General features: G+C 28.9%; 3 protein-coding genes across 3 annotated transcripts; all 3 read left to right on the forward strand.

The window, feature by feature from the left end:
* Positions 1 to 10,424: 10,424 nt before the first annotated feature.
* LOC129977942 (migration and invasion enhancer 1-like) lies at positions 10,425 to 16,255 on the forward strand. The gene is made up of 4 exons (XM_056090596.1): positions 10,425 to 10,616; positions 11,439 to 11,536; positions 12,549 to 12,625; positions 15,770 to 16,255. The coding sequence occupies exons 1-4, from the start codon at positions 10,588 to 10,590 to the stop codon at positions 15,821 to 15,823; spliced, it is 258 nt and encodes an 85-aa protein (XP_055946571.1). The 5' UTR covers positions 10,425 to 10,587; the 3' UTR covers positions 15,824 to 16,255.
* A 5,644-nt stretch (positions 16,256 to 21,899) lies between these two features.
* Positions 21,900 to 32,056, forward strand: LOC129966609 (uncharacterized). The gene is made up of 5 exons (XM_056081110.1): positions 21,900 to 22,009; positions 26,129 to 26,237; positions 27,209 to 27,336; positions 28,631 to 28,739; positions 31,871 to 32,056. Exons 1-5 carry the CDS (start codon positions 21,979 to 21,981, stop codon positions 32,016 to 32,018), a joined length of 525 nt encoding a protein of 174 aa, XP_055937085.1. The 5' UTR covers positions 21,900 to 21,978; the 3' UTR covers positions 32,019 to 32,056.
* An 8,687-nt stretch (positions 32,057 to 40,743) lies between these two features.
* On the forward strand, positions 40,744 to 48,865 carry LOC129966618 (uncharacterized). Its single transcript, XM_056081120.1, has 5 exons — positions 40,744 to 40,868; positions 45,643 to 45,751; positions 47,059 to 47,186; positions 47,494 to 47,614; positions 48,597 to 48,865. The coding sequence occupies exons 1-5, from the start codon at positions 40,838 to 40,840 to the stop codon at positions 48,724 to 48,726; spliced, it is 519 nt and encodes a 172-aa protein (XP_055937095.1). The 5' UTR covers positions 40,744 to 40,837; the 3' UTR covers positions 48,727 to 48,865.
* The last annotated feature ends 3,776 nt before the right edge of the window (positions 48,866 to 52,641 follow it).

A 52,641-nucleotide genomic window follows, 5' to 3' on the forward strand; every position in this document is an offset into this window, starting at 1 on the left:
CATTACTAATGCGATTCATTTTCCAACATATTGTTACAAATCTGTAATTTTGCAACCCGGTACGAATAGTGTCATCGTGAGAAAGACCATTGTAAGATCTGTCCTGTGCATGCTGAGCGGGTGCCGCGTCAATGACCTCAGAGCTTGGCGACAAACTTGGCGAACATTTGGCGACTTGGCGAGGAATTTGGCGAGTTTGGTGATTAAATGGATAATACCAGAAAGTTCGAGAAGTTTCATGATCCATCCAGTAATAACAGAGATACACCCAGGTACGCCCTGATTGGTCAGAAGATTCTAGCCCCGCCTCCCGGAACTATAAAGACGGGAACTCTGAAGCGACGAAGAAGTTGCGTGGATCTTCAAAAATTGTGTGTGTGAGAGGAGTCGGAGTCGCCGACAAATAAGAGGTCTTGGAGGATTAGAAAGCAAACAAACTGCTGAACTAATGATTAGCGATTAAATGTGTTGCGATTGATCAGCGGTATTTGTAGAAGAAAAATTTTGTAACAATATAGAAATAATTTTTATTCATACCTGTCTTTATTTGAAATCTAATTTAGCGTGTTCGTTCACCTACTAAAGGCTGCCGTGTCTCCTGTCCAAAAACCAAGATAGCATCTATGGTAAACAATATAGTGAAACAGCCACAGTTAAACATTTACTATTTTGCAATTTTACTAGATAATTCGAAGGTATAACATTTTTTTAACTTTTAATCTTTATTAGTTAAAGCTATTGTACCATCTAAAATCAACTTTTTGTACTTTTATCAGCAAAGATTGCTCTGGCTTCCTTAAATTCTGAATGTAAGGATTATTTTGGCACCAGGGAGACAGTTAAGATAGAAGTTTTAGGTTCATGCAGCTTTTAAAGATCTTTTGCAACCTTTTTTTCGTCTGAGTTAACAGCTCCTTTTCAAATATTCAAGGCAAACCTAGGCAATTTATTGTCAGATTAAAATAAATGGTCATTTCTTCATACATTTAATAACGTGAGCAAGCGACAGTGCTCTTTTGCAACTTTCTGTGGAGATGGAAAAGTTAAAGAGATAAAGTGAACATCTAGAGAAGGTTAATGCAGCGAATAAGTTGAAAAGAAACTCCATTTTTCATGCAACTTCTAATGTTTCAGTAGCTTTACATTTTGAAGACAGACCATCCAATACAATAATATACGTCAGCATTGTTCCTAGCAACAGAAATATGTAGCTCCGCCTTATACTAGTCATTTTCCAAGCGGTCATAGATAGTTCCAATTCTGAAATGGAAACCAAGCCTCTTTGGGCAGAAGTCGGGCTATTTTCAAAGGCCATCAACTCGCGAGCTTTAATTGCAAATCCTGCGTTTGTCTCATTAAGAAAGGAAGCATTCCTTACCATGAAGATGAAAGCGGTGCAACATAACATAAATAAAACCCACAAATTATAAAAGTCAACAGGATTTCCATAGAATTCAGGCTGATTTATACTGATTACATTGTAATACATAACACTTCCAATAAAAAGACAAAAAATAAACATAGAAAAGGACAGCAAGTCGTCAGTTTTCGAAATTAAATTTCTAAGCAATATGTAGAATTTTAGAACCCGATTATAATCAATGAAAACAGTCAAATTCAAACATTTTTCCAGTTCTTGTAGAATCTGATACATATGGTCACATATCAGCATATAATATATGGCAAACGCAAAGAATGGTTGTATGAAACAAATATTTTCTGCGCCCATAAAAAAAATATAATTCAATCTGGAGTAAAAGTTTATATCCGATGTTGTCATTAAAGAGTATTTATAAAATACCGCATAAAAAGAAGTAGCCCCAAAAATAATATTCAGAAAAATTATAAATGCGATTCCCAAATATGTCCACTTGCTTCCATGCGTTTCCAAACAAACTTTGTATTCTTTAGATAAACTGAAAATTTTCACAGAAAGCTTTCTCAGTTGTCTTACACGATAACATAGAGCCCACCGCTGAATAGAACATGTAAATATCAATGTTAGGTCTGCGAAGCTTGTAGATTCGGCAGCAAAATCAATAACTCCATAATAAAGGTAGTATAAAAGTATTAAGATATTGCAGAAGAGCAGTATGGATTTTTTTCGATTTTTGCTGAAGTTTGGGAACCAACTGATATCAAATAGGGCACATGAACTGAAGTAAATTGATGTCCATTTGACTATTAAATTTTGATGTTTCCATTTATTTAGCATTATTGTTATTTCATAAAAATAATTAAAATTATTACATCAAAGATAAATGCAGAAATCTTCTGCAGGAATTCAAGCTAAGCATCAATCAATTGTTTCAAAAAGGATTGTTTTTTATTACATTATGCATCGTTCCATCTCAAAATCATAATGAATCGTACAATTCTGGATTCAGTTTTTCTCCCAAAGAATAAATATTTCTGTTTATTCAGTTATTTCTATTTATTCAGTTATTTTGCTACAGACGATAATACAAATTATAATATTACTCCATGGATATCTTGGAAATAAAGGTTTAAATCGATGTGTATCAAATTATATCGATATATATCTTTTTTTAATATCAATAATATAAAATTTCCAAAGAGAGATAATATTTTGATATAATATTGCCGGCATCCTAAATTATCACAAAATTCTTGAAAATATTTTGAACTGTTTTATTTAATTTCTCTACATAATTATAGACAATTCCTACCCATATATATAATATAAATACTAAATTATGCTTCGTTTCGAAAAATTATCTTACAAGTGCTAATTTTTAAGCTTATGCGAAAATAAAATCTGTCAGTTTACTTCCAGGTAAATACATAAGTGTTTTTAAAAATCACTTGTTAACTCTCTTCAAACAGGAAAATTATAGACGAAAATCACAGATTCAATTACTTTGAAAAATTGAGAAATCTTTTCAGTATTTTTGTATATAAAAAATGCAATTCAAGGAAAGCGCGGTCTACATCAAAACTCCATATAATTTAAATGTGAAATACACTTTTAGTAAGGTTTTAAACGAACGTTAAATAAACAATAAGATTTTTTTATTATATTGTACAATTTGGCATTGATTGATTTCATTTTTAACTCGATATTAAGGATTTACATATGAATGTTATAATTGGATACATTCATTTAGCAATAAATGTGTATTGTTTCGTACGTATTTCTTTCATAAATTTTTGTATGAATAATTTATTCATCATTTTTTAATGATTCTTGTATTTAAAATTAGATAGAATTTATGATGATATTACACAATGTATTACAAAATGGGGGAATAATGACAATTTGAATAATGACATTATTCAAATTACTCATACCTTTCAAATCATTGTGAAAGTGATAAAGCAAAGCATATTGGAAGAAAACTTTTATTAGTAATATATATATATATATATATATATATATATATATATATATATATATATATATATATATATATATCAAATTGCTTTCAAAACACATCATGATATGAAAATAAATCCATTCGTTATTTTGTTCTTTTCTGTTGTAAATTCAATAAAATTATACAGTCTATTTCCATTCTACGTTTAGATTATAGAAGTAAATTCAATATAAACTTTTTTTTTCATTATTTGTTTGAATGTGTATTGATAGATTTTCTATTCAAATACACTTTACACTCTCATTTTTTTAAACTTTAGTTAATATTACTCAGTGATTTGCCCGAGCGTCACTGGGTATAAACTGCTTTTCAGATATTAAAGTAAAATTCAATAGAAATAAAAATATTTCTGTGAATTAAATTGTAATTTATAATATTCTCAATAAAATAACAAACAATATAATATGAAATGTAAATTTTTGAATTGTTTGGGGCAGAGAAAATATGTATCATTTTGTTGAAATCTTGTCACTCTAGTTCAGAACATTGTGAAATTATAACAAATATGACTAAATTTATACTACGAGAAAAAAAATTATTATTATTTTCTCTTTGCAATTTCTGGATGATGGTAACATAAAAATGATTGTTTATTAAATGACAAAATTAAAATTGGCAATGTTTGACTTCAAAATCTTTTATATATGAAAATAAACATCGCAAGTATAATAGTAATAAACCAATAAGGTTCTACTTTCATTTCGGACACACTTAAAAAAAATGTTTCTTCTAACTCTACCCATCAATAATATTTACAATATTTTAATGCTCTAAAGATAGGCCATCTAATAGGATAATATATATCAATATAGTTCCAAACAAAAGAAGTGCATAGCTTCGTTTTATATAAGTCATTTTCCAGGCAGTCAATGATAGTTCCATTTCCGAAATTGAAACCCAGCCTATATGGGCAGCAGTCGGATTCCTAAGCTGTTAGAGGTTTAGAACTCATGCAGCTTTTTAAGACATTCTGTTATCTTCTTTTCTGAGTTAATGACTCTTTCAGAAAAGTTAAAAACGAACTTAGGGAATTTATTGGCGAATGAAATTGCACTTACATTTCTGGTTAACATTTGTTAACGCTAGTAGGCGAGAGTGCTCTTTGCACCTTTCCTTCGAGACGGAAATGTTAAATCAGAAAGTTAACCATATAAAGTAAACACGGTGAATAAATTAAAAAGAAAATCGCTTTTTAGTTTAATCCATTCAATTTCTAATGTTTAAGTAGCTTTTCATTTTCAAGATAAACCATCCAATAGAATAATATATGTCAGTATAGTTCCCAGCAACAGAAATATGTAGCTCCGTTTTATACTAGTCATTTTCCAAGCGGTCATCGATAGTTCCATTTTCGAAATTGAAACCAAGCCTCTATGGGCAGCAGTCGGGTTATTTTCAAAGGCCATTAACTCTCGAGCTTTAATTGAAAATCTTGCACTTGTCTCACTAATAAATGAAGCATTCATCACCATGAAGATGAAAGCGGTACAACTAAGTGCGAATAAAATCCACATGTCATACTTGTCAATAGAACTTCCGTAGAACTCATGCTGATTCAAACTAATTATATTGTGGTACATGACACTTCCGATAAAAAGACAAAATACGAGCATTGGAAAGGATAGCAAGTCATCAATTTTCGAAACTAGATTTCTAAGAAATACATAGGATTTCAGAATCATATCATAATCAATGAAGATGTTCTGGTTCAAAGAGTTTTCTAAGCCTAGTAACATCCGATGTACATGGTTACATATCAGAATATAGTATATAGCAAAAGCAATGAATGGTTGTATGAAAAATACATTCTCACTAAACATAAGGAAAAGGACATTCATTCTCAAGAAAATGTCATCACCCCAGGTAACCATTAAAAAATATCGATGTAATGCCGAGTAAATATAAAACGCTCCTAAGCTAATATCAATCAAAATTATGAACGCGATTTCTAAATTTATCCACAAACTTCCATGTGTTTTAAAACAATTATTGTAGACTTTGGATAAGTTGGAAACATTCAAAAAAAGCTTTCTCATTGCTTTTACATGATAACATAGAGTCCACCGCTGAATGGAACATGTAATTACCATCGTTAGGTAAGCTTTGCTAATGGGTTCACCATTAAAATAAATAATTCCATAATAAAAATAATATAAAGAGAGTAAAATATTGCAAAATAACAAGATGGATTTTTTTCGATGTTTGCGAAAGTTAGGAATCCGTCTGATATCAAATAGTACACAAAAATTGAAAAATATAAATATCCATTTGATTGCTACGTTTTTATATCCCAATTTGTTTTGCATTATTGTTATTTTTCAATTGCCAAATAATCAAGTATATCTTTTTTATAAGAATTCAATCGAAGTATATGAAAATTTAAATATCATTTGAATCTCATCAAAACAGAGTGCATCATTTTAGCTCAGCTTTCGCACCAATAATTATTATTCATTTATAGCGTAAAATGACTGTACAGTCAACAACACATTAATCCAAAGGAAATCTTTGAGAGTGATGTTTAAATCGATATATTTCACTTTATTCTGTTTCACTTTCTAATATCTTTTTTTTAAACCTATAAAAATGAAAAATTTTCAAATAAATATATTAGCCATAAATTCAAATTGGAATATAAAAATATCGTATTTCTTGTTGTTTTTATTTCTTTATAACGCTGAGTAGCAAGTTCTATATACATTTTCGAAATAAAAATCACTTTTATTTCAGTTTCTGAAAATTATATAGCATATCATTTGTTTTATTTATATGGAAATCAGTCAGTTCATTATGAGGTATATTAATATGCATAAACTTTCTAAAGAACATTATTTAAAAAATCATTTGGTAACTATTTTACCTATTCAATTTGATTACAACTAAACAATATAGGTTTAATTATTTTTATAAATTGTTAAATCCTTTTCAAGAAACATCTAGCATAACATATACCATTAAATATGAGGCAAGTACTTACAGCTCTGTATTGAAACTTCATATAACAGAATTGTTTAATATATCTTCAAAAGAATTTTTTCAATCCATCGTCAAATTTTGATTCTAATAATGTACTTTTGGTAGTTGTAATTACATGCCTCGATTTAACATTAAATATTTATGATTTCAAATGCATTTCCTTTCATAAATATTTTTTTAACGACTGATTATCTTTCATTTTGTACTTTTTTGTATTTCAGATTTCATGATATTATTTATTTGTCAGAAACAACTTATTGATAATTCATAACTTATTTTTTTCCTGTCGAATCATCATAAGAGTGATGATGCAAAATATATAGGAGTAAACACTTTATTAGGACAAAAATAATTATTATCTGAAATGAAGATTTTCTATTTAAACTGTTTTCAAAACACATCATAAAATGAAAATAAATTCTTATTTTACTATCCAATTTTCTGTGATATATTCAATCAAGATCGTACTGTCCATTCCCATTTCGTGTTTAGATTGTAAATGAAAATTTCATTTAAATTACTACTTTATTTTTGAATTTCTTTATTGGAGATACCTACGTATGTATTAGATAATATTTCTAAACAAAGGTATTTTACATTCTTTATATTTTTTAAGTTTCAATTAGTATGTTAATACGAGCAAAATCCTAAAGCGCTTTTTTTCAACGCCATTGAGCTCTAAATACTTTTTAGAATGAAATTAAACTTCTATAAAAATTCTGCATTGAAATTCTATATAATAGAATTGTGCGATGTATTATTATGGATGATTTTAAATTATCATTAAATATTCATTCGGTTTTCATCACTCTATTCTCGGATTTGATGACAATTGATTTGCTTTCTACTCAATGCTCACAATTTACTTTTGGTTGTCGTACTGTCACGCATCAATTTAGCATTAAATAATACTGTGTCGTATATATCTCATATCATAAATATTCTTCAATGAATTATTATCTTCCATTATAGAGCAATCAATTCCTGTATTCCGAATTAACGTTGTAATGATATTAATCATTTTTAGAAGCAACAATATAAATTGAAAATTAACTATGTGTGTTTCATTCTTCACTGATGTCATTAATCAAATTACTTATTTCTGTCGAATCAGTATCATACTGATAATGCAAAACATTAACGATAAAGGCATTATTTATTTAAACATATCTATTAAGGAAAAATATTATTCTGTAAAATATAAAACTTCGATAAAACCTGCATTTGAAACAATCATAATAAATAGATGTATTGAGGATTTATTTTCCTATTTTCTGTGAAAGGATTTTAATAAAATTATGCAGTCCATTGACATTCCATGTTTCAGTTATAAAAGAAAATTTGATTTAAAGCTACTATTTAACTTTTTGTTGTTGAAGATAGCTACTTATTTAACGGAAAATTTTTTCATTAGATGCATTTTGCCATATTCTAAAATATCTCAGTTCTTGTTTCCTAACTTTATTGGATTTGAAATACTTTTTAGAGTAAAATAAAAATTAAACAGAAATTGCAAAAAGTATTTCTATAAACCAAATAATAATCCATAAACTTAAATTTAAATCAGAATCAGGGTAAGATCAATTAAGAAATAATAGTTTCCCTTGGAAGGGGGTGGGAGAAAATACTTCTTCTATTTGATGGACATTCAAGATAGTTTGAAAATACATATTAACGCACTGATATTTTGTTACTCTACTCTAGCAAACTTTGATGATATGAAACTGACATGATATCTATTGCTTTTTTTTTTTTTAAATTTGAGAAAAAAGGGTTAATTCGAAAAATTTTCTAGGTGCAGTAATATAAATGAATTATTTAATAAAAGTGAAAATTAAAATAACTGAAAAGTCATTTCAAAACCTTCTCATAAAAATTCACATCGCATCTTCTAAGCAATAGTAAGCAAAAATGGCAATCTCGCCAAAAAGTGTTAATAAAGTAGTTACTTTATAAAGTGATATACAGATAGGCGACAAATTAATGCGAACATCATGAAATAAGAGAAAAACTTTATTAATAAGGGGACTTAAATACAGATTGTATGCGAAGTGGGATGGAGGCATAGAGACAATGAATAACATTTAATGGAGTATGAAGCCATTCTTCCTGAAGAACAGTTTCTAATTCTGAAAGCGTAGATGGTGGAGTAAAGCGAGCACGGAGTTCGTCTCCAAATATTCCCACAAGTTTTCAACAATGTTTAAGCCAAAAAACTGAGACAACTAAGAAAGGTGTCCTACCTTCTCCTCATGCTTACTCCTATGCATTTCATCTCCTCAGCTCATTTTAGGACTTGGACGATTTAGCAGTGTGAATTGGAGCGTTGTAATCTTCATAAAGTGGATATTCTACTGGAAATAAAGTGTGATAAAAAAAGGTTCATCTAAACTCCTAGACATATATCGACATAGTGAGCAGATGTAACTTTTCCATGCAGAATAAAGAGCGGCCCATGACCAAGCCAAGATATCACACCTCATATGATAAGAGAACCACTTCCATGCTTTAAAGTCGGCAACAGTCAGTCAGGAGAAAATGCTTCTGTGGGTATTCTCCACATATAAACGCGTCCAGTTGTTTGAAATATGGTGATGGTTGATTCATCAGACCAGATGACTTGTTGCCACTGTTGCGGAGTCCAGTTTCTATGTGTTTAAAACCATTGATATAGCTGAGAAACATGGTATGATGTTACCAATAATTTAAGAATTGCAATTTTTTTATAAATATTCGTGGCATGAAGTTCTCTTTGGGTAGTTACTGCTGAAATGGATTCCGGGGATGACTATTTATCTCAGACATTATCTGGGATAAAGAGACTGCTTGCGCTTTCGGGCCACTATGCGAGTTAACAGTCTTTTATTCCTTTCAGTAGGCTTTTTTTCCCCTCCACAGTTGCGCTTCATAGATGCCACATTAACAAATTCCGTATACACTATCATAACGGCTGGTCTTGAAAACTCCAAATAATATTACCGAGCAACCACTGTACCGCTTTCCAACAATCATGCCTTTTCCGAACTCTATAATATCAGTTATTATTGAATTTTTCAGAGATTATTGTAGATGCGTGCAATCTATTAGATTTAAATTAATGAAATAAATTTGAATTAATTAAAAAATTGAGAAATTTTGGCGTTTTTTTGTGATAAGTTCTGCAAATATTAATGCAAAAAAATTGATTTTTACACCATTTGAAATTCAAAAAAATTGTCTTTTTAAAATACCACTTTAATTTTCATACAAAGTTTCCAAAAAATTTCAATTATTTTAAACATTTTGTAAATATTTTTTTACTATAGTTTCCATTATTGAATTAAGGCTCAAGCAGTTTTCATTGTTCATCACAATTTAATCGCGTGATTTTCTTCTATGAAGGAAGGATTGATTATTTTTGATATCTGTTACAGTACTGTAAAATTAAAATTCCTGAAAGTTGCTGGAAAATTAAGAAATATGATACCGTCGGATTGAATTTTATTATGATGATTCATATACACAATAAACAGAACAGATATATAAGGCATTTAAAAAAACAATTTTGACAATTTGATATTTAACAATTGTATCCATTTTCATTGGTAGATCAGGAATATTAAATAAAAAGTAAGATTTTTTAATTGGAAACAGCATTAACTATACTTCCGATATACTAGCAAGTCATCAGTGGGGCTAGTTTATAATTAAAAAACAGATGACAATGGTTTCAAATCATAAAAAAATTCGACTTGATTAATTACATATTTAATTCAAATCTACTCAAAACTCTCATTTACTTTTCCCATCTGCCTTCTGTCACGTGATTATAACGATTCATGAATACCAGAAGTCGAATGACAGTATAGAAATTCTATGTTCTTAAATTAGCAACATAGCAATAAACTGCAATACTGCAATAAATAATTATATCTATCAAAGAAATTTCGAATCATAATGCAAAGATTGGAATTTTCTTAAGAAATCTTTTTTATTAAAAAATCAGGCTAAAACGAAACTATACAATTCATCTGGCAATAGTCCTTTAGTGTTGCATTGAAAACTAAAACAAAAGTTTCTATTTTTGTAAGGTCTCGCCTACCGAAACTAGCGCTTCGCAGAATAAATATCCGAAAACAGTTTTATTCCCAGACTGTCACAAGGTTTGATATACTGCATAAGAGAAATTTGTCTTCCAGTTTATTGAAGCTGCGCAGTTAGAAAACTAGACATTATGTCTGTAAAAGTTAATATCGAATATTGGTAAATTTTGTTTATTTTTAGTCTTGCTGTAGTTCATAGTAATTGAATTAGATTTTGGAACTATGCATAAACAATTTTAATAATTAGAGGTTAAAATACTTAGGTTAGCTTTCAATGACATTCTGGAAAATTACTGTTGGATTGTACATACAAAGTATATCTTCAACAATACTGTGATTTTATTATTATTATTATTTTTTAAAAAAGTAATGAGGTTTGAAAGTTTATATTTTTTTTTATTTAATGTGAATGTAAATAAAATTGAAAATCTTAACTAAGATGAAAATTAAATTTAGTAAATTCCTTTTATTTTTTACTTGTATTTTTAAAAATATTCTAATTAATTTAAAATATGTTTAAATAATCTGTTATTAAAAATTCCTTTGAAATACTCGGACCTTTTACTATTTAAAATCACTGTCTTATTGAAATTTGAATAGTAGTTAGTTACTACATATTTGAAATTATTTTACAAATGCGAAAATTTATCCTCGTTTAAATCTTTTGCAGAATTGCATAACAAATGCTACATGCAAGTTGTTTCTAATGATAAATAAAGTAAAATCTTTCTTATTTTAAAAATCCTTTAAATGAAATACAGTTTCAAACATTCTAAGTCTAAAAGTAACTAATATCTGGAAAATTACATATACATCATCAAATGTAAGTATAGTTGATTTTCCTTGTGATACTTGGCAATGAGAAGAATGCAGACATTTCATTATCTAATTATTAAGCATTTCATATATTTTTTCTATGATTTATTTAAATATTTCCACATGTGCTTTGAAATTATCAATTTCTTTCTTTTTAATATTTTAGTGGCAAATGAGGATACGCCCCTCGCTTTAAGGAGCTGCAGAAGAAGATTCTGGCTGCGGTTCCTGAAGCTGAGGTTAAGGGCAAAGTTGGAAGAAGCTGTAAGTTCCTAACTTGTTTTTAAGATCATATTTCATTACTTTTGTAAAACCCTTCTGTAGCTTCGTAAGACTGTTTTGTGTTTTTGAAAGATTTGGCCGTTTTTAAAGCAGTCCTTATAAAGAAGATATAGGTATCTTGAAATATGTTTGCATAACTATTCTGATTGCTATTTATGTCGAATATTTACACATAAAAAGACTATCACACAATTTTTATCAAACTTTATCATGTAAATTGCTCTCTTCATATATGTTTGAATGTATCTCATTTCTAAAATAAGAGGGTTCTTTCCTGATAGCCTCATATGTGGTTCTGTTTTTTTGATGATATAATTTTTAAGAAATTTTATTGAGTAGACTTCTTTGTGCTTTTTGGCTTTTAAAATATTCTTTACAGCCTTCGTCCTTCTTAAAAAGAATCAATTATTGAATTGTATGCTGAAGAAGAAGAGTTCCAAGATTTTCAGTTTGATATATTAAATAACTATATTTATTTATAAACATCTATATTATGTTATTTATTAATATGTTAAAGCTGTTTTGATGGAAGCAATTATTAGTTCAACAAAATCATATCTAATGTTGTAAGAAATTCATAAATAATTTTCCAAAGTCCTAATGTGTTACTAAGTAGCAAAAGAAACTTTAAAATATTTTATTATTACATTTTTGTAAAAGATATGCAAATTCCATATATTCTTTATTCATCTGTTATTTATTACTAATGTTACAAATATGAAGAGAGAAATCTGTCTAGTTTTACATTTCTTAGATTTAATTAAATAAATTGCATCAATCACTATCTATGCATCAAAAACAGTGAATATCTGAAGTAATTACTTTATTTCTAAGTGCATTCTTTTTGTATTCAAAGTGAAATATTTTAAATAATTATAGAAACTGTTATTCAGTAATCTTGATATTAAAGTGAGACATTAATGAGTGTTCTAAAATTAAATTGCAAGTTTTACAAATACACTGTATTTCTAAAATATATTACCCAATTTTGCAGCATCATTTGAAATAGTTATCAATGGTGTTCTTGTCTTCTCCAAATTACAAAAGGGCAAATTTCCTGATTTTAATGAAGTAAGTATATTTTTTGTATGTATTTTATCAATTTATTCTAGATATAAAATATTAAGTATTCTTTTTCATTTATATAAGCTACAGTTAAAAAAAAATTTCATTGAAACATTTCTACTACAGTTTCCAAAGAAATAAGGCAAAATGCACATAAAAAATTGCACATAAAAAAAAACACTTATGGTTGATTTTAAACATTTATGGACATGGGTATTTTTCTTTTATATAAAGGAATTCACTATTTGTATGTCAGTAATTAAATGCAAAACCCAGTACAATGACAAAAATTGCATTTTATGTGCAATCTGTCAAAAGATTATATTTTTTATATGATTTTTGTGATGAAAATGTTGAATAGAAAAGAAAAGGAAATCTTTGATCTGCATATTTTACTCTACAATGCTGTATGTAACCTTAAAAAGGTTTTAGTAATTAGTAGCATGATATATCAAAAGCACTGCTAATAATATTAATTCCTGTTCTTGTGAATAATTAAAATGTTACCTATTCAATGACAAAAATCATATATATGAATTTATAATAAGTATATGCCGTATATTATTCTTGTATTGATATTTTACTTTTAGGAAAAGGAACATCATGAAACAAGAAAAACATCGATTCATCCCCCCCCCCTTCTGACTAGTTACGTTTCACAGTATATTGAAAATTCTTAAAAATTTGTTATCTTTAAAACAAAGATTTCCTTAGTAAACCTTAGATATCCTTAGTAAACTGCAATAGTGTTCTGACTTCAAGTAATATTTTATAATTCAATTTAAATAACTAACAATTTTTTAAGTGGTAGATTATAATTTTATCGAGAGAGCAAGATACTGTCGATTATTGTATTTAGAACTCTGTTTCCAATTTGTCAAATTCACAATAGTTCCTTTCTTGTTCCGTCTACTAATTTTTTGTCCTAATTTTAGTCATTGAAGAAACAAAATTATAAATAAATTTTACTATGAGTTGTACTTTTTCAAAAAAATTCTTACTATGAATTCTTTGTCTGTTGATTTAAAAATACTTCTCATTAATTTATTACTCTTGCTCTTAAATTCAGCTTTCACCTGATAAAGGTACAATAATTTTTAGAGTTTGACAAAATTCTATTAAAAAAACTTTAATAAATTTATATACTGAACCAATATTATTAATACAGTTTAAAAAACTGTTATTATTCTGTTATCAGACTTTATTATATTTTCCGAATTCAGATAAACTAATTATGACTTACAAAAATGGTAGTCCTTTGAAAAATAGAATAAATAAAGAAAATCATGATTCAAGTGGAAAGAAAGATGTTATGTATGTCAAGTGTGTACGACATCTTGTAAGAAATAATATACCATTTCCCAAAATTTTGCCAACTTGCATTGTATCCCTTGGTAACTCATTATCTCAGAAACAAATCGCAGAAAATGTTTCTCAGGATTTGAAATATATAGCAAAAAATATGTATTAGTTAATTTATACTTTTTATTAACTGAACAGTTTATTTGAATTCTGATGCAAAATATTGAAGAAATTTTTTATATGCTTTAAATAATAATAATTTAAAATTTTTCACAATATTATTTTTAAAAACATAATCTTTTGGCCAAGTATTGGCATAACTATGCTGATAGTAAAAGTTTCTGTATCCCATTTTTGTATTCAAAAATACAAAACAAATTACTCATATTTAGGATTAAAAAAATTTTTATACTCAAACATTTAAAATATAGCTTTTATGTGTGTTTACATATTTTAAGTTCTACTTATTTACCCTTTAATTCCTTGCACTCCACTTTTTTCTATTATGGGGACACATGCATTCACACTTTGGCTCATAAATCATGAAATAATTTTTCATTCATACAATTTAGACAAGCTTTTATTATGACATTGTAACTGTTAGTATAGTTTATAGGCAAAAGTAGTTGTTGTCTTTTAAAAATAAATATGAATTCAATGCTTACTGTTCAAGCATTAAATTTCTATTAAGCATTGAAACATTAAATTTATGTTGATTTTAATTTCATCAAATGCTTATAGGGAAAAGCACAGTAAGCATCTAATTAATTTTTGGACGTCAAAGTTACTCTTTCTTTTAATGATTAAACTTAATGAATGTTTAAAAAAACAATGGTATATCTTTATCTTGATTAAGTAATTTGTAACAAAAGAAAAAGAAGAGTAATATGCATAAACTGAAAAAAAAGGTGAGCAGTATTAGAGTAAAGCTAATTTTAAAAATTTTTTTAAAAAGAAAGAAAAAGGTCGGAGGGGATAAAAAGAACACTAATTGCCTAAGAGGAAATTTATTGCTGCATTCATTCACTCCAGATCTCCACTCAAACTGTCAGCAATATTAGCATTACTTTGTTGTATACAATATATGACTTATGATACTTTTCTGGTTTCCCTGCTGTCCCATTTTACATAATTTCTCACTTATTATTAAAAAATTATTAAATTATTTTAAATTTATTATTGAAAAATGGTACTGTTAAGGAATTGAAAAGGATTTTATAAAATTTTGTTATATTGTGATTTTATCATACTGTTATTCTGCAATATTATTGAATTTAATTATGATAATTTAATTTAACACAGTGTATTTTCCTGATTTTCCCCTTTTGTTTTTAAAATTTCCTGTGTAATATTTAAACTTTTAATGCTTTTAAATTTTTAAGATTTACTTTTTGTTTCTTTGTTTCATTAAATTTTAATGTCATCTTTTGTCTTACTTTTGGTATCAGTTAACCAACTCTGGTTTCTTCAGCTTTGAAACTAATAAAATTTAACTTCTTTTTATCATTGTACTCACAATGTAGAAAAAGTAGACAATTAGTATGTGAAAAATAAAAATAAAAAGTTTTAAAAACAATTTATAAATTTTCAAAATTAAAACAATTTGTTGTAATATACAAATCTATATCAGTTTAAAGATAATATAAGATTCATATTCGATTAATTTTTTAAATGCATAAAATAGTTATTGCAATTATTTAAATAGAAACCCATGCAGTTTAAAATAAAAATTTCAAAGTAATACAATTGTTAGCAAAATTAATATTTTTTTGTTGTTTATATCACTCTATCTGCTTTAAAAATTTATTTAAGTACTGATTCTAAACTGGATCATTTTCTTTATTTAAGATTGTGGAAGTAGTTGCCTGTGCCCAAGCCGGTGACGGAGTGAAACAGCTGTAATGAAAGCAGTTGCTATGCCAATCAGATGAAGTTGTTTGCTGAAATATTGACATCTTATTCATAGTAGATCCATCACAGTTGCATATGACAGTACCTTCTGTAAGGGCTACCAGGAAGGAACTAGATGTTTTATCTGCTGGGGTAATACATGATTGAGATGTCAATTTTTCAGCAAAGCAACTTTACTTATTTTACTTTTATGTGCCACTTAACATGACATTTTCCACCCACTGATCTAAAGTATTTAATTTTATATGATTTTGATTTTAAGTATTATTTATCAGATTAGTGATTTGAACTATTTTATTTTCAATTTTTATTGAGCTCAAATTATTTTTCTCAGGTTGATTTTATGCAGCTTTTTATTTCTTAGAATCTCTCATGTACATTGTTATTAATTCAATGGTTTGAATAAACTCATTTGAAGCATTATGAATTGAACTTATTGTTTTAAACTTAATTCACATATGTTATATAAATGTCTAATTTAAATATTATTATATTTGCATACTTCATTCTGAAATTAAAATCATGTAATTCTGTCACCCAAATACTTCTCATTTTTATTGTGTTTCTAAACAAAAATTCTTTTACAAATTCCATAATTATCTCAAAGAAATGTTTTTCATTGGAAACATAATATTTAGTATCTCATAGTAACTTTACTTGATATTATACAATTAAACATATATCATTGATATTAATTTCTTAACATTCTCAAAAGCATGCAACCATACATTCTGCTGAATTTCCCTATATGAATTTTTCTTTTAGATTTTAATAATCTGGCTGATTCCCTAATTTTTCAAATCTGTTTTGATCTGATATTGAAGTCCTTATGCTCATATTGTTTAAAGAAAATCTATCTATTATTTATAATGTTTTTCTTTAACATTTTAAACAAATTTCAGTTTTTTTTTTTTTTTCCCCTGTTATTGTGTATGTGTGCAGCATTAATTATAGAATTGTGATGTTGTAATTATGATCTTCGTAAGATATTGTGACTATTTAATGCTTTGTATATCATTTGAACAAAATGTGCATAATAGCATTTAAATGAGAAACTATGGAAGTATCATCATAACATTCCATGTCGAGGAAACTCCATCCCTACACCTTGTTCCATTTATTATATACATGAATTTTTCTCATTTCAATTTGAATTCCATTATATTTGCATTCAATTTAACATTGTCATTTGTTTATAAATAACATTCATGGACTTTGTATTTTGCTGAAAATATCCATTATGTTTAATATCTGTGAGATCTCTAATTCATAACTTGATGTTCATTGTTTTTGGAAATGAATTATTTTTAATACATTTCATTTATATTAGTTAAGTAGCCCAACACTTGCTCTATTTATTATGTACATGAATTTTTATCATATTAATTTAAATTACATCACATTTGCATTTAAATGTAACCATTTATGTCATTTAACATTTAAAGTAATTTAACTTTCTTATCCCTCATATAAAACTGTGCAACTAATGCATTCTAACTTTAAATGATAGAACACATTTGAATTGTATTATATTGCAGTTTCTTGCATCATATTAAAAGGAATGGAACATGGGGAAAGAAAAAAAAACTTAGAATATTTAGTATATTGCTTAATATTTTATAGAATTTTGTTTTATTATTTCTTTAAAAAAAATTCAATAAAATAGGAAAGTTAACATTTCATAAGGGCATTGGCTAGAGAATATGAAACATTAAATATCAAGCACTAGTCACTTTGGTGATCTCTTAGGTTGATTTGATTATTGGTTATGTTAATTTACATCTGAATATTTTTGTATGTAACATTACAAAACAAAAAAATTCAACTGAATATTCTGTAATAAGGCTTAACATCTTTCCCAACCAAATTTTTTTCAACAAATTTCAATGGTCGTGTAATTTACACTATTTTAGAAGCCTCACACAGTTATGTTCATTTTGATTTTATTGTTGACTAACCGCCTTTGACAACCAGCAGGTTCACTAGTATTAATGTTCACTAAAATGTTCAAATAATACTTTATGTAACATGATCTCATAATAGCTTTTTCTGCGAAATATTTTTCAGATTTTGAAAATTATATTATTCAGTCATACTATTATTTTGACCTTAAGCAATTCTGTTCATTGTACTACTTGTTCTCTCTCTTTAATTTTCTGCCAGAGCCAATAAAATTTCAACTTTAAATTAGAGTGGAAATGTTAAACTTCAAATAATATGAAAACATTTTTTTTTACTAAAACCAACTATGTCTTTTTATTAAATACGAAAACTGAAAGCATAGTCGTTCAGCATTGAAGTTGTATGTGCACTGCAGAATAATTTTCATAATTTATATAATATCTTAAAGAATTATTCAACACAAATTTTCTGATTCACTGTAAAATTCAGTTTTTGATTTTTTTAAAAATATTTAAATGATGTTAAAAAAATATTATTTTATTGCAGTCAATAAATATACTTATGAAAAAATTATGAAGTTTACACAGTCCTTTGGTCCTAAGAAATCATATTCTGCGAAATACTCTTGACACTTTAACTTTTTAAAAACATAAATAAACGCTCCTATCTTCTGCGATTAAATTTGACCGATTTATGAAGTTTTTATATATCAATTTTAGAATAATCAACATTTTCATAATCATAGACCAATCACTCTCTGGCAGAAAATTGACGTATCATCTTTGAGACAGGCGATAAAGTGGTGTAAAATTGCAAATTTTTATAGAAGAGTGATTATTAAATTTCATAAATTAGTCAGTTTGAGTGATTGATTGGAGTTCAACAATTTTTATTTAAAATATTGGTATCTCAAGAATATTTTGTTAAATATGATTCAAAGGACAGAGGATCTATGTAAAAATTTAAAATTTGTAATTCATTGGAGCATTTATTGACTCAAGTTACATTAAATATAATTATTTAGACCATTTTTTAGCAGATGTATGCCCCAAATCAGCTGATGGGTGCCATTTAGAGTGATTATCCAATATAGATTAAACCTTGTTTGCCTTAAATTAAACCGTTTTATAGAATTAATAACATAGATATTGTAAAAGATCATAGAAAACTTTTCGTCCATTAACTTTTTAGAAAATATCTTATTTCAAATTTTTTTCAATTCGTGCAGACACAGGCTGAAAATTACTCTTTTATATATTTAATCTTTATTTATATGTATAATAATAGTTGATTTATTTTTTAATTTGCTCCTATGGGATAACAGCTTTTGTTGATATATCCCTTACTTTGTATATTCAAGTTCAATTTTTTAATTTGAACTTCTGTTAATATGATGGCAACACGTTGATAAAAGCTAATTTTTTCCTTTGATGCGCACGTGCGGATTAAATTTTATTTTTATTTTGTGTAAAATATATTGTTAAAAATTGAAACTTAATTTACAGGTTAATGCATTGGTATCATTAAGAAGACAATTTTTTTAGCTTTAACTTGATGCAAAAATCAAATTTGTGCATTATATTTTCGAAAGTTATTGCGGAAAAACGCCGACATTTTGCCTCATTTTTAATTAATTATATTTCCAATAAAAGTTGTAAAAAAAAACCGTTCCGAGGTGCATATTCCCGGTCACCAAAGCATATACATGCTACATTTGGTAGCAATAGGTAGAATGTTCTGGCCTGTAGAACGTTTAGAAGTCTTATGTGCACTACAGAATAATTTTCACTATTTATAAAGTCACAAAGATTTATTCAATAAAAATTTCACGGATTCAATGAAAAATCCAGTTTTTATTTTTAAAAGTATATAAACAAAATAATAATATTTTATTGTTTTTCGGTTTACAAATATATTTCAAAAAATTATGAATTTTAAATGTTAAACAGTCTTTTGACCCTAAGGAATCATATTCTGCAAAATATTCTTGACTCTCTAACTTTTAAATAAATAAATAAAGGTCTATATTTTCCGCGTTCAAATCGGACCGATTTATTAAGTTTTGAATATTACAATATTAGAACAATCAATATATTCATAATTTAGGCCCATCACTCTTGAGAAACTCTGGGAGATGACTGGCTTCTTTGAGATGCTCGATGAACTGTTCTATAATCACCCCTTTTTATTAAATAGTGATCTTGAAATTTTCATAAGTCAGTCATCTTTATTGATTGATTTAGTTGATTGGAGTGCAACTCCTTTTTTTTATTTAAAATATTTTGTTAAATATTACTCACAAGGCGCAGGATGTATGAAAAAAATTTAAAATTCGTAATTCATCAGCATTTATTGACTCAAATTATATAAAACAAAATTATTTATTTCATTTAGACTATTTGTTAACAGATGTATGTTCTGTCACTAAAGGTTTACTAATTAGCTGTTAGATACTAAATAGAGTAGATAACTTGTACATATTAAAACCACACTTGCCTTAAATAAAACTGTTTAATTGAATTAGTAATAAAGGTATTAATTTTCAAAAAATGTCATGTTTCATATTTATTTAATTTCATACAGACACGTACTGAAAATTACATTTTCATGTATTTAATTTGGAAATGATGGTTGATTTATTTTAATTTGATCTTTTGTCAATAAGATGGCAAAGCATTGATAAAAATTAATTTTTTCCCATTAACGTGCTTGTGCAGCTTAAATTTTAATTTTATTTTCTGTGAAATAAATTGTTAAAAAATATGATTAAATTACTTTTAAAAAATCATTAAAAATAGAAATTTAATTTGAAGGTTAAAACATTAGCATCATTGAAAAGATTATATTTTTATTTCTATGTTAATGCAAAAAATCAATTTGTGCTGTAATATTTTCGGAAGTTATTATCGAAAAACGTCAAAATTTCTCTTAATTAATTAAAATTCTATGTAAAAATTCGAAAAAATTGCTCTGAGGGACACATTTTCGGCCTCCAAAATATACATGTACCAAATTTGGTAGCTGTGGATTAAACGATCTGACCTGTAGACACACACACATTGAGCTTTATTATAAGTATAGATATAGATTATGCACTTTTCTGATTCAATTTTTTAAAATGTTGTCATCATTGCTTATATTTCTGAAATTAAACATTAGCTGTCATTTCCAGAATATTCAAAAATTTTACTAACAATATTCTTTAAACTGAAGCTTATTCAATATAGAAAAATAAGCCACATCTTCATATTTTAGTCATTAGCAGTGGAAGAAAAATACCATAGAGAAATCATAGTAGCAACTTTGAAAATGCTGTGGGTTTTCATTTATAATGATAAAAATTTTAAAAAACCTTTAAAAGTGAATTAATTTCAGACAAAAAAAAATTACAGTAATTAAATCAGTATCAATGAAAGAATAATTGTTTGAGTTTTAAAATGGTGTAAAAATTCATTTGCGCTACTATATTTTCAAGAATTATAATGGACAAGCATCAAAATTTGGTTTAATATTTCATATAAAATCTCTTCATGATGAATAATTCCACCTTCTAAAGTATTAATGTGCCAAATTTGATAACTCTTGGTCAAATGGCCTGACTTATACAGTGCCAATATACAGACATGTGTATTCACCTTAATTATTATATGAAAATTGGAAAAGCAAAAAAGGTATGTTGAATTTCGTTTCAGCAATGAAAAGTATTGTTAAAAATTGCATTAAAAAATCTTTAAAAATTGCCTAGTTAAATTGATAACATTAAAAAGATAATTTTTCGAATTTTTATATCATGTAGAAATAATTTTGTTTTATATTTTTGAAAATTGTGATATAATTTTGCGCAGTCTTTATTTAAAATTTCATGTAATAAATTTTAAAGTAATTTAACAATTAATATTTATCATTCTATTCCTTTTAAAATGTGAAGTACTTTTTGCATAAATTTTTTCTAAATTTTGAATAAAGTCATTAGTTGTAAATATTATTCTTATTATTGAGTAAAATGAATCTCTAATATATGTGTAACATATTACTTATCAGACGTCACGTTTAAGATTTTATCAAATTTTTCCCCAACTATTTTTTTTTTCTTCCAAGGAAAAGGGTAGATAAATTCATATTTATAAATTTATCTATCTTACACATAGCGATACGTATATTTAAGATTAGATAACGTGAGAGCGTTCGCCTTGCACATTATTCCGTCTACGAGATAGAAATTGCGTTCGAATTCCTATAATAAAATGTGTTGGTTGAATATATTCATAATTGGAGGTAAGTAATAATTTTTAAATTTTGTTTCATATTCTGAATTCTAAGAAAATTCCTAGATTTTTTTTTTTTTTTTTCGTATTTTATGTGAAGATATTGATTTAAAATTAAGCATTGCATTCTGCTAATGTTTCAAAAATTTTGATTATTACTTATATTAACCTGTTAACTGGCTATGACGAAATATTTCAATGCAAAACGAGTTGAAAATAAGTTAATTACCCGGTTAACAGGTTAATTTCAAGTATGCAAAGATAAAACTGTTGTAAAAAGATAAATTGATTTATATTGTTGTATCATCGAAAAAAAAAAGGGAAAGGAGGAAAAATATATGAATTACTAAGGGGTTCTTCAAACGAACCTATTAACTTTAAAATTTATATGAAAAAAATTGTGGTCAATTTTTATTTAAATGAAATTAACAAAAGTCATGAAGTATTTAAAAATCCATCAAAACAAATTCCTTCACTAGAATCTATGTAACTTTTGCTGAAAAAGATAAAAAGCACTGTGGGATATATTGTCCGCATACTGATTTTTTAATTGTAAAAAAAAACGGTAAGACAGTTAGTTACTTTAAAATAAACAGCAGTGTGAGCTAGCTCTCACGTGACAATCATTAAGAAAGTTTAACTAATGGTTCTGCACTACTTATTTATCTGCATATTATATAACAGGGATATTATTTACAACCCTTTAAATAGGGTTCATCCTATTCAAGGATTGGAAAACGGGAAATCTAGTGGTCAAATTCCAGCTAGACATGCGTCTGATCATAACTTCGACGGTCGTCCCCCTTATGATAAGGGCGACTGATCGACGGTCAGTCGCCCTTATCATAAGGGGGACGTCAGGAACCATACCAGATTAACCTCACACCCTTTTAGTGCGCTATCATTCGACCACTACATTCCGTCTGTGCATCTGAATTATACCTGAAAAAACAATGAACCTTCCTTCCCCACTTGCAAGAGTCCATTGAACAAATGCGGTACAACAGCTTCATAAAAAAAACATTTACAAGATGCCAATCAAGAAAATATATGAACTTGATAATTTAAAATGTTCTACTACTGTAGATTATATATTTAGTTTAAAGGCAAAAAATAAAGAAAGAAAAGGATTAAACTTATGAAAACTTTTCATCAAGAAAAATTTTTTTTTTATTTAAATTTCTCTTGTTTTATGGATTATGAGGTGCCTTTTGGAACTATTAATGATTGAACTTTAAGTGATCCTAAAGACACGTCAAACTACTAAATTATATAAATAAAATTTATCCTTATTAAATTATCCTTAAAGGAATGCTATTCTTTCGAAAACCTAATTATGTTTTCCCTTCAATTTATGCTTTTTTTGGGAGGGGGAGGTGCTGGGGGGGCTAAAATGTAATTAATTGCTAAATATTGGATAAATAAATTTAATGTAATTGAAAACTATTAGCTTCAAAAAAAGTTATAAAAAATTTAAATCTGACAAAAATTATCGAAAAAGTTAAATTGGTTTTTACACTTTTTCTAACAATATGAGAATGAAAGGATTTAATCCACAATTTGATAAATATTTTGGGAGCAATATAGCCAACCTATCATTGCAATAGAATCTTATTTTCTGCACATGTTACCTGTCGGTAAAATACTTGCAAACCTTTAAAATGAAATACCTTTTTTCGCTATCAAAGATAAACATTTGATGCAGAACTAAAGAAGTGTGTGCGATTTGGAATTCTATAGGCCACACTGTATGATGCTTTTTTAAAAAATATTAATTAATTAAAAGGTGAGCAAAATGTTGGCGTTTTTCTGCGATAACTTCCTAAATTATTACAGGAAGAAATTGACTTTTACACCATTTTAAAATTCATAATATGATCTCTTACCAAAGATGTTAACTTTTATTTGTCGTGAATTTTTGTTCCCTATTTTTATATAGCTTTCAAAAATATATTAAGCATATTTTCCAACAATGCATTTCATGTAAAATTAAAATAATATTTAACTTGCACATTATGCTTGCATGAAAAAAATTAGATTTTATCAACGTATTGCAATTATGTTCACATAAATTCATTCTAAAGATTAAATTAAATAAGTTTAAAAGATTAATTTATAAAACTATAATTTTCAGAACCTCTTTGCTTGAAGGAAAATAAATATGAAGCATAATATTTTCTTTAGAAATAAATAATTTTCTCTAACCTTTTAAAATATTTATTTTATTAAATGAATTTTTTTAAAGAAAAATATGATTCCTGCTTATATATAAGATGTCCATTCTAATTAAGACCAAACAACTCATTTTTAAACCATTAATAATATGATTATACATATAATAGTAGTAAAATTATCTAAATGAAGTAAATAATTATACTTTATTTAGTTTGAGCAGATAAATAATATTCTATTGAGTTATGAACTTGAAATTTTTGAACAGCCTTTCGGTCTCATGAGTCATATTTAATAAAATATTCTTCTGACATTAACATTTTAAATAAAAAAAGACTCGTTTATTTATGACTGAAACTGAGCAAATTAAAGTAATTTGAATTTTCCTATTTTATAAAATTGCGCTATTTTAGACCTCTCTAATGGACGTCTCAAAGAAGATGTGAGAATCAGAACCTGGATTTTCCCAAAACTGATTGGCCTAAAATGATGAAATTGTTGATCATCTTAAAATAACGATACTTATAGCTTCACAACTTGATCAGATTTGGCCGCGTATTTTAATGTTTGTTTATTTAAAAGTTGGAGTGTCAAGACTATTTCACTAAATATGATTGCTGAGGATTAAAGGAATGTATAAAATTTAGACTTTATAATTTCTACAGAAGATAATTTATTGATTAAAATAGAATAAAATTTTATTGTTTAGGTTATTTAGATGCTTTTAATGGTAAAACTGAAAACTGAGTTTAGGGATGAATCAAAGAAATTTTTATCAAATAATTCATTGGGATATTATATAAATTATAAAAAATATTTTGTAAAACTTATAAAATTTTAACAATTTTATTTTCTCTACTTACATTTGTAGGAAAACATACTTGGCTGCAATAAAGTTTTTGCATTAGTTGAATAACTTCCGTCCCATATTTTAGAAGAGACGGCAGGAAATCAATGAAATGCATAGTATAATGAAAAAAAAACCGTTTAAGGCTAACCGTTAAGTTTAAAAATATTTTGCTAAAGATGAAATTAACACTAAATTGCATAAAAATTTTAAGTGAAAGCTTTAAGGACCTTTAATGTCAGGTAACCAGCTGATCATCAAAGGCAGCTAGTAAATAAATAAAGGAAAGTCATTGTTCAAGGAAAGTTCTAATGTTTAAAAAGTCAAGGAGAACTGAAATTGTTAACTTTAAAAAAGATAAATATATTTCCGCTGAAAAAAATTATTGCTGTTTCTATTAATTATTTTAAAATTTTATACCAAAACTTTGGAAATCAGTATTTGATTGAAATAACAATCATTAAAATCTTTACTTAATAAATTTGTTTATCGCAGAAAAATAGAATTCTGGTAATTTATATGAAGCTTTCAAGGGATTTTTCGGTTGTTTCTTAGTTGTTAAGCATCTGCCAATTCAAAAATATACCAAAGTGTTAAAAATGTAATAATCAATACGAAATGGTTTTATGTTTAGGCTGGATGAGGTACAACTTAATTTCTCATTTCATTCAATTTCTCTGGGGTGATGATGTCTTCTCTTCTGAGACTTAGGGCTAGGGAATAGGGAAAGATGTAGTGAGTCAGCAGTAGTCAATATTAATATATTGAGAAGATTTAAGAGATGCCGTAAGTAGGTGAGCGCAATTTCTTTCCTGCGAGTTCTTTCTAAGGGCTTTGTGGTATTACAATTTTTTTTAATCCATTTGTTGCTTTTGAGCTGGCATTTACTGCAAGAGTTGTACTTCTATACCCTTCGCCTGTATTTTGTAACTAAGTATCCATGTTCTTATGTAAAAAAAAAAGTCATTGTTTGTTATGGTGCCTGTTAGACTTTATACTACATGAGTCAAGAACGGATTTTTGGATAATTTTCAAAAGCATTCTTATGTTTTTTTATTATGGCTCAAAATAGGAATGTATGAAAAATAATGCTAGTTTATGTTGTTTCAGTTATTGCCGGATTGGTATCATGTGACATCGATTGCTTCGATAAAGAATCGAGCCCTTGCAGACCACGATTGCCAACTGACGAAACCTCAACTCTTGATGATTTTTGCAGGTTAGCATATGTTTGAAGAGTATATATATTTTTTTACCTTTTGTTTATTGTCGAATTAATAACTACATAGCAATATTGACATTGAATTTTACATTTCTCAAAATTATTTGTTTTTATGTGTTTAAAAGTTCATTGTGAGCTTTTTTTTTTAGCCCTTGTCCTAGCCGAGAAAAATATCTAATGTTTTTTTTTGTTGCTATTTTTTATACTTGTTAATAATTATAAATTTTCAATACTAGTAATTTTTCAAGAATAGGTAATTAAAATTTCTAACATTGTTCAATGTTTATCGTCTTTGAATAGAAATCTTGGTTAAACATTTGTTATAAAAATTGTAGAGTAAATGAAAGGCAAAATTCATACTTGGTTTTAATCAAGCAATTCAAAGATTTATTTTTTAGAAAAAATAAAATAGAACTTGAAAATTTTTCAATAGAATGCAATTTGCATAATTCTAATAATACATTTTTAGCTGCTCGGATAAAATCTCATCATTCCATTGTCTTTAAAAAATGGAATTCTGCAAATGAAAAATTTATGAGCTTTTATGCCATTCTATAGTGTTGTTCCTTGTTGCCATGTAGGATAATGAAACTCTTCAAACCAACATGTCTATCAATATAAATAGTTTTCACGTACTTTATATGATTATATTTATGTGGAATTCTTTAATTTGGTGATTAATTTGATCATGCATTGTAATTTATTTAAAGTGTCGAATCTATAAACAGTTTCGGAACCTAAACATAAAATTTACAAATAGGGAAACATTTTTTTCTTGTTTTTAATTAATAAACATTGATTTCACACATCATAGCTAATACACAAACGTATATCATCCATATAATTATTGATTAAAAAATATATTTTGGTTTTATTATTGACGAATCTAAAATAGCAATTAACTCTAACTATTGATTGAAAACATTTCATTTTATAAATGATTGCCAAAAAGAAATTTTCTCTTTCAGATCTCAGCTTCCTTTCATTAATTGTTTGAACAATGCTGCCAATAAATGTAAAAGTTTTCAAGAGGAAATTGAAAGTTGGTTTGATGCAGTAAAGGATGCCTGTACCGATGGAACTAAACTAAATAAAGGTATTTAAGAATTCTCCTATTTTCAACACTTCATTTTTCATTAAAATTCCTTTAAAAACCCTTATATTGCATTTGTATATTCTATTATAATAAAGCATTTCATATTTTACGACATATATTATCATTAATTAATATTTGTATTGCCTTTAGTTTTTAACATAAAGATATAAAAAAATTTAAAAAAACTGAATATATTCGGTATTTTAAATTATTTTTAGCAAAAAAAAAAAAAAAATGAATGAAAGAAATAGAAGAAGTTTCCACTGAGACATCCACTGAGTTACACTTTGCTTCTGACGCAGTTAACATGATATTGCTAATGAGCTGATGCACTATCTATAAATAGCCACAGTTATGATTAAAACTCTTGCGAAACGCTTTATAAGGCAGATCGTTGCACCTAGAGCTCTCAAATTTTGTATGAAATTACTTCGTGATTAGTAGGCATTTTTTTCCCAGTTTTAATTTGATTTTTGAACAAAACTAATCGAAATTTTAACATTTTCCTGTATAATTTCCGACTTATTAATGTGTAAAAGCCATTTAGCATTGCTTTAAAATTAAAAAAAAAACAGACTTTTTAATGATATCAGCTTTAATTCTCTACATTTTTTCTGTAATTTTAATAAATTTTTTTAAATATTTTATAACAATAGTTTTTATAGTTTTGGTTACTGTATTTGCACATATATGCATTGCGATGATATTGTTAGAAAAAAATCGAATACGCAGTAGCAAAACGGTGGAAGCATATCCAAGGACATAAATTATAGTAAACAGCAGCACAAAGCACTTAGATAGAATTTATTGGAGATCAACTCTCCAAAAAGAGATTTAGCTCATCTACTGTCCTTGATTCACCTGCTTGGCATCTGACTCTTTCTCATTTGTATGCTTCTGCTTTTCGTAACTCCCGTGACAGAACATCAAATGTTCTAGAACACACACCGAAAGAATCTCAAGTCCTAATGGAAACATTGCGAAAACTTCATAAGGTTCGGAAATCTTTCTTTTTGTCGCCAAATTCTTCGCCAAAGTTAAAAGGGTCATTAACCTGACATCCATTCAGCATCCTTCAGAGCTATTTGTAAAACTCTTTTCTTTGTCATGAAACTATACAGAAAAGTAAAATCACAGAATTCTGAACAGTTTTGAATACAATTTTATGTGCAAGCTATCTTTGCTATAATAAACAGAACATTTTAAAAAATAATATAAGGATAGGTGAATCAATCCTAAAACATTGCCATGCCTACAATGTTTGAGACTAAATGTCTTTAATTTTTCATTTTAGAACTCGAAGCAGGTGCAGAGTGCATGAGGGGAGCTACCAGAGAGGCAGAATGCCTCGTCGGCTCTGAAGAGGACTTAAAGGATGAACCAGAAGACAAGCAACTGTGCCAGTAAATATGTTATTTCTTGTAATGATTACTTGATTAGCTTATAAAATCTTTATAATCTAACTATAAGGAAATACTTTGTAACACTTTAGACAAGCAGGTAAGATATTAACTGAGAGGCTTTAAGCCTTTAATCTCCTATAGTCAAAAAATTGGAAATATGCTATGCTACTGACTCTGATTGGTTTAACTTGCATGCATGAATTGAAGTTTAATTTAGTCATTACATTTTTAGTGTCTGATGTGGCAACTTGTATTAAAAAAATAGAATATATTCAAAACGCAACTAGATGAAATTGATTTTAAAATGGCTTGATATAAATTTATGTAAATATTCAATTTATTTTTTAACCATTTACAAAAGAAATAAATTGATTACATAAATTTATGTCAACTTCATCTCGTCATATATATATTTGAAATATACTAATTGGGATCTCTAGCAATAAAATCTGACATATTCTGATGCCAAGAACTCACAGTTAATATACTAGGGGCGTTCAAAAAGTAAGTTACAGTCAAACAATTAGGTCATAAATACTTTATTGATAAGTCTGCTACAATACAATATGACAGACATACTAGCACACTATTTCTCTACATAATCACCCAGTCGCTGGAAACATTTGTCGGAACGTAGCACTTGATCGTTGATGCCCTGACTATAGAAAATATCTCCTTGGTCCTGGAGCCAGCTTAGAACAGCTGTCTGAACCTGGTCATCGTTGGAAAATTGGCTTCCACCCAAATGTTCCTTGAGCTTGCCGAATATGTGAAAAGTCACAAGGCGCCAGATCGGAACTGTACAGTGAATGCTGCCAGACCTCCCATCCAAAACTGTGAAGCAAACTCTGAGTTGTGCTTGCCTTGTGCGGTCTTGCATTGTCGTGCAAGAGGACAATGCCTTTGCTTAACTTTCCACATGTCTTATTTTTCATAGCTTTGAGCAAACCTCTTAATGTTTCACAATACGACTCAGCATTAATGGTCGCACCCTTCCACATAAACTCGGTGTAGACAACTTCTTCACAATAAAACAGTCAGCGGGGAATTTACACGCTGATGGGGGAACTTTGGATTTTGTTCTCACAGGCGATGATGTGTACCTCCATTCCATTGACACCGTAATGATACGACTTAAAAAATCATTATCTTCGGTAGAATAACGTTGAAGGAATTCCAGGGAAGCCGCAAACCTTGCTCCTTTCTGTTCGAAACAGAAAGAATAATGAACCCTTCGTGAACATAATTTTCGATAATCCAGTTGGTGATGGACGATGGAATGAGCACTGCCAACTGATATTCCCAAGTTCTGTGCAATGTGTGTGATGCTCACTGTGCGATTGCTGGGAATAATGTCTTCCACCCGCTGCACCATGTCTGATGTGCTCACCGTTGTTGGTCTTCCTTATTTTCCCACTTCGATTAATTCTGTGCGACCATCTTCGAACTGCACCATTTCACAATGGCTGGACGTGACATTGCATGTGGCCTATACACTCCCAATATTTCACGATGAATCTCCGTACTCCTTAAACGTTTTGCCCACAAAAAACGTACTGTTCCGCGTGCTTCAACGTTGGAGTAAGATTCCAGCTGACACGCCATTTTTTTTTCCTTATACTACGCAGCAATGGCTTTCACTATCCAAATGAAATTGCTACCATTGTAAGTCGTGGAATTCAATTATTGACTGGACAAGCTTAGCTCTTGTTCCGCCATGATGCCATCTGTGGAGGAACAAGAGTAGCTTACTTTTTGAACGCCTTTTGTATGTCGAAAATCTTCAATGATCGAAGAAAATTTTTAAGACCTCGCTAATTAAGAACAGTTTTGTTTCTCAAAACTTTGAAAAGATATCAATTGTTGATTAAAAGTAAGCTTGTTTTCTAGGTTCACTCTATGAATCAGATATTTGAAACAGTGCAGATGAGTACATTCAATGCCATTTTCTTGGTCACAAGAGTGACAGTGAGAAATCAATCATAAATATCAAATTTATTCATTAGGGCCAAAGTATTAACCATTCGGTAACTGTACTATTATTATTATGTCCTCTCGTAATTTTAATCCATGGTGCAAAAGTATAAAATGGAAGGAATATCCCTTATTGGTTCTTGTTATTTTAATAAGTTTGGTGCGTATTTTGAATATCTGATAATATCTTCAACGACAATTCAATATTGTCACATCTTGGATGTATTCTCTTTCTTTTTCAATACAAGTTGCCACATGTATGCTTTTAAAATATAGGGTGTTCATTAATTATTGTCGGGGTTTCCGTACCTCATAACTTTCGAATAAAAAATATTACGCAAAAGCCGATTACGTATTCGTAAATTACAACTCAAAGAATTTTATTAATGATATTAAAGTGTAAAGCTTGCACAATTTGCACTTTGTAGGCATTCAGCTGAAGGCGATTATGTATTCGTAAATTCGCTGAACAAATTTTGACTTTTGATAATCGTGAGGTTTCTCTGAGCCCCATATTCTACAGTTATGTTAATTCACTTTTTTTGACACGTGAAAAGTGGATTCGTCACTGAAGAACCATTTCCGAAGGTAATTTTCATCATCCTCGATTCGAGTCAAAATTTGTTCAGCGAATTTACGAATACATAATCGCCTTCAGCTGAATGCCTACAAAGTGCAAATTGTGCAAGCTTTACACTTTAATATCATTAATAAAATTCTTTGAGTTGTAATTTACGAATACGTAATCGGTTTTTGCGTAATATTTTGTATTCGAAAGTTATGAGGTACGGAAACCCGGACAATAATTAATGAACACCCTATATAATAAAATAAAATCTCAGTTCACGCACAACAGCTAATTACATTATACTCAGTAGCATTTTGAGTTTCTGTTCTTCACCTTTCTTGCGTCCTAATTATGTCATGCTATAAAAAATACACGAATTCAAAATATTTATCAATTATTATCAAAATATTTGTTCAATTTCAGTGTTTAAATATTTATAATATATTTAAACATTGATCAAAACGTTCCGAAATAAATATTTATAAAATATTTATCTCAGAATTCGAAATTATTTTGAATGATATGATTAATAAGATATAACAAGATTGTGACAAAGAAAATAAATATGTGATTCATTATTTCTTTTCAGGCAATTTGAAAGCGTAACAGACTGTCTGTACCAGAAGGTAGAAAGAGCATGCGGCAGAAATGTTGCAGATTCTTTCCTTGCAGTGTACGATCCGATGATTAAATACCAATTGAAAATCTGTAAAGAAATTATACTTAAACGGAACTAACAGAAGAATAAAGTTAATAAATTATTTTATTTACAAGATGTTTGTGTAAAGTGCATTCCTTATTTATTTTTTCTGTTCTAAAAATAACTTATTTCCTCAAATCCTAGGCAGAAGAGATTTGTAGTGGTACGCGTAAGTAAATACCATTTTATGTTTCATTTAATTTTATTATTTATTGATTGTAAAAAAAAAGTTATTGAATTTTGTCATGTTTTACCTCCATTAATAATAAAGATAAAAAAGTAAAATTGTGGATGTATGCGTGCTTGCGCTTTCGTCAGTGCGCGTGCGCGTGCGGGATGTGTGTATCGTGCATATACGCTTTGGAAGGTAGAAATGAGCACTTCGGAGTGATTTTTTTAAAATTTTTAATTAGAATTTTAGTTAATTTAAAGTTAAAATGAATATCGAGATTTTTCCGTGATAACCCGAAAATATGATTGCACAAAACCCGTTTTTATACTGCTCCAAAATTGAAAAGAAAAATTATCTTTTTAAAGATATCAAATTAATAATAATGCAAAATGTTTCTGATTTTTGACAATTATTCAAAATTATTTTTTTCTGCTAATTACATTATTGATCTGAAAATCAAACCATTTTCATTGCTTCCTTAAATACTAGTACATAATCGAGATATGTCACTCCTTTGTTGGAAGCTAATGAAGAATGTCTCTGTTTAATATCTGTATCGTTTACGAAACGAATGCCATACAATTGCGTTTTTATTAGCACTATTACGTCATGGGACTGATCTCCTTTAGGAAAGTTCATGTACATAATGAACAAAATATACCCAAGACTATTAAAACAACATGGTTTTAACGTCTGACAATTTTATGAAATCATGGAAATATACGCCCAAGAGATTTAAATTAAATTAAATATAATCAATATTCCTGGCTGTCCAACTGGTCACTATCAATATTTCTGATGAACCATCTGGTCGCCAAAGACAGCTAGTAAGTAATTAATAAAATGAAGGAAAATGAAATAAAATTAGTTTTAAAACGAATTATAAGATATCTATTTCATATATTAAAATTACTTTCATTGCCTTTGTCGCGTTAAGAGCAATAAGGCGGCAACAAGTTCAACTCTTTTTGATGTCGGAGCACCAAATTTATTTATTCTGAAAATCTGAGATTTAAATTTTAAAAAATATATCAATATTCATTCATGAACTTATGTTTCATGATGTGTTTTGTATTTATAGCAGTAAAGGCTGCTATCCCCTATTTCCAAATATAGTCACAATAAGTAGATATCAAACAACTTTCATTCGCCATATTCAAATTAATTAAATTTTAATTCGTAATAATTTGAAATTTAATTTTCTTAATTTAATTCCAAATTATTCAGAAGAGAGAATCAATGAATTCCGGCAGAAGTATGTTGAAGCGTAAAAGAAATATTTTTTTTTTTTGTCTGAAAAAACAATTATAACAACTGTATCCCCTTACTAAAGATATAGATGAAGTCAAAAAATATTGAAAAATTTCATTCGTTATAAACAGACTTGAAAATTTGTATTATTTTAGCCAATAAATAAATAAATAAAAATAAAAGGTTTAAAAGATACATTTCCTGGCTTGTGAATTTTAAGTTTAGCCGAAAGTTCATCCAAGCAATAAAAATGTGCAATAAAAAGTTACGTCGTTAAGGCTATTACATGTTGGATCTTTCTGAGGATTAAAGTAATTTAACAATCCTGGTGTTATAATCATTTTACTGATCAGTCTATATGTCAAAAAGTCTTCTGTAGTCTTAATTTCTGGTCCAGGAAGTTATTGCCTCCATCCTTAAAATGTCTCCTAAGGAGGCGAAAATTATTTAACGCAATCTGATGTAAGAATTTTATGTTCAAAAATAAGGTTTTCTGGAAAGATCAGGTCAATGGAAAAGATATTTTCCATACTTTTGCTAAATAATACATTAGTTCATTTCAAGCGATATTCAGATGGTCAGGCACCCACTTAACGTTATTCTTTGATTTAATGTTTTCACTTTTGAAGCCAGATATTGAATAATATTTGCTGATAACGTAAGTACCGAGTATTAGCTGGTAAGAAGCAAACTATCTTTCTCTGAGATGATCAAAATATTCAATCCTTCATTGATGACTAGAACTTTCTAATAATATATATAAAATTAATACTTATATATAATAAAAATCCTAAGTTGTGTGAATTCGAAAAACGAATTTTTGCATCCAAGAAAAGCGAGTTATTGAAGTGAATTGAAATACGTTACATTCATTAATAACGATAAGGAAACTGTTCGAAAGGAAATTTGAATCCATTCTTTGAAATAGTTATTTGTTTATCTCCAGTAATGAGAGATTTTTATTAGGAAACTCAAGTTGTAAGAAGTGCTTCGGAAGAATTTCGACTAGAAAATGGATTTCAGGTAAAGTGGTGATAATTTGATTGGAATTTGTGTTTAAGATTTTTAAAAATAGTCGATGCTGATTGTCTATCTTTATTACATAAAACCTGGAAGTACTTTGTAAATAATGGAATTTTAAAGAAAACAAAATTTGGAGTTTAGATAATCCTAAAGCAACTCTTAGAGTTGTAGTTTGAATAATATTGCAAGCTTAAAACTGAGTGACCAATTTTTTTTAAAACTATTGCGGATTTATTGCAGAATATACTGCAGTTCTTGTTGTTTGTGACTTGTATAACGCTTTTTTTTTTTAATGCACGCGCCTTTTCATCTGCTTTTTCTCAATCTAATTAGATGACAACTTCCATCATGAGAGTGTGCTGTCCTGTCAATTCATTTAAGAATTTACAAAATACTTAAGGTGTTTTATGAATTATTTGCAATTTTTTTATCCAGTTAGACAGTTTTTGAAGTATTTAATGTTATATTTATATTCTGAGAAAAAATAATTCGATACAGCATAAGACAGAGTACAACGATTAAGATCATTTTTATTTTTGATATCTCTATATCTGAAATTTTATAATGTACTGGTGGTTTATTTCCAGGAGTAAATACCGACGAATTAAATCTGTTTAGTCCTCTCATTAACATACGTTGTCTAAACAGAGAAAAAAATTTATCAACCGATTGAAACAAAAATCTGACATGAAACTGCACTTGAAGTCACAAAATCCCTAATCAAATTTGATATGTTTAAGTCAATGAGTTTTTGAACTATCGCGTTTATATTTTTCGAAAAGCACAGACCGACAAACAGTCAAATCGTAGCTGCATTTGGCTAAAAATTCGATGTCTACGCTATAGGTTAAATCTGTGTACCAAATTTCACCTACCTAGCTCTTTTCGTTTTGTAGTTATCGTGTTAACGTAGATCAGAACCAGACAAACGGACTTTTTCTGAACAGATTTTACTTAAAATTTGAAAGAAATCTGAAAATTTGTTGTAAAGACCGTGTACCCCATTTCAACCGTCTAGCACAAAGGGTTTTTGCATTATCTTTATCAAAGACAGATAGACAGAAGGAATTTTCCAAAAAAATGTATTTTTCGAACTCAGGCAGGTCTAAAATGTGGTGATTTGTCAAAATCGCGCGTTTGAATTTTTTTTTGACGGTTACTTTACTTTCTCGATATTATGTATATGGAAAAAAAAAAAAAAAAGCTGCTTTCCAAGTAAATGTTCACACGTTTTTGACGTAATTAAAATTGAGATGTATTGTTGTAACATTTTTTTGTGATAATCACTTTTATCATCCGTTTGAAATATTTTTCCACTAGAGCATCTGTGAGCAGATAAGAAATCTGTTCACAGATGGAAACAGGAAAGAATCTTTGAAGCAAATAACAAATGAGAATGGGTTCAGCTGTTTTTATCTTTCGGCCTATTCTTCAGAGAAACTATTAATAACCAGTGACGTAATTTTGCGGTTAGATGTCACGAGTCATTTTAGTGACATTTTATTGGTTGACGGCTGAAGTTGAAGTTAAAAAAAAAACTACAAGTAAAAAAAAGATCATATTTCCTACTTGTTTATTCAGCGTGTAGAGTATTAAACAAACCGAAATAACATAATTTATTGAGATGAGATGGAAAACATAAAATATTTTTATTTTAAGCACTTACACCGAGTCCATTTTAGTGGTTGCCAATTTCTAAACAGTTCAAGAGAACGTATACTTCCAACTAAAAAGCTACAAATGAAAAAAATGATTTTTTTTTTTTTTTACTTTCTTGTAATTTATTTCTTAAATTTTTTAATTACTTCCTCGTATACGCAGTATGAAAAAGTGTAGTAATAATAGTGTAGCTCAAAAAATCCAGATTTTGACAAATACCCACGTTTTATACCTCCATTTGTTCGAAAAACACATTTTTTGGAAAATGTTCGTCTGTCTCTAAATCAAAAGCGTTTTGAATTAGAAGGTTGAAATTTAATATACCGTCTTTACACCAAATGGACAGATTTCTATCGAATTTTGAGTAAAATCTGTGCAAAGGAAGTCTGTCTGACCAGCTGTTCGAATATGAGTCAACACGACAACTATAAAACCAAGAGAGCTAGATAGATGATTCGGTACACGGATTTAAAATCTACAGTGTAGATTAACAAATTTTGGACCAAATCCAACTACGAGTTGACTGTCTGTCGGTGTTCACTTTCAGAAATTATGTAAACGCGATGATTGAAAAAAACAATGATTTTAATATATCAAACTCGGTAAGGGATTTTGTGATTATAAGTCTAGTTTTATGTGAAATTTTTGCTTCAATCGGTTGAGTACAAAGCGTCTGTAGCACAGATTAGCGGCATGTCAGGGATTAATCGCCAAGTAAGACACGATTGATTCAGTAAAAATGCTAAATTCCCGCCAAAAGCTAATATTTAGTATCTATTGTATGCCAATTCCATGTAAGGCGCTATTTGGCATTATAAGTTTATTAGAGAGTATAGCAGAAAGTTTGGGAGAAATACCATTCTTCCTGGTTTAATAATTAAATGTATTTACCACCTTCAGTAATCAGCTCATTTGTTAAGATTATTGAATTTTTAGGCTGTTAAGTGAATAATATGGAGTTCTTTTTTTAAAAAAATTCCAGCTAGTTATTTAATACGAATGGGAAAACTTTAATTTAATTTAATCAATCTACTCTACACTACTACAGTGCATCCAGTTTTTTTAAAAAGTGTGTATATACTGTGAAATAAAAGCGGAATTGTAAATCCTACTTTAGAATCAATAATGGGCAAAAGCCAACAACTAAATATTTTGATGAATAAAGTTAAATTTCATCAAAACATTAAAAATATTAAATGTATGTGTCGAATAAAACTTAAATTGCTTTAAAAATAAGAAAAAAAATTATTTTTAAAAGAAATTTAATTTAGATCATAAATTAATTCGTTGATTAATTGATATCATAAGAAAAGCAATTTTTTAGCTTTAAAATAATATAAAAACTGCATTTGTGGAATAAGGGTTTTGGAAAATATGACTATTTCCACAGGCAAATCACAGCGATGACTCATCTGGGATACTTGTCTATTCCCTCGCTTGATTTAGCATTCTGTTCGGTGCCTACTTTTGTCATCTAGTCGTTTCTTTCTGAATGAAATGCATAGTTTTCGGTAACACGGTGAGTCCTCTCGCTGACATTTCTAATAATTATCCAAAGTTCTGTTAATTAGCTAAGCGAAATGTTGAATTAAATGCTTCAGTAAAAATGTTAATGAAGCAGTCTGAAATTCGCTCGATAGTTTGTTTATATTTGATTATGCCGGCGTCCTGGCATAGGGGTAGCGCGTCTTCCCCGTGATCTGGGCGTCCCGGGTTCGAGTCCCGGTTTGGACATGGTTGTTCTTCTGTTGTTCTATCTGTGAGATGTGTGAATGTGCCCTCCTGTAAAAAGGGGTTGTGCAAGCGAATGAGTGATGCGTGAGTGGCAAAGTCGTACTCTTGGCCCTAGTTGGCGCTGCTATAAAAAATAAGAGGCGTTCCCCCTCAGGCTTAAATCGCTGTCTTCGTAATAGCGGGCTTGTCAGTGGCAAGTGCCATAAGAAACAAACAAACAAACAATATTTGATTATTGTTCGACAATAAGAACGATTTTTGTGCTACGCATATTAATGTTTTATATAAATTCCCAAAAATCTTTGTATTTGTAAAAAAAAAAAAAAAAAAAAGAGCTGCCTGTGCGTCACACTTGAAGTCATGAAATTTGTTTCACAAGGAATCGCAGTTGTAATACAAGCTCAAATTTTAAAACTTAATGTAGATTTTGTTGTTTTGAGGGATTTTCCGCATATATTTATTTACTCGTAGCAACGGTTATGATGATTATAGGGGTGAGGATCTACACACCATGAAAGAGAATAAATAGTTATTGTTCTAAAGAAATTTCTTTTCCATCACTTATGTCATTTATTGTAAAAAATGCGAACTTTTTTTTAAAAAAATAGCCATTTTTCTCGGAAATTTTTAAAATAAAATTCCAACATCCTCTATTCCAATTCCATTGGCTTGAAGCCATCATTCGCGTATTTTTCTTTTCATTTAAAATAAAAACTGAATAACTTAAGAAGTTTTTTATTTGGTAAGTTCAAAGATATATGTCCGAGATCTGCGGATGTGTGCGTGAGGAAAAAGATATTTTCTTTCTTAGCAGCAAGGTCGCGAAATACGATGTCCTCCGTGCATCATATTATTATCACGGAGATAATAAATGTTCAAAATCATTACTGTTTTTATTGTGTTTTTTTTTCCATTTGACTTCGGTTTTCATAACTTTATTACATGTCATATAAACTCTGCTGTATGTCATTTCATTTTATATCGTATAAAGAAGTTTGATCTTTAGTTATGCTGTAGTATTGAAGGAAGATAAGAAGGTAGTATTCTCGATTTTTTTAACAATTCTTAAGTTTGAAGAACTTTTTATCGTATTTTTCTAGCTTTGTTAATAAATTTATTATTTGAAGGCGTGATTTTTCTTCTATTTTTGAAAGTTAAAGATTTTTTTTTTTTTTTTTTTTGATATCTATGCGAGACGGATAAAAATGTGTGTGCGAGACGGATAAAAATGTGAAATTACGGTACCGCGAAATTTATGAATAAATGAGCATACATTTACATTTTTCAAAGCGCTATGACGGACAGATCTCCATTAAAAGAAATCCATGTGCACAATAAATAGAACTTAAGACAAATAAAATAACACAGCTTTAGCACCTGAAAGTTTCACGCTATTATGGATATGAAGCTGCATTTAATGCGAGTTCGCAAATTGTACAGACTAAGTCTATGGCAAAGGATACCAACGTGCTCTGATTGGTTTAAGCCTTGGCATCTTTTTGGCAATGTTTTGCACTCATAATAGTGTAGTTTTCGCTTATTTGGCTCAGACCTTGTACCTTTCTTTAGTTTTATGGAAAATACGAGTGAATATCAACGCGATCTTATTTTTATTACTATAATTGTTTTCTCTAAATATTACTAGTAATACTACTAATACTAATTATTATTAATAATAATAAATATTACTAATAATACTAATAATACAATTAACTAATGTTGTTTATGCACAGAAGTATAAAAACTAAATGGAAGTAATTACTCAAAATATGATGCAGCAATTAAATAATTCTTATTTTTCTATGATTTTCGTGCCTTTATTAGATAATTTATGTAGTCATTGAAACTTGTTGATGAACGTTTGTTACTTTCCCATCAACTACATATGGGAAGATGATTACTTAATGCCCAAAACGTATAAATATGTAAGCTTTAACGGAATATTTGATTTTGTAGCTAATTTTTTTAGTTATATAAAAATATTAAGAAGAAACACACTCAAAAAATATTTTTAATAAATTGTCATTTTTATATTTCTTGAATTTAGGTTTCAGGATTTGATCTTTTCAGCTGTATATGTGTTCCAGATTAATATTACATGTGAACCGTAAAAAATAGGGGGGGGGGGTAGGATAAATTCACAAATTCTATTTATTTTTATAAAAACATATTTCGGTATGGCATCTTTTAGGCAAAACATTGCCAAAAAGATGCCAAGGCTTAAACCAATCAGAGCACGTTGGTATCCTTTGCCATAGACTTAGTCTGTACAATTTGCGAACTTACGTATTTAATCAATTTAACTGAAATTAAAGACAACCAATATCCTTGGCTAACCAGCTGGTTGCCAAAGGCGACCAGTAAACGGTAAATGTTATTTTTAATAATTCAAAACGGTTGGAGTAAATATTAATATATGTGGTAAATTAACGCGCTCTGCATTTTTCCGGTGATAGCCTGCAGTCAGAGGGCAGAATTCAAAGTTCACCAGAGGTGAGACGTGAGTCAGCCGAGGAGGGTGTGATCGACATAATCCTCTGAAAAAGACCAAAACTGGAATTCTTGCGTCAAAGAATTCATCTGCAAATGTACTATGCGTAGGTGGGAAAGATCCTTTGAACAACAACTATCCATCTTCATGTAATATAAATTCCTCCTTCGACATTGAATTCTCATTTCTAAAAATCATTATAATCATCCTTTGTTAATCAAGAAATAAAACGATTAAGCTAGTCCAAGTGGACTGATGCATTAAAACCCATCACATCACATATCACTTATCAGTTCTATTTCAAATTATTTATCACAAATCTTAACAAGTATTTCTTTCAAGGATATTTTAATAAATTTATTAATCTTTCCTGCATAGATATCTTAAAGATTAGATGTAATTTCCTTGAGAAATGCAAGATTTGAAAAGGTAAATACTAAATAAAAGAGTAGAGCTTTTCAAGATAAGCGTCTTATGCATCATTCAGCTTAAGAGAGAGAGCTTCTGTTATAACTTTCTTAACAAAATGTATCTATTGAATATAGTCCTTATTGGAGGTAAGGAATATTTTGAAAATTAATTAAATAAGTGCAAAATATTTTAAAGAAACTTCTACAATTTGTTTCAGATTTATTTTGAAAATAGCAGTTCAAAATAAATGCATCTCATTTTGCTGATGTTTGAATTAGTATAAACTAATTTTGAAATATAAATGTATTTATTTTTAGAGATAAAGGACAGAATATAATTTAGAACTTGTAAGAATGATGTTCATTATAATGGTTTCCATTTCTTATCATTCATACTTAAACCCAATTAAACAGTGTAAGCTCGTTCAAAGATTGTGTAATTATTTTGAATTTTGTGAACTTTTGAGCAGATGTTTATGATAGAATGAGCAGATGTTTATGATAAAAAGGAACTGTTATATAAATATGGTTATTCTTCAACATTTCTTTATATTATATAATTGAAGACGGGATTTATTGCAAGATATTGATTGCTTTCTGTGTTCTTTCGAAAACCAAGTTTACTTTCAATTTAGGCTTCATTATTAGGAAGACCAAAGTATAAGGACCAAATCTTAAATAATTCAATGCTTTTAAAAACTGATTTATTTGAAAAAATAAGTTAATTCACACAGGGAGCCAGCTATACGCCCTGCATACTATTAACATTATTATAATGTTAATAGTATGCAGGGAGTATAGTATGCAATGTTAAACAACTATAATGAATGATAACTTATCGCATCCAGCGAAATAACATTTTAACTGTTTTACTTTTTTTAATTATGTAATAAGATTGCATTAAATGAAACTTTCTATTTCGGAGATGGAATATTATACAGTTGTTAGCACAAATATTCAAAATACTAAATGAATCAAATTGAGTTCAAATTTCTAGTTTTCAATCCGTTGTCCAATTTCGAGTCTTTATATGTAGTATTGAATCATGAAATATTTTTCACTTTTTTTTTTCGCTTTGAAATAAAAAGTATTAGCGAGTGATAACAGCAAAATTTTAAGTTTATATTATGACCAGCAATCATTGTGAAATTTATCGTGAAGACATGAATATAAAGGAGTAATAAAGAAAAAAATATTACGGGTATCTTCAGAATTTCACAAATTTTAATGCGAGATGGTTCAATCTTTTGTGCTACTATGTCGAATCTAATTCGCTATTCTGAAGAAAGCAATGTTTTCACGTTATTGTTAAAAATGATTATCATAAAAGCCATACAATAACAAAAACTCTTACATTAATTTTTAGGAATTATAACCAATCTATAAATACTTGTAAGCTTTCTAAGCACTAAAGCGAATCCTTACACTCGCATATCTCTAATTACGCATCTTATTACTTTTCGGAATGCAAAGGGTTAACATCCATTCTGTTAACTTTTCAAATGTTTGCAGATATTTTATAACTACATTTATATTATCGTTATGTATGGTATCATAATTACCCAAATCGGTTAAAATCAAATTCGTTTCAACTTCTACCTCTATTCCAAAAGTTCTCAATCTTCTTTGAGCCTACATATGGTTTGTTTTGTTTAGTTTAGTTTGATTTTATTGATGTCCCGTTTAAAAGCAACACGGGTTATTTTGGAATGTACCTCGTAATTTTAAACACCGGTCACATGACAAGAGATGCCTGCCACGCCCTCTTCAAACTGCTGCGCCACACCAGTGGGAGGATTTTGACCCACGACGTTAGATTTAATGAGCATACCCCCCCCATATGGCGAATCTTTAGTGGAACCTAGCCTAGGACCTGGAGTCCCCCGGCCCCTTAGCCCGAGACCTTACCACTAAGCCACCACCACACTGAGCTCACATTTGACTTCTATGATTTTCAGTGCTTTGGTATATCTTATCTTGAGCCATTTATTCTTAGTATTGAATGCTGATTACTTTATTAAATATCGAAAAGCTGAATTTATCTGTTGTTTCGGATTAGCCTTCAAGAAAGTCGGTAGTCATATAATATTTAAATCGATCAGAAGTTCTGATCTAAAAATATTTCAAAAAAAGATATGAAAAGGCGAAAAATATGAATTTGGTATATCTTATCTTGAGCCATTTATTCTTAGTATTGAATGCTGATTACTTTATTAAATATCGAAAAGCTGAATTTATCTGTTGTTTCGGATTAGCCTTCAAGAAAGTCGGTAGTCATATAATATTTAAATCAATCAGAAGTTCTGATCTAAAAATATTTCAAAAAAAGATATGAAAAGGCGAAAAATATGAATTTGGTATATCTTATCTTGAGCCATTTATTCTTAGTATTGAATGCTGATTACTTTATTAAATATCGAAAAGCTGAATTTATCTGTTGTTTCGGATTAGCCTTCAAGAAAGTCGGTAGTCATATAATATTTAATTTTTAGATCGATCAGAAGTTCTGATCTAAAAATATTTCAAAAAAAGATATGAAAAGGTGAAAAATATGAATTTGGTATATCTTATCTTGAGCCATTTATTCTTAGTATTGAATGCTGATTACTTTATTAAATATCGAAAAGCTGAATTTATCTGTTGTTTCGGATTAGCCTTCAAGAAAGTCGGTAGTCATATAATATTTAAATCGATCAGAAGTTCTGATCTAAAAATATTTCAAAAAAAGATATGAAAAGGCGAAAAATATGAATTTGTGTTCAAAGAACGATTCTGCATTGTCGTAATATTGGAAAAGTATGTTTGAGGTAAATGAGCACCTGGCAAGAACGTAAAAGCACGTTTTTATCAGTTAGGATATCTTCATAGAGAGCTTTTAAATCACTTTAGTATGTAAATGCTTTTCAGATAATTTTGAAATGAAATTCCTTTACTTTCTTAGCGTAAACTCAAAGTTTTATTTTCAGCTTTTCAGTGCATTAGTGCTACATTTCAAATGCCTTTTAAATTGCTTTCCATATTGTCTTTTCTGCACAATATTCCTTGAGTATTTCTTTCAGATATAGCGATAAAGATACAAACCGATTCTTAATGTGTTTTTAAAGAATCAAAGTTGTTGGACAAATGTTAAGCCGAATACTTAGGTGTTTCGGTAAATTTTCCTCTATTTTAGTGCAAGGTTGTTGTATTTTATATTTGGTTTCTGTAAGGAAATTATTCTCTGTATTTAACGTTAATTTGTCGACCACTATGCAGGAAAAACATTACATTTCTGGATTTTATTCAGATACTTGTGTGTGTGTGTGTGACGAGCAATAATCTAGGATATTCTTTCCATAATTTTTCTTTCTTATATTTCGATTTGCGTCTTTGTTATTTGGCTTTTTATTGACTATTCCTACGGGCGAATACAGAAATAAGTTTTTTTCCGATACTTTTTAGTACCACATTTCATGTTTTTTTTTTGTTGTTGTTGTTGTATTTTTACTTTATCGTATATGTAGTAATAGAGAAAATGTAGTAATCGTCAAAAAAATTCAAACTCGAGATTTTATTGAATCTCCGCATTTCAGACCTGTCTGAGCTCGAAAAATAATTTTGGAAAATGTCCGTCTGTTTATTTGTGGAAAATATAACTCAAAACCGCTTGGAGCTAAACTGTTGAAATTTGCACACGGTCTTTACACCAAATTTTCGGATATCTATCCTATTTTAATAAAATCTGTTCAGAGGACGTTCGTCTCTCCAGTTGTTCGAATATAAGTTAGTACGATAATTACAAAACAAAGAGAGTAAATCGATAAAACATCTGTAAAATTGTGAGCTAAATCCAACAACGGGTTGATCGTCTTCCGGTCTGCGCTTTCAGAAAAATGTGAACGCGATCATTCAAAAACACAATGATTTAAATATATCAAATTTGGTACTTGATTTTGCGACTAAAATATAATTCTGTGTTTAACTTTTTTTTTTGGTTGGTTAATCATATTTACATTCTAAAACGCAAATTCTATTTTCGGTTACTACTAAGCTTATGGCAGGGATTAATTGCCAAAAACCTCACCAAGAATCACATGATAGATAAATTAAAGATGGTAAATTCATACCAAAGGTTAATATTTCTTAACTATTATACTTCACTTTTATGCAAGGCTTTCTCTGGGATAACAGCTTTATTAGACTATGCGAGATAGTTTTGGGGGAAGCTATCCTCCTGGTTTTAATGTTTTATTTATTTTATATATGTAACATTATTTTGGTTAAAGCAGAATGCAGGTTTGAAGACATAGACGAGACGTTGTATTTTTAATTTCGTTTTATTCTCTCTCTACCACCATGCAGGAAAGCATAATTATTTACAAGACGCAGCGCGGCACAAAAGCAGAAGTAAAGAAAAGAAGGCAAAAAGGACCGAAACAAATGATCACTAGTCTTATATAACATAGGATTTCCGGCCACGTGCCAATTCAATACACGTGGTGACCTTTGATGCCTTGACCAAGGGCAATGGAAGTATCACTTTCATTTGATACGTAGTACTGATGGCGCATTATTTTTACAAAGGAATTAATTAAACCAAAAATGGGAATTGGATCAAGAAATAAGAGAATGAAATTACTATGGGCTAAATTGAGATAAACCTTTAGAAATTAATTTGGATTAAATTAAGAGTTTAATATAATATATATATATATATATAATATAATATATGATCGTTATACAAAAGCTGGTTTGAAGTTCTAGGGACCATGATACGGGAAGATTTGTTGGAAGTTTTCTTGTAATCAAATCATGAGAATTAGTGCAATAAATAATATTCCTATGAAGAATCTGCATAAAATGTACTGTTGTATTTATTATACTGAATTATTTTACCGTGGTTTCAGTCAGAAATGTTTGAAAACTGATTAATTTGTTTCAGTTGTTGTCGGTCTAGCGTCCTGTGATATCGATTGTTTTACTAAAGAATCGAGTTCCTGTGGCACAAATGACATAAATGACGTCAGCTCACTCCTTGGTAATTACTGCAAGTAAGTTTATGAATCAAAATTATGGCTCTGAACTTGATTTTTTCATATGCTTTAGTCATTCATTTGTTTATAACCATAAGGCGTTGCTCTCTCACTTTTTAGTTTTCTGCATCATATTTCGTAAATTTTAAACTCCTCCGAAATTTTGTTTTCTCTTGTATTTGGAATTTTAATGCATAGTACTTATTCAATAATTTTAAAATTGTGGTGCTGTTATTTTTCTTTGTCTTAACATACTTATCAGTACTTGACATGATAACGATACCTATCCATATTCTTATTAATAATTAAACTCAAAACTCATATGAATTTCAAAACTAAGTGCAGTTTATCATCAATCGGAAGCCTTGTTCTTTATTTTTATTGTGAGTAATTAATATTGAAACTGAGTCTCTAATTTCTAATTATATTTTATAATAAATGTATCTGCATTGACATAAATATAAGCAATTTCTGTTTCCGAAATTATTTTTCTCTAGACAGATTTTACTCTCTCCATTCAACATTTTTTTTAAAATGTTACCGTCTGATCAAGACTGAAAAAATTTTTGCTAATTGTAAAATTTTACAGAAAAAATTACCATTCGAAATTGTTAAATAATTGTATAATTCTCTAAAATTTTACAAAACATTTACATCAATTCAAAAACGTATAACGATCTGCTACGAAAATTTTTCCGAAAGCCGTAGATGGATTGAACGTTAAAGCAGTCCAACTGGCTCAATAAAACATAACGACGCTTTATTCCACATGAAAACGCGAACACACAGACAACACAGCCGTCACCGTGCACAAGAACAGCGCATTGGTAATAAGTAAGAGTAACAACACAAAGCGCTCAGAGAGAACTTGACAGAGATAAACTTCGCACGCCACTCGAATAGTCTGTCAGTCTTGATTGATAACTCGCTTGATCACTACTGGCTGATTTCCAGCTTGCCTCTCGGCGTTTTATAATTTTCGTTGAAGGGAACGAGTATTCTAGAAAATTATAGTATCTTTGGTCCCAATCGGTATATTGCCAAAATTCCTCTCCAAATTCATCGCCCAATTTGCCGCGAAAGACGGAGGAAATTAATCTGGCATTTATTCTTCGTCCGTCAGAGCTATCTGTAAAATTGTCTTTATTTCTAGGAGACTCATAGGAATATCATTACAAATCCCTAACAATGTGAAATTGTCGTTAATACAAGAATCATTAAGTCATCGATTCTGTTGACGAATCTGAAAAGACAATCAAATTTTAAAATACTGATTGATAATGTTTTATTTTATAAACAGTTGCAAAAAATATTTTCTTTTGCAGCACGATGCCTCCTTACATTGAATGTCTGTACAAAGCTGCCAACAAATGTAACATTTTTCAGAAGTTGATTAAAAATTGGCTTGATAATGCAAAAGATGCTTGCACCAACGGAACTAAATTAAATAAAGGTATTTATGCATTTTCATATTGCTGACAATATATTTACCGTAACATTTCATACAAAAAGGCATTATATTGTTTTTTTTTTGTTTTGTTTTTTTGTTCTTATGAATTGTTTATGACTTCATCAATGTTTACGTTCTCCTTTCAAAATTGCTTTTATTTTTAATCTATTATGTAAAAATAGGTAATGAACATATGCATCAATTTTGAGGGGGAGGCATGGCACTTTTGATTGACTATAATATTCTGAGCTACATATTGCATTTCTGAAACACTATTTGTTTACACCAGATGAAATTTTATTCATTTTAGATCTGGAAACAAACTTTGAATGTATTAGTGAAGCTGCCAAAAACGCAGATTGCTTCAACGACATAAGCCACCATCCGGACCAAGGTGACGAACAACAAAAAGAAAACCACCTAGTTTGCCAGTAAATATATTATTTTTTCTATCTCTTTCTCTAATGATTATATAGAAATTATTTTTCAAAACATTTGTATTTAATCGAGGTCATGATCTAAAATAAGAAACTTATATTGCAGAATTTAGCAAATTGCAAAGGTAGTGTTTTTCAGAAAATATCAAGATATTTCTATCAAAATGAAACTTTAAGAAACAGCTTATTCATGGTTTCATATGACATATTAGTGACAACGTTTGAAGAGAGGAAGTTTATCTTTCAAAATTTTATAACTACGATATTATAGATCTAAATATGTTTAATGGAATATTAAATATTTGCCTCAGATTTTAAAATCGTGCATGATGATTTATTTACAAAATATTATTACAGAAATAAATTTTTACAAAATATTATTACAGAAAACCAAGGTCCAGTTCACCTGGTGCACGATGTATGGAGTCCAATAGACTCAATAACAAATAACGGTGCTTTATTCTACACGAAAACACAGAAAACAAAACTCAGAGAATAACACTTGCAGTAAACAATAGCAGTAAATCAGTAGTAAACCACCTTCCACCAAAAAGCACTCAGAAGTTGCAGGAGAGAGATTTCGCACGACTATCCTCTCCTCTCAATCGTCCATCTGCCCCATTCTTTCGGGGGCCCATTCTTCTCAAATCAATTTTCCAACTCACAACTGACTCATAACTTTGTCTTTTGGATTTTTATATTTTCAGAAACAAGCCACGAACTTCTAGAAAGCTCTATACGACTCGAGTCTTAATGGATATATCGCCAAAATTGTTTTTCGAATCTTCGATTTGGTCACCAAATTCGTTGTCAATTTATCTTTAAGGACGGGGATCACTGATCCAGCAGACATGATTATATTTATAAAATTGTCTTTCTTTTATTGTGCTGGAAAGCAATATTCCAAATTCTTAACAATATACTATCGGGATTATATTAGCAAAAATGAAAGCTTAATTGCATTATTTCTTTTCAGGGTATTTGAAGAAATGACAATTTGCTTGTATGGACAAATAGAACAGGATTGTGGTAGAACAGCTAAAGATTCTTTCTATGCCATATATGAACCTATGAATCAATACTTCTTAAAACTCTGCTATCTGTAAAACATCCATTTTATCTTCAAACGCAATTTATAGAAGTATAAAATATTTGACACAAAAACAAAATTCTGTATTTTAATGATGTTTAAAAGAAATATCTTGTCCATTCCATTTTCCGCACTCAAAAGAATTTTTAGGAATGATGTTACATAGCCTTAAGTTGGAGGATGCCAATTATACTTTAATTTCGTTTAAAATATAAATAAGAAAAATATTTTTGAGTGATATTTAGATAAAATGAAACTTAGCTAAATTATTATATCGTTAAAGGAATTATTTATTCATTGCCTTCTATTTCACTTGAAAATTAAATGTCTCCCCAAGTAATAATTCCCAAACATAATAATTTCAAAATAATTATGTAGTTATCTTTATTAGGATTATCATAATTATTTTACTTTTACATCATATTAGCATTATGCACAAAATAACTGGATTTTTTTAATCACTGATTGGCCGCTTTGAGAATCCTTTTGTTAGTCGGGAATATTGGTTTTCCTAGTTATCAGTATGGATTGCATGGTTATTAAAATTTCACCTTTGGTAACATTGAAAAATAGGAATTTTATGGAAATTAAAATTTATATAACAAATGAATTATCTTTTAATATTTTTGTATTTAAAGAAAAAGTATTGTAATCGTCAACAAATTAGAACTCGCGATTTTAAATAATCTTCACGTTTTATACCAGCCTGAGTTCGAAAAATACATTTTTGAAATTATGTTGGTCTGATTGTAAACAAGATAAATCAAAAACATTTTTAATAGATAAATGAAATTTGACCTACGATTTTTACATCAAATTTATAGATTTCCATTACATTGTAAGTGAAGTCCATTCACAAGAATTCTATTTTGCTGTTCGAAAAAAAATTGACATAATTACAAAACGAAGAGAGCTAGATGAATGAAATTTATTACACATATTTAATATTTAAAGTGTAGATACCTACCAAATTTAGAACTAAATCCAACAAAGGGTTAATCGCTTATTGATCTGTATTTTCACAAGCACATTAACTCAATAATTCAAACATGCAACGACGTAAATTGATAAAATTTGGTGTGTGATTTTCAGATTACAGTTGTTGCTCTAAATCAAATTTTGATCTCACTCAATTGGGAAAATAAACGCATCTAAGATACAAATTCGAATTTAGAGTACAAAAAAAACCACATTCTAGGGATTCATTACCAAAAAAAGAATTGCCGATCAGTAAAAATACTAAATTCAAGCCAAAAATGAAGATTTCATAACTGTTGCTCGCCAATAGAATGCAAGACACTCACGATCTTATCGAGAGTGCAAAATTTTATGGAAGGAGAAGGCGATAACACCTTTATTAGAAAGTATGCAAGAAAGCTTTGTGGAGAGTACCCAAACTAACTCTATGCTTACTTTTGAAATAAAGTGTTTTGCATTAAATGCCTATGCGCGATCAAACTTCACTGCAAAAATGGGAATTTCATAAAACGTCTTCATTATTATGAGTATTGGATAAAATAATGTTACGTTTTGCAAAAATAAAACAACTGAAACAAATTTTCAAAATGACTATCAAGAAAAATATTGTTTTAAAAAGGGCTTTTGAATTTCTAAATAATAAAGTCCGTGAATAATAAGATTCATTTCATATTTTCTTATACAAATACCTACAGTAAAAATTGCGAATTTCAGTGAACTAAAAATTTGTAAAGAGAATGGAAGGCTAAAAGCAGATACCCACTATCACCTTATAAAAAATATCATTTGAATTTTCTACGTGAAAAGGTTTTATGATACAAAATCAATCCAATGAAATAAGAATCCCTCTGCACATTGAGTTTAAGTACAGAAAAACATACAAAGAAATGTATAACAGTAAACTAAAGTAAGTACAAATCAACTTGAGATAATATTGTCGCGTAGATAAACCATGAGTTAAGCGAGCGTTACCTTTGACTTTAGTTACCTCAACTCGAGACTTGATTCAAGGAACTAAACCTTACATCTGTTTTTATCCACAAAATGTAATGACTCGAATCTTCCAGATTTAGAAATTTACAGAAATTATAAGAACATTCTAGAACAAAAGAGAAATAACAGAAAGCAAATCAAATATAAAACGATTTTTTAGGCAACTTGTTTGCAATCAGATACGAACTTGCGAACTGTCGTTTTTTGTTCATAGCATTCTACCAGTAAGCAAATTTAGTTTAAGCCAAGTTAGAACAAGTTTCGTTACAATATATTTAAATGTAACAAAGAAAATAAGCTTTGTTAAGTACAGTTTCAACACTAGATAGTTCAGGAAAGAGATAGTGCGTATAAACAGTTTGTTGAAAGCATGAGATTCGTTGGATTTTCCAACAAACAAAAATATTATTTTAAATAATAAAAATTGGTTGTGCTTAAGTGAGGAAATTAAGGGGAGGGGGATTGTGGTGAAGCAGCCAGGCAGACAGCTTTTCTGTGAATAGATTTCATTCTAAATTTGATAGAAATTTACATCATTAATCATATATACAAAACTTCATCCATCTAGTTCAAAGTGTTTTTGAGTTATCGTGTTCATGTGCGGACAGATAAACATAATGCCGAAAACGAGTTTTTCGGATTCAGTGAGGGTCTGAACCGTGAAGATTCGTCAAAATTTCGAGTTTGAAATCTTTGACGATAAGAATACTTCCTCTATGTTTCGTACACGAGAAAGTAAAAACACATTTATCTTTATATGTAGAGAGGAAAAAAAGGTTCATGATAAAAACTACTTTCGATATAGAACTTCTAATTGCAAGTTCTCATATGTCGAGTTTTGATATTCATTTTCTTCCTGCTAAATGCTCAATGTATCCCAGGGTAGAAATAGCGCAGTATATTTGACCTTTACCATATGAATACGAAACCTTCCATTATTTTCTCTAAAAGCGAGTTTATAAAAAGAAGTTCTCGTGATATTTGATCAAATGACGCATGTCGATTTATCCAATAAAAGAGTCAAAATAGATGCAATTTATTTTCTAATTTAGATACTCAATTGCAAGTATAAACAAGGAAATCATAATATATATTCAATAAAAATATTCCATAATGTTATCTATTTTTCTCAAACCAGTATCAAAGCCAAAGAAAGCCAAAAATATCAAATTTAGAATTCTGAAAACATCTTCAAGCTATTAATAACAGAAACTCTTTAAGGCTCATTTATATCCGCAGACAATTCGCTGAAATTTGAAGGTTTTCATCAACCAAACAACGTCGTACAGGAAGTCGATTGTTATTCTGCAGGTTGGATATTAATGATGATTGAAAATTGTTAATATGAAAACCATAATCATCTTATTCCCAGTAAATTTGTGCTCACATATGAACATGCGCATTCAAATCAAAAATGATGTAAACAAAGACGCAAAGCGCATAATGATGACTTTTTGATGCAAAATAATGCAAAAATACTGATGTGCTGTCTCACATTCCAACGTGTGATTTATTAATTTCCTTGATTCATTTTAAAGAATTATGACAAAGGTAGGAAAAACAATTTACAATATTATGTATGTATTTGTAAATTTTTAATAATTTAAAATCATTTAATATGTAGTTGAATTCTACTTTAATGTATGCCTACTCATCGCCAACAATGCCAATTTGCTTAAGTCAAAAACCAAAATAATTAACTAGGTAAATGACACTCCGTTTACTTATTTGGGAAATACGTTTATAAAAAACTATTAATTGGGCTAAATCCTAGGGACGGGTACCACGAAATTTTCGCCAAACTTTATCTTTAAAGTCGCCAGCGTCTCTTGAAAATAATCATAATATTGAGAAATAAAACTCTGAAGATTATAACGTCCGCCGGGCTTGGCGAAAAAAATTTGACGGAAAATCGCCAAATGGTACCCGTCCCTAGAACTGTACCATTAATTGTACCTCT

Source organism: Argiope bruennichi, chromosome 1 (genome assembly GCF_947563725.1).
Source record: "Argiope bruennichi chromosome 1, qqArgBrue1.1, whole genome shotgun sequence".
NCBI classification, from domain to species: domain Eukaryota; kingdom Metazoa; phylum Arthropoda; class Arachnida; order Araneae; family Araneidae; genus Argiope; species Argiope bruennichi.

Excerpts from the sequence above, each read along its gene's own strand:
- LOC129966618 (XM_056081120.1), top strand. The coding sequence starts at position 40,838 with ATGTATCTATTGAATATAGTCCTTATTGGAG. Across the intron at positions 40,869-45,642 it reads GAATATAGTCCTTATTGGAG|TTGTTGTCGGTCTAGCGTCC; the intron begins GTAAGGAATATT and ends AATTTGTTTCAG. Across the intron at positions 47,187-47,493 it reads CGGAACTAAATTAAATAAAG|ATCTGGAAACAAACTTTGAA; the intron begins GTATTTATGCAT and ends TATTCATTTTAG.
- LOC129966609 (XM_056081110.1), top strand. The coding sequence starts at position 21,979 with ATGTGTTGGTTGAATATATTCATAATTGGAG. Across the intron at positions 22,010-26,128 it reads GAATATATTCATAATTGGAG|TTATTGCCGGATTGGTATCA; the intron begins GTAAGTAATAAT and ends ATGTTGTTTCAG. Across the intron at positions 26,238-27,208 it reads ACTCTTGATGATTTTTGCAG|ATCTCAGCTTCCTTTCATTA; the intron begins GTTAGCATATGT and ends TTTCTCTTTCAG.